Here is a 72,089-nt window from a genome sequence, read left to right as displayed (position 1 = left end):
ATCCTTAATACACAACTTTTATGGAGATTAATTTTCATACCTGACATTAACTCAAAGTTACGCAATACTGCTTTCAAAGTTCACAAGTTATGAACCGAAGCCTCTTCCATAATTAGTGTTGTAACGCCCCGAATTTTGTAATATTAATTATTATTATTTATATAAAATCTAAATGCATAAATATGTGTGTATAAGTGTAAATGGATGTTGAAAATTTGCATTGGATACGTAATGATGGTGTTTTGTGTGTAATAAGTATGAATATATATACATATACATATATATATATATAGGTTGTGGATGTGTGTGTATATATGTGTGTATGCATGACTGAATAGGCTGAAAATGGGCTAAGTGCCTAAGTGCAGGGTATAATACTGGGCTATTCTTGCTGTAGCAAGAAGGTCTTGGGAGGAAGGACCAAAACTGTCGCCTTCTCGGTGCATTTTTGGGTGCAGTCTTGTTGTAGCGAGATTCTGCAGAAACCAGGGTGCAGTTTCGTCTGAGATTTTTGCTGCAGCGTGGAGATGCGAGAATATCTCACTATAACGAGAGTGTCGTGACCAGAAAAGGATTTAAAGGGGTCAGGGTTCGAGGAGGGTTATTTCTCTCTCTCCCTTCGAAGTCCCTTGAATGCTCTCATTCCCAAACCCTTTTCCACAGATTAAATTGCCTCAAAAGCCGTTCAGAAGCTAGATTGAAGGTTGAATCTGTGTGGGGAACGCTTAGGGTGAGTTTTAAACGGTTAGGGTTTTCGTCTTCCTCTCTTTCCTCTATTTTTTGTGATTTCTGGGTTTTTCATGGAGATTCTCCATGTGTTTAGGACAAAATCCGTGAGGGGGAGCACTTCTTGGTGGAGTTAGCGTGTGGGTCTTCAATCTAAGGTAAGGGAAGACTCTACCATATCTCAATGTATTGAAATTCTTGTGTGTTTCAATGAATAATGCAATATGACTGAGATAGAGAGTAGGAATTGTGCGTTTGATGGAAATTGTTGTGCAACGTGATGTGTGCTGGAATAGTTAGGCCCCGTAGAGGTGATTGTGTGTGATAAAATGTCATTGATTGGTTAATTAATATTATCGTGAATAAATGAAGGCTATGTGCCGTATATTATGGATAAAATGTGGGTTATGTGCCGAGTACTGTGAATTGAATATAGGTTGTGTGTTGTGTGTTGTGTGCAAGCATGAATATTGCGTGTATGAATGAAATGTATGCGAATGAGGCGTGTAGCACCGTTGTAATGTGCTGCGAATGGTTCAACGATACACTAGGGGTGTGGAAGATGAGGGCGGTAGAAATACCTTGGGGAGGAGAGAGTGGTGGTGACATCGACTGTGGAATAGGTGCACCATGGGCCACACACTCTCTTTCTGACTAGACCTCTGATCACTACCTTTGCTGAGCGACCTGTGACTGCCCACGTGGTATCCGTGAGGCGGGGGTAACCGACGACCATTCATAGTATAAATCTGTTATCACAGTGCCACAGTGAGTGTGGCTAGCGTGCATATGCATGGGTTTGTGTATTGTACTTACAGATGTGAAATGTTGCCGATGTCATGAGTGCATTAGTGTTAAATTGACATGAGCTATGTGATAATGCTGCCTGTGATTGTGCTTGTTTAATGTATTAGAAATGTGCTGGAAGTGAGACTCTACGTTGACTGTGTGTTTTGGGTAGTGTAGAGTACTCACCCTTATATTTATTTTTCAGGTAACCAAGACGATTAACACTAGACTCAATGAAGGGGTGGATGAAACTGTTATAAGACTTAATATATTATTTTGAAAATTGTTGTATTTGAATAAGTCCTGTGGCAGTTGTTTGATGAAATTGTAACCTCCTTTCTTTATTTTGAAATGTTTGATAAAACTTGAATTAGAAATGGAAGTTTATTGTTTAAAATTTTATTCCTTATTTATTGAAATTAAATTTAAGGTGTTACAAGTGTGTCATCCGCAAACTGCAGCAAAGAAATATCCGGTCCCCCTACTTCAATCTTCATACTAGAGAATAACTCACAAGCCACTGCCTTTCGCATAAGAACTTTTAACCCTTCCGCTGTCACAAGAAAAAGAAAAAAGGCAAGAGGATCCCTTGTTTTAGGCCCCACTCAATATGAACCTCCAATGTAGGACAACCATTAATCAAAGCTGAGAGACTACCCCCCACACACAAGGTTTCTTCCAACTGACTAATTTTTCTGAAAATTCAAAGTTACATAACATAAATAAAAGATATCTCCACTCCACTGAATCGTAAGCCTTCTCGTAATCAAATTTTAACACAAAACACTTCCTTAAAAAATGTTATTTATCATATGGAAAACCTGCGTTCCAAATTTGAACTGCATGTCGTGCTGTATCAATTTGGATGGATGATTAATATTTGTGCAATTTAATTGTTTTTTCCATTTTTTATAGCATTTTAGGTATTAAAATTTGACATAAGCAACTAGAACCCTATTCTATGTTGCAATATAAGCAATCGGTATTGTTGCACGTAGCATTCCTATAACATTCATAAAATATTTTTTATGAATGGATTCCAACCCATTCATTTAAAATATGTTATATTTTTGTGATAAAAAATATATATTATATTATATTTTTATAAAATAATTATAAAATAATTTTTAATGTCCATGCATATTTAAATAGAGTCTATGACTCGTCCCTTAAAGAGTAACAAATTTTAGATTTCTTAAACTAACAGATTACAAAATGTTATGGACGATTTATTATCCATCCAATAATACATAGTGATTCAATTCAATCCATCTATTAATTTTTATTTTTATGATTGGATGATTTTGTTAGATTTTTGCATGAATAAATTAAATGGATTGTCACCCGTAGTTGGGACAACATTGATAAGAGACAAATAATTTTATATTTATTTTTCTACTTTGTTAAATTTGTTAATATCAACAACTGTAGTATGAGTGTAAATTAAAATTTTAAAAAGATAAAATAATTTTGATATAATAAAATTAGATTTTACAACTTAGTGAAGCTAAATATAAAAAAAATAAATATTAATTTTAAAGAAAAAAAATCACATAATTACAAATTCTTTACAAAAATATTTTACCATATTAAAAAATAATTAAATATTTTTTATGTTCTCTTCATAAAAGATGTACACAACATGGTGTTTCGACATTAACTTCTATTCAAAAGCTACCAATTTATAATAGTAAAGAGAAATAGAATATTAACATAATTAAAATAATTTTAATAATTTTTATTAAATTATATAAAATTAAATATTAACATAGTTTTTAATATAATTAAAGACTAAAATAAATAATATTGAAAAATCTTAAAAAGAATAATTTATCTCTAAATTAAGTTAAGTTTTATTCATATATTAAGACTTTATTTGAGAGTTAATTTTTAAAGAAAAAGAGACGATTTATAAAATTATTATCCTTATTTAAAAAATTTAAATGAAAGAGAAAATTTATAAACACTCATAATCTTATATTTTTAAATTCTCCTGATTTAAAGAGTTTTGTATTAATTCTCATTCCTCCTTTCTTCGTCTCTCTTTTCATACTTTTTAAACAATTTTCTTTCCTACAAACTTTTAAACATTAGAGAAATTCAAAACTTCTGTCCTCACACGTTTATAATTTAACCATCACTCATACACTCTCATATAATCATGTCACCTGCCCTTAGATTTCCTTCATTCCTGGAACCAAAAAGACATTTGCAACCATTTGCGTAGATAATCTAAGTTGATCTGATTGGTATATTTTAATAAAGAAGTTTAGTAACACATATTTTTTAAATATATTTTTTTGGTAAGTATTCTAATTTTAAAAAAGTTAAAATAATATTAAAATGTGATTAATTTATGAGGTAAGCTTTTTTGCTCTTTAAAAAACTGGACCAATTACCATGTATTAAAAAGTTTGTTGTTAGAATTTGTTTATATTTAATTTACAACTTTGAAGAATATTAAGAACACATTTTTTAATACACTATTTTTATAATACTTTCAATTATCAATAAAAATTTATTAAAAATATAAAGTATAAGAAAATTATTGTATTGGGTTTTAGTACACAAGTAAAGCTAGACAACCCTGCTTGAGAGTGTTTAAATGAGAAAGCCTGTTCAATACTGTTTTAGTTTACACACTTACAAGTAAAGATAGAAAGAAAACAATCCTGTTAGAGAAAAGATGATGGGAATGCACAGAATTCATGACTATTTTGGCATTTCACATGGGAAGAATAGAAACTAGCTAATGTAAAATCCAAATGAAATAGGTATCATCTATCAAAATTAATTTATTACCTTCCATGAATAGAAACTCAGCTCCTTACCTGTGACCTAGTGCCCGAAAAGAAGCTGAGAAAAAACAAGGCCAAAGAATGAAAACAGTAAAGATCACATACTTGTTGAATACAGGTAGGATATAAGGGTCTCCATATGTGAACATATCGAACGACCCATTGTTAGAAGAGACGAGCATCGGTTTCTGAGATTTTACACGGCATAAAGTGACAAATCTTAAGTGATCTCCCTATTAACTAATAACTACTAAGAATCAGAGTTTAAACCTTGGGATTAGCCTTTCTAGACAAAATGCTGCTACAGCTGAATTTTGCATGCTCTATAGAACCAACACCCCATACACAAATTTGGACCAGCAAATTGGATTTTTTGTTTTGATGTGTGCCCGTTTGGTGTAACATTGTTCTGCCCTAAAGGTCACTTTCAGTTTGAAATTTAACATAACAACTTTTACGTAAGTATATGGAAATGATTTGATAATTACCTTGATCCATATACCATTTTTGTTTTTATAAAAAAATGTTTTGTGATATAAAATATAGTGACATCACTTATTTTGTAGATCAATCTCACCTAATAAGAGAAAACTTTGGCGGTAATTGTAACGATATAACAAAGAGCAGAGCAGCTTTTTTAATTGAATTTTATGTTTCTACAATATTTTTAATATACGATCATATTATTATTACATCCTAAAGGATACAGTTATATTGGATTAGATAAAATCATGAACACAAATTTTCAGTATTTTTGCAATAAAGGAAGAGAATATTACTACCTCCATCGACGGTTAACACTTTATGTAATCTGTCAGTGCTTTTTTGTTTTTTGGTTTTTATTATTATTATCATCATCATCTTCCTGAAGATTACAACCTAGCTTCATATCCACACTGTGACTATCATTGATAAGATTATGAACTTAAATTTTCACTGTCACTTGAAAGAAAAAATAGATGATCACCATCTCGAATGACACTAATATCATCTATCTCCGCATTCTCAGTATTAATTACTTTTGTAGGCTTGGAGCCTCCAAACTTTTCTCCTGCAATTTCACAAGTTCAAAGTCAGAATGTGAAAACAAGAGAAGTGTATACTGTCGTGTTTAAAAAATAGTATTTGATCCAGAAATATAGATTTTTCCTTTTCTGTTACTTTTACTAAAATTTTAGCATCCTAATTATTTTTCTCCTTTTCATGTTGTTTAATGAATCAATGCTTACCAGCAATTTTGAGCAGATCTTCTAATGAATCAGGTAAAATAATCAACTTCCCATGCTGATCCTGTAAGGAAGGTCTGTGTTTGCTTAGAAAGTGGATGGTAACTCTCTTTTTGAATAATACTTGTGCTTCTCTATCAGTTCTATAATTGGAGTTGCTTGAATAGGAGTTTGTGAATGGTTTTCCTAAAGGGTGGTTGACAGTTCTAAGAACATCTTTTTCTCTAGTTGGGTCATTCTTAGTATGGTTAAGGATTTGTGGCTCCACAAACTCTATTATATGTTCATCTAGTGTCTTTCTATTTTCATGATTCATTGCAAGGTCAGAAATGCTCTGGTTTTGTTGCTGCTCTACTAGAGGTTTCTGTTTCCATCTTATGGGGTTTAAGTTCTTTTCATTTGCTTCCATGTTAGGATGACCTATGTGAGCAGTAGCATAAAGATCTCTTTTTCCATCTTCAGGAATCATGTTATGCAATCTGGCTTCCTCGTATGAACTATTTGTAAATCCATCAGAAGAGCTTCCTCCTGTGTTGTCCCAATCATGAATTTGGTGAAGATCCAATTCAGGGTCTATAGGTGGATACGAAAAATCCAATCCTTGATAACCCTTTAAGCTCTGTCAATACAGTTATCAAATTGTCAAATAGTTAATATTGTTGAAGTGGGTGGGGAGATATGTGATATATGAAAATAAAGTTAACACAAAATTTTCCTTGGTTCAAAGGGTGTCTAATATCCTTATTACCATTAAAAGATTTTTCATTATAATTTGTGCTGCTTTTGGATTTGCATGTATGGCATTCATCAATGAAGTTCTGCTGAGTCTTAAAATTTGAGAAAGCTCGGTGGTCCGAACAGTGAAAGGTTGTGGTCTACAGTATAAAACTCCAATTTCTCCAAGTGTATCTCCTGCAGTAGAATGCTTCAGAACCTGGATTGTTGAAATCAGGCTAGTAAGTTATATTCTGTTGTTTCATTGTGTACTATAAATATAAAGACAACAAAATAAGTACACTCCCAGATTAGTCTCTAAGATTGTAAGCATTGCTTAGTTTAGTCATTTTCTAAACTTCATTTAATTTTTGATTTTGTCAAAGTCATTCAATTCAGTCCTTTTCCATGTCATATTTTACCAACATTAAAGACCAAAATAAATTACTTTTTTGCAAAGTTGGAGACTAAATATGGGTATATAAAAGTTAGAAACAAAGATAATCGATGCTTACAATCTAAGTGCTAAATTGGGAGTTTAAACAAAAGAATTCATAAATGCAATGTTTGAATGCTATGACATATATACATACTTGATCATGGCCATCAACAGAGCGGATGAGATCCTGCCACATTTAATCAATTGAAAGCAATTTTTTTCAATTAGTGGGCAATCTTTAAAAGCTTACTTGATTAGTCATGCTTTAGCTCACTCACCACTGCCCCTGAAACCAGTATATATAGGTCGGTAGGAGACTCATTTTGTAGTATAACATCTTCCTTGGGTGGGAAATACTCAGCTTCCATCTCTATAACCTATTGTTACAAAGTCACTTCCATTAGACTTTATATACTGAGGAGTAAAGAATGTATTAAAAAGTGTCATAGATATATATTTAGTTTTACATTTTAGATAAGTAACTAATAGATTACTTTCCCTTGTAGGTGAAGAAGAATGAAGAAAGAAGGGATAATAGGGACATGTGAAGTGTTACCAGCTGGAAAAGAAAGTCATGTGAGACTCCTTGGAAGAGGTAGACCCTTTGCACAACTTGAAAGAATAGATGGTGAGCAATGCTTGCACGAATTGCCTTTGGCATGCCATTTAGTGTTTCTTGCTGCTTCAACCCTTCTGTTTTGAACCTCAAACATAAGTGTGACAACATTTGATCCTGGATGTGATGGGGCAGCTGATTTCTTGATGCAAATTCTGAAGCTTCTCTGACTGTATCTCTCTGTGCCACCAAAGCCAAAAATTCTTTTAATCTGTTATACTACTGAATCATTGTGCTAAGGAGGCTTAGAATAAGCTAAAATTCCTGAAATCATGTGGATTACATATTTCTTTATTTAACATCTTGAATATTAGATTATACACCTTCTAATGCCAAAACATGAACTAACCTGGACTAGCTTATACATTTCTTTTATTTTCTATTTTTATTAATACTTTTATAAATTTAAGCATATGTAAATATACGTATAATGAAAAATTTTCTCTGTTTTTGAATGTTATTTTGATATTTTTTTTAAAATAACTTCCCTAATAAAATAACCTGATAATCTTATGAAATGCAACAACCGAAGTGTAATTGAATTAGTTTAAATCGAATTAATAAAATTTTTAAGGACATCAAACCCAATTCAATTTGTTTTTGTTTTTCATCATAAAAGAAAGTATTAATTATAGACTGCTTAGATTTTTTGGAACAACAAATTATAAAAGCGAAGGAAAGATGCAGCAGAGGACCCACGTCGGTGCGTATGGTGTGTGGCTATGCGCCACGTGTCCCCTCTCCAAAAACTTTTTCTACTTTAAAACCTTTTAACACCTTTGCATCATAGTTTCAAAGAAGTTTCCAATCACTACACGACAAATTAATTGTTTTAATTTTCACATTTATAGCCGTGTTGTCGGATAAGTGTAACAAAAAAGAAAACCCGAATCAAATCAATCAAAATAAATAATTTTAAATTGAATTAACACGATTTTAATTAAGTACGAACCTATGATATTAATTAAATTAACTCGATTAAGAATAAATTAAATTTGGTCAAATAGTTGGTTTATATAAAAAATTACTTTTTTATTATATGTTAAATATATATGAGTAGATTTGTTCAGTCAGATTGAAATAAAAGATAATGAATAATCTGATTTATCTGAAAATTTGAACTAACTCTTTATTTTTCTCAAATTGAATCGTGTTACACATGTTTAATTTACTCTTAAACTTCCCTAACTGTTTGAATCATAAGATACTTTAATTGGAATTTAAAGAATTTACGGATATATTTACATAAAAACTTAATTAAAATAATATTAATTAAATTTTTATCATATAAAAATTTATGATAGAAATTTAATCATCAAACAGATTGAAATAAATTTTTAATAAATAACATAAAATAATTATTAAAATAAAAATTTTATAAAAGTTAAACTATTTCTATAAATGAGATAAACGTAAAATAATAATCTCTTTTTTTTCTTAAGAATTTTGTTTTATTTTTACAGAAAATAAGGAGAAAATAATCATCAAATTTGAAAAAAAATATTCGGAAATATGTAAAAAAAATATTGAATTCATCTTTCAATAATTTTTCTAGCACATATTTTTATTTCTTCTATTATTGTATTATTAATTATGTTTCTATTTTCGTATTATTTTTAACCTCTCTTAATACTCAAAAGTTTTTGGACGGCCACAAGCAATATTACAATACATTGAAACATAAGCGTAGTTTGAAGCTAAAAATAAGCCTATTATTTAAGAGTTCTCGAGTAGGACAGATTAAGGAGTATTCAATAATTATTTTTAAGAAGTAAATAAATGTATTACTTTCTTCTTTTTTTTATTAAATTGTAATTTTAGTTTTGTTTCTTTAATGGGTATTTCAAAGGCTTTTCAACTTTTTTAAAAATAATAGTCAAGTGTAAGATGATAAAGAGTTGGGATTAATTCGAATTCTAGTGCTTGAAATTAAAAATAATAGTTAACAATTAGTGGTAATGATGATTGAGACTCGGGATTTATTCTAATTCTATAGCTTGAAATATCTGAACTCTTGGCAAATAAGTGATAGTATAAGAAGAATAAGTTTGAGAGCACATACAAAATTTCTGGTGCGGCTTGTCCAATGGACTACCAAGTTTGTCATGTTTCCAATGATGTATGATGTTAATCCCAGGTTGAACAGCATGTAGAAGATATCAAACAACATCTCTCTTGTGTTTTCTGCATGCAAATCCCCATACCCAGTGGTAGTAAGTGTGACAATGGACCAATATATGGCTGTCACATATCTTTCCCATAGACTCATTTCTTTGAAATTTGGGTACACAGAACCAATCCAAGTCCTTTTTGAATCTGGGTACCTATCTGCTATCAGATAGTTGAAGCATCCAGCACAGTGCACAGCAAACAAGGTTACCTGAAATTTGATCAGAAGTGGCATGGCATCTCAATTCTAAATGGTTAAAATGATTTTTTATTAAAAAGAAACAAACCTTAGATATAGTACTACTTTTTGTGTTTGTGATGTTATTCTCCAATTAAAATTACAATTTCACCTTACTAAGTAATATGATACAGATTTATGTCAAAGGTACGCATTGGTTTCTAATTTGGATTAAAAACATTAAAAGTACTGTATCCAAGTAATTGAATGATGTCAAAACGTATTCTCTCGGATTCACTGCAATGAATGATGCAGCATAACATAAACCAAAAAATATAGGCTTTATTGGCTTACAGCAATGAGCTTTGAGCACCTAGTCCAGAAGTAATTGAAGCGAATGTCCTTCTCAAGTCTGAAGGAAATGAGAGGAGCTAGTAAGCACTTTCAGTTTGAAAGTGTTTGAAAACCATTAAGGTTGAGTATATGATATGATGTTGGACCTTGCAAACAGAGAACTGACTCGTCTCAGGCGCCATAACCGAAGCATGTTAAGAATTTTGAAGCCAATCTCACTACTGTGATCCGTGAAGAGGAGGCTAATGGATTGGAAAGGTGCAGTTGAACAGACATCAAAGATAAACCAGGTTGATATGTACCTGTAAGTTTTCTGGAGCTATGTCACTAAACAAAGATTTTGTGATTCATTATAGTCTTAATGGAACAAAGTGTCAAGCTTGAGTGTCTATCATCATTCAAATGTGCAGCTATCACTTTTATTTAATTAAATTTTATCAAAAATATTTCTTTGATTAATAAATAACAATATGGTTATTTTAAATAAAAATTATTTGAATAAGAATCACAGCAGACATATAAGAATGACAACAAATTATGTGTAGGTAGATACATACCTGACTGCAATTTTCTTGGGATCATCAACAAGAAGGTAAGAATGGCTATCAAGGTATGCAACAAAGAATGTAAGCATGATGTCAATGGCAAAGAAGGCATTTACAATGTTGTCTATGATGAATAGTGTGTCTTGCTTGTAAGGCAGAAAGGCAAATTCAAATGGGCAAATCCATGCAGAGTAAACAACTAGAACAATTAGTAGCATCTCCCAAGCCCTGCAATAATAATAGCATGCACATATGAGAAGAAACAACCATAATATCATTGAGAGATATATTGGATTGTGATGTGGTTGAAGAGGCATCATCACCTATAACGTGGATTGAAAGGGGAAATTATGTATCTTCTTAGTCTTGTTTCTTGGTTGATTCTGGCTCCAAGGGATGGCAATAGATCATTAGACAAAAAACTGCTATACGGAAGACTTCCCATTTGGAATTCATCCACACAGAACCTCTTGAAAAATTTTTTGCCACAGGAAAATGACATTTTTGAGTTTTGACTCTAAAGGCTTTTAGCAGTAGTAGTTAAGTTCTCATGGGGTTGAAAGGCCCCTGTAAATGACCATATTTATAGTGAGGCTCCTTTGACATAGGCGCGTTGGTTTCAGAATTTTGACCCCTTTTTCCTTGCCTTTTTGCTGAGATGCCTGTGACATAGTATAAAGGAATACGTAAACAAGTTTGTTTGAAAAGAAAGATAGAAAAGAGAGTGAAAAAAAAAATGTGGGGGTGAAATGTTCCATCTTGTATGGACAAATAAAGGGATGACAAAATGGGAGAGAGGAGGGAAAATGATATAGCAGATAGATATCTTTCTGAAATGTTGCAGATAATTCCGTGTTTGAATTGTGTTTAGTCATAAAAAATAAGATCTTTATCCAAATAATAATTACTATTTTAGCAGTACTTGCAAACTAAGCTATGATTATGTAAAAGCCATGATTTTCTCCTTTGATTCAACCTGATACAGTAGAATTTGCCAAGCTTCTGTTAAGACTAAGCTATTTCCTTACACATGGGCTTACGCTCTATAAATAATGCCCAAATTTTATATAAAATCATAACAGATAGGATAAGCCTTTATCATATCTAATATTTAATGGAGACTTGACATAAAAAATATAACATAAATGTGAAAAAAAAAATTATATTTTTTATATTTATTAAATTAAATTTTAATAAATTAAATAAATTTTGAATTATCATTTCTTTCCTTTTCTATTTTTCTGTTTTAGTCATATTCTTGAACACAGAATGTTGTTTGTTCGCATAATGAGAAATATAGTTACTCCCCATATGCTAAAACTACACTTAGATACCCAATTTAATTAGTTAATAGTTTTTAAACAATGATTTATGTTATAAATTTAATAATAAAATTTATTAGATATCATCTATCATATTTCTTTTTGTTTTTCTATTATTTTATTGTTAACTCTTGTTTCGGCACATTTCATGCGTTACTGTTATTCTTTATAAATAGTAGGGCGATGAATCTAAGAACAAAGATTAGCATTTGTTCCATTCCGTTTTTTCTATTTTTTCTGCAATTGAATATCTTGGAAGACAACGAACCAAAATGTGGGAGCAAAATGCTATGCAGGAGCAGAAAAATGAAGCTATGAAACAAGTTACGTGTGAGGTACTGTGTTGTGGGTGATTGTTTTATTTGATGAAATAGGTTTGAATGGTCCTTAGTTAATCTCTGAACCTCTTGCGTGACAATAAAGCTGAAGTGTGTGTTGCCTTGAATCCTCACGAGAGGACCAAATGCGTACAAGTTTATTCTCATTTTATTCGTGGTAAAGAAATCAATGGGATCGAGTCCCCACAAGCCATGTTAGGTTCATTCACCAACTAGTTCATATTTTTATCAACCCACTTCACGGGAATAACATATATGGCCTTAAATATATTCTTATTTTTTTAATTTAAATTGTATATAGTTTTAATTTTTTATTTTAAAAATTGAGTAAATTTAGTTTTAATGTTGAAATTATTATTATTTTCTATCTAAAAATTTTGAAATTTACGAAGAATTTAAAACATGGAATAATTTTAAGAGTTTAGATTTAGAAATTTAGTGAAAATAAGATAAAATTTGAAGAATTTTAAATATAAGCTATAAGATTAATATTTTTAAAAAATTGATATTTACAAACTTTAGGTTCTAATACCATACCTATAAATTGTAGGTTACAATAACATAATTATTGTCTTTACTTTTTTACAACAATTTCTTCACCTTCATCGCCGTTTATGACATTCTTACAGATCATTCCTTTTGATTATTAAGTATTACAATTGAAAATTTGTTGTCTCTAATTACTAAGGAATACAAAGATACTTAATTGTTTCAGCAATATTATAAAATTACATTTAATTAATAAAAAAAATACATTTAAACACTGTTATATTTTTTAAGTAAACGATTTACGATTGACTAAAAATTAAATTGTTACATTTAATAGCTATGAATTACATATAAAAATTATTGTCCTTGGATATATTAATGAAACATTTTGTTAAATTACATTTGAATTTTTGTATATTTTTTTAGTAATAAACTTACTCATTATTTCTAAGTACGTGACTCAAGTCATATCGACTAAACCAAATAAAAAAAAAATTGTTGCATATGATATGATTATCAAGTGTTACACTTATAAATTATTGCCTATGAATTATAGATAAAATATAGACTCTTTATTTGGGATGAAAAGGTGCAATTTTAAAATCGTTGTCATTTATTGTATTACACATTGATTTATAATATAATAATAGTTTTACACTTAATATACATGTACCTATTAAATACATTAAATTATTATTCAACTATCACTTAGGAAGTTATGCCCTCAACTTCTAGGTTGTTAAGCAATTGATCTTAAATCATGTATTATATAAATAACACAACTTCAAATCAATGTCAAATTATATTAAAAAAATACTACACTAATACTTATTTAAATTGTAACAAATAAGAAAGTTGAACAATAAAACATAAATTCAAAATATATTTTTACTTTTTGAATATAGTTAAGACTTAGTAATACAATTATATTTTTCCTTTAATTTTAATTATGTATATTTTTTATTTTTAATTATTTAAGTTATTTTAAAAAATAAGTAAATTCGTTAGTTCTTTTTAATAATATTCTTTCATCTATAAACCTCAAATTCTCATTTTTTATTAAAAATGATTTACAAAATAAATCAATTGAATTAACTTTTGTTTAACACTTATCAACCAAATCATCAAATTTCTCTCTATGTATTTATTTGCAACATTGTTATTTCTAATGACAAATAAACTGATGTATAAAACTATAACAGACAACAATTTTTAATCATTTACTCTAGTAATATAAAATTTATAAATTTTATAAACAGTAGATTAAAATCATTCTTAAAATTAATATACTACGATTATTAAATGTTGCTTAAAATTTTAAATAAATAACACATATAAATCGTTTAGAATAATTTTATAACCATTCTTGAATAATTTTTGCAAAAATTATTATAAAAAAGTATATGAAAATATTTAATTTGCACTGACTAATATTTAAAATACAGAATAATTACTAATTATTGCATAAAATTGTTAAAATTATTTCATAGTATAATTGTTTATAATATAACAATTTAAATTTTGATATGATACGATAAAATATTTCATTAAATAATATTGATGTTATATATTATTTTTTTAATTATTCTAGTAGAAGTTATAAAAAATTATATAATTTATATTTTTAATTTTTTTTATAATTGATCAGTTATTATTTAGATTCTTGAAATATTCTCCAAACAATTTTTAGAATTAAATATAATATAATTTACTCAATTCACCTTAACTTTATTTATGAAAAAAACATATAAGTTATTAATTTAAAATTAATTCAATTATCTCTTTTTCCTCAAACCTTTTTAGTTTCAATGGTTTCCTCGTACTTGTTGGCATAGGTTGGTCTAATTATCTCCAAGAACGATTCTGCCTCTATCATTCAAGAACTACAAACGTTTGCACTCGCATTCAAGAAATGTTGCTCGCACACTGTGAATGTGTGTTGAAGATCAGTGAATCTAAAGTCCTACTTTTCACTTTCAACTTGTTGGAGAGAATCGTGGCATGTCTAAATATGATATTTTTGTTGATGTTATTATGTGTATTCATGTGAAATATTACTATGTCCGGCTATTATCTATTAATAAAATTTACGATGTAGAGAGTTCTTAATAAACGCATAAGGTTTTAGGCAACAAAAAGGTCTTTTTAGTGATTATATTTTGATAGAAAAATGCAAAGTTTTATCATGAAAATAGATATGAATTCATTGTGGCGAGGCACATGGATGAATAGAAATTACTACACTTGTGCAATCAAACTCTTTTTGGGGTCGTGGATCCTATTCGAATTGGTTGACATGTGAAGCTGCCGATTCTCACCGACCTTGAATTCGTTGTGGCCCACTTATGATGATTGGTTCATGATAACCATATTGCTCATCGAATCAGTATTGTGAGCCATAGTGGACAAGTATTTTATAATTATTTTATGGTCAAGATTAGTGTGTTATTGGGATTTTTCATCTTTATTCTTGTCAATCTTTGTTATCGTTAAGCGAATCTCCCAAGTACACTAGTTCAAAATACTTGGCTTGTATTCAGAACGTCCACTGTGTTCATGAAATTTAAGATCATTTCATTTCGTTATTTGGTTTGGATATAATTTTGTTTAGTGAAAAGGTAACTCCATGTTTAGAAATAAAAAAGGTGGCATAAAATAGAAAGGTTGAAGTTTCTTTGAAATTAAAGGTGTTGTTTGTTGAGCATGAAGAGATGGAGATGGTCTGAATCAGAGCAATGAAGAACATTGAATCCTACTTGCACTGCACAGGTAAAATGTTGGCCCCAAAGACAATTCGTTTATTAGAATAAACTCTACCAACCATTCACAGCTTTTGCTCTTGTCTCTTCCAGGGTGCTATCTGCCAAACTTACCAGTTCATTAATATACTTTTATTGTAATTTTTAATGCACTTTCATCCTAACTGTTAATTAATATTTATTAATTCTTCAACAAATATTTTATCCCATCTTATTTATAAAAAATAAATAGTTCATTTATCCAATTAATAACAAATCATAAATTTATACTATATTTGAGAACTCTTTGTAGCATTAAATTAGTGAATGACTATACTTATTTATAAAAATAATAAGTAAGTATCTTATTCACACAAAATTTATAAAAAAAATAAAAGTATAGATAAACAGTACATTTAAAAATGAAGTCTTTACTTGTTACAAATAAAAAATTTATCAGTAGTTATTTTATATATTTATAATAAGAGAAAGTATCTCAAAGATAATTAATGGTTGATATCATAACCTTACATTGACATTAAGATACTCAAAAAATTTGGTTTAATTGTACTTTTGGTTCATATGCTTTAATGTATGTATACTTTGGTCTCTTTAATTTTAATTTCTCATATTTAGTTTTTTTAATTTTTCAAATGTCAAATGTTTAAATTAAGTTTTTTACTCTAAAGTTTTCTTCCATAATTAATAAAAATATAATATTTTATTAATTTAGACAAATAAGTAAAAGAATATATATATATATATATATATTAAGTAAAACTATAAAATAAACATAATAAAAAATTTAATTTTTTCAAATATTGAATTTAAACATTTGAAAATTTGAAAAAAAAATCAATATAAGCATTTAAAATTTGGATACCAAAATTTCACATACATTAAAGAATAAAGAACAAGAGTACAATTAAAGTAGAATACAGTCCCCCTCCCATGTACGAAAGCAAATGCACAAACTTCTGATCTTTAGGAGGGTTTAATTGATGCTTTGGAACAAGAAAAGAAAAAAAGTACTGTAGAAAACTTTGCATCCATTTAACATAAGAACATATAGTTAATTAAGGCCCCGTTCAATATGGTTATTAATTATGTTTTATTTATTCAACATCCGAACAAATAGTTAAGGCTAAAAAGCAAGGTTGAGCAATGCTTATAATCACCTTTCTAAGTTAAGTTTAAATTAATATGAGTTAACAAAGTAAGTAACTTATAAATGAGTAATTAATTTTAAATTATTAAATATACTTTAAAAAATATAAATAGGTTCATATCTTTAACTTAACTCAATAATACTAATTTTTATATATATTATTTAATTTTTTAATAAAAATTTATAAATTTTTTCTTTGAATGTACGTATAAGTTAATAATTTTTAGAATTAAAATTTTTATATTTATTTTTAAAGTTTTAATTCATTGTAAAAATAAATTTTTATATTAATAAATTATTAAATGTTAGAGTAGTCCTTCTGCATTGCATAATTTCTTCAATTTTTTCTTAAGTTATTTTTCTCTAACTTAAATAAAAATCACATAAAACAATGACTCACTAAACTTATTTCGCTTAAGTGGTAATTCTTTTACTTAAGCATAATATTTGACTTAAGCAAGTTTCGATAATATTTTTTAGTTTATCATTGTCTATAAAGTGAATAATGTGTAGTTTAACGAAAAATATAATTTTTTGTATTTTTTAATTGTTGAACCATGTCTCTTCAATCATTATTTTTATTCTGATTACATTAAATTTTAATTTTTAAGATAATTAGAATAAGAATATAAATTTTTAAATTTAATTGGTAAGATCCAGAATAATATTTTCTACACAGTGAGATCCCCTATCTTTGAATAAAATACAAAAATAATTTTAATTATAAATGTGTTTCTATAGTTTGGCAATTTTTTAAATAATGTATTATGTTTAAAATAATATTTTCTCCCATTAATTTTTTTTATACTTTTAGATCTTATCTTAAAATTATTACATTTACTTTCTTAATTTTATATTTAGTAATTTATAAAATCCTATCCTATCTTTGTTCCTAGGTAATAATAGGAGTTTGAGAATTCTTGAAACGGGTAACAAGATCAGGGAAGAAAGGCGGGATTGGGATACACAAGAAAGAGAAGTTACGACGTCGTCTATCGTTCTAGTATTCAAATATTACTATTAATAGTTAGGTATGAGTCTAATTTAAGAGTGTGGAGAGTGATTGAGATTTTATGTTTGAGTAATTTATTTATCTAAAATACTATTTGATGATTTAGATTTATGACTATCTTACTTGTATATATTTTTTAATTTATTGTTAATTCATTGACTCAAAACTTTTATTATTTAATAATTTTTAAGTTTCACTAATTTTAACCCTTTTAGGCTAGTACTTTAAATTTTAGTCTCTATTACATGTTATATTTTTTTGTTTCTTTTATTGCTTGGCTTGTGATTCTTTTCTTATATTTCTTTTTCTTTCATATCCCTCGAGTTTATTTTTTTAGCTTTTTTATTTTTTTCATTTAACTTGACTCTTTTTAAAAAAATTGGGCTTAATCCAAAAATATGAAAGATAATGGACTTAAACTTATTTATATGAAAAATCTTTAACAATTTAGATTAATGATCCTTTCACTAGAATATCCTTTTAATATATAGCTACCTCGTTAATGTTGGACTTTTGTTATATTATTATCTTATGGCAACCATTAGTGGATGGTACAACTATATAGAAGCCCCATCGTTCTTGGAAGGGAAGGTATATAAGGAAGTTAGGTAGGCATGCCTAATGTTTTCAGTGTTACTTTGAATAGTAATAAATAAACCTTCCAATTCTCAGGAAGCTCGTGAAAATACCTTGAATGTGGACTATGCATGTATGGTCCATAATTAATCCTTATGATCACTTTCTCAAATCATGAGCTTGCTGAATTGGTCTAAAGTTGTGGTTTAACTCCTATATCAACAGTTCCACTGAAGCAAAAAGTGAAGTTGGGGCATGAATCTTGTGAAAAGCAAAAATAATGCACCCAAAGGTTCTCCAATTTTCTGGTTCTTGGGTTTCTTACGTGGTAATGAAGTCAAATCAGTTTTTTTTCTAATGTTTTCCATGAATGGTGGACAGTTCTGGAGAAACTTGATTCATTAATTATATGCCATGAGTAATTTGAAAATAGTTTGTGGAGAAATCAACTTTAATTTACAAAAACACACTCACAAACCATGTGAATTAAAGCTTATTTTCTTGATGATTAATTTTCGTTATGAAAATGTAAGCCGGTAAACCAAGTTCTAATTTGGCTTTCTTAATTTCAAAAATTTGCATATCAAGTTCATTTATCTCGAAGAATCAAACTTTGATATGTTAATACTGTTCGTAATCAATTAGAATGGTTGGTCCTTTCGAAACAGTTTTGCATGAATCAGTAACTAATATATAAAATGACAACTTTAATAATTTCTTCTATGAATAATTTTATTTTTCTAATTCTACGCTATTAACTAGTTAAATATTCAAGAACATACTCAAATGATAACCCGAAGCCACCGACCTACTTAAACATTACATAATGAGTTCATTGACCATGATAGCAATAACTCCACTTATTTCTATTAATGATTGTTTGAGCATCAAAATAGTAGTGTGACATGCATTGCAAAATAAAAAAAATCAGAAAATAAAATAATTTATGAATTTGATTTTTATTACAACCAATAACAAATCAATAAGAGAAATACAATCAACAAAAAGCAATTAGGATTGAAATCCCTTTTATATTTCTTTCCTGCACAAAAATTTATTTAAACATGAAATGAAAGTTAAGTACCCTAAACTTAAGTCAACTAGAATACTTGAAAACTCTAATTTTATCAAAGAAATTCTATAATTCCTTAGGTGAATCTATTTAACACATGCATTAATGCTTGAAAACTTAAAAAAACTCAAAGTCATTGAGCATATTCCTCAACATCACAATAATTATGGTGAATTACTAAGATTTAACTTAGCAACTAATTTTACAATTGTAAAATCAAATTTAAAATAATTCTTTAGTTAGTCAAACCAAATAATACATTAAGAATAGAAAAATCCACTCAGTTACAAAAGAAACAGGTAAATAAAAATAAAATAACATTAATAATTCAAAAGATTTAAACAAAAATTAATCTCATACTGATCTAAGAAAATTAGTTTCAAATATTTATAATGACATAACTAGAAACAATAAGAAAGAAATTAGAAAACTCCATAAAAATTTGGTACAGGACACAAAAGAATCCTCCAAAATCTTAGAAGAAAAGAGAAAAATGAAATAAAATGAAAAATAGAAAATCTTACAATTAAAACTAACTAACTCAAAATATCTCTCTTTCAAATCAACCCCCATGAGATATATTTTTAGATTTGGAGACATGTTTGGCAATAAAACATTAACATTGACGTTTTTATGCTAGAAAGTCAAAAGACAACAATTTTTGCAAGTTTTGAGCGTAAAAACATTGGTCCTGGGCATTTTGATGACCACATGTGAATTTTCCTGTTTTTGGGCATTGCAATGTCCACTCTAAGTGTTTTACACTTTGATCTTTGTTCCCAGCTTCTTGACCTTTCTTTTCTTGGCTTCTTCAAAATTTGATTCCTTTTTAATGATTCCATAATCAATAAAAACACATAAATTAGTTTAAATCTCCTATAAATTTCAGTAAATTACACCAAATATTCATAACTTAACTTGAAATTAAGAATGTTAAATATTTGACATATTTAGCTTAAAAAATATATAAATTAAAGTTAAATAACTCCTATAAAAATCTAAATTCATATCAAATTATGGTCTAATTGCAACTCCATCACACCCTTAAACTTCACTTTATGCTTGCTATTAACCAAAATGAGACTTAAAAATAGTAAAGACATAATAAGATTGTTCTTTCAATTGTATACATAAGAAAAATTAGAGATAAATATTGATTAATCATGTTCAATAATCTGTAAATCAGACAAAATAATTATGATCTTATATAATCTCCAATTTGATAATAAATCAAGTTAAATTGCATCTAGGATTTGTAAAATGTACTACTTCCATCAAAAGATTTTGATTTCATTTATAGTTCTCACATGAAAATAAGTGTATCACTCATTTCGCTCATGTTTGCGAAGGTTAAATGTTTAAAGATCATCAATTGTAAATATATAACCATAAGTTTGCAAATATTTTCCATATCTATTAATACATGCATGCAAAAATATACCAAAAGATCTTTATAAAGAGTCTAATGTGGCTAAGGTTTTTAAGATAGGAAATATTTTTGGATTCTAATTATTGTCTTAAGTAAAAAAGTTCTTGAATATCCCTATGACAAAAGTTTATTTTTATCCCATTTGATTGATGCTTACTACCATTTTGTATAGTTTTGTACCATTTCTTTTATTTTCTCCAAGCTTTAATTTAGCATTTGCCTTTGACCTCTTTTATTTTCCTTTTCTTATTTTTAACCTTTTCGCTTTATCTTTTTTTTTTTCTACGTATTTGTTCTTTCTTTTTTGCCTTTTCCTTTTTTTATTTATCAATACTTATATCTCTATTCTATAGCTTAAGCCATATGATATCAAGTTCTCCCTTTCTCAAACACAGGGAATCATGATTTTTCACTTTTAGTTTATAATGTTACATTCTAAAAATAAAAGGAAAAATATTAGGCATAAATATTTCAATTTTTTCTTCTTTTAATTTGTCAGTATTTTCATAAGTTATTTACATTTTTTTTCTACATTTTCTTTTTTTCATACCTTGAAATTTTTCTAAAACTATTTAAGTTTAATGCACAAAGATGACTGTATTTTGTTCCATTTTGTTTCCATATATATTCTTCATATTTCTCAACCTTTTCCCATCAATTATATATAATTCTTTGAAATGTGTGGTCATTCTTGATCATAAGTCTGATATATTTTGTAGTTTACAAATAAAATGAATGTGTCTAGTCTTTCAAATAGGTATAATTAGTCTCTTCAATAATGATTTTATAGTGGATTATCCTCTAATAATAGTTGAGTTCATCTAATTTCTTGTCATTAAACCTAGAATGACCGAGTTTTGAATATGATAAGCCTGTTAGAGAATTTCCAATTGGAAGAACTAAGGAAAGGATGATTTTTTTTTCTTTGGACACAATAACAAGAAACTATAAAATTAAAGCAAATAAATTTTTAATAATATAAATGCAAAAAAGTATCAAAGATAGAGAGAGAAGAGAAATGCATAATTAGAACATATTTAATTTTTATTTTAAAAGTAGTTTTTAGTTTTTAAAAATAAAATGTAGTACAAATTTATTCTAAGTTTTATTTTTAAAATTAAAAACTGTTTTCAAAATGGAAATCAAACATACTCTTAATCTATCCTATTTTAGCCACTGTATGATCTACTATTCCGTGAGTAATTGCTTGAGATTACTTTGAAAAATAATGCATATCTTGTAAAAAAAAAAGATGTAACGGTTGTTTAATATTTGAGTGAGATATCTTTATCACACATATAGGTTTAGAAAATAAATATTAAGAATCTTCTTACTTAATTCATCTTTCTCTTGATTAGGTGAATTTATCTTATTTGACATACTAGATGAGACACCATCTTGTTGTTCAATTAATTAGATAAATTTACATATTTTATTGTTACTTATACTTATTTCCAACTTAGAGGTGGGATAAAAAAAAAATGAATCTAACATCCAAACATAAAAATTAGAGATCACATCGTAATATACATGATTTTTACTATTTAATATTATACCATTTTTTTTTATTACTACAACTATTATACAAGGTAAAAAAAAAAACACATTTAATTTACATATATTTTCTAACTTTATTTTTTCCCTTTCTCTCTAGCTTATCATACATCCTTCTTAAGTAGCACATGAAATGATTTATAGAAAATAGGATTTCTACCTAGCATATTCCAGCAAAAGACACAAGCACACGTAAACAGGTTATCCATTTCATATATCATATATATGACATTTCCCGTAAAGTTGATGGTTTGATTTACTATATTAAAATCTCATATACCTTAATTGCAAAGCTATAAATTATAAAATAGGTGATATTGGTCTACTGAAGTTTGTTCTGTTTTAATGATTTTACATACAAAACAAACACGATAGCCAAAAAAGAGGCCGGATATTAAAATTCATAAATTATTTTATAAGAAAAAATTACCCCAAAAGAAAGCATACCATCAATCATTATTGTCTTTAAATTTTTCTTGTATTTTATTAATATTTTATGGAGTTATTAATTAATCATGTCTCAATTATTTTGGATGAGCAATTAAAAGCTTTGTTTCCAAAATCTAGGTAGTGCGATGAGGTACAATTAATTCTCAATTTTAGTATTGCACTCAAAATAATATAGTCACTCTTAGCAGTATACACTTTAACCAGTTATGGTGAATCTTAGTGCAAAGTTAGAATTGTTGCACAATTTACTGCAAGTGACATAAATGAGGTAGGCTTGATTTCTTATCTATCATGTGTACTTAACTGACTCATATGGTCAAAATTGGAACTACACTCTCAACTTCTACGCATGTAGCAAGTGTTAGTCAATCTATTTAATCATATATTTTACTGATTTTAGCACAATTGTCTGTTATTACAAGGAACCTCCCACTTTATATTAAGTAAAAATCATATATCAAACATAATTTTTCTAACGTAAGATTTTCTGCATTCATTCATTACAAAGTATGTGTACATTTTTTTACTAATAGTATTTGAATTTGTAAGTCACAAATTTTGAAATTCACACGTACATATGTAAGAAATTAATATATAATATAAATATAAATAAATTCTCAAATTAATCTTTCAGACAGTAGCACCTCAAGAATGTTAACTTTTGTTGTTAATGACATATAGAAGTTAAAACAACGTTGTTTCATATTTCTCTCATACTCTCTCTTTCTCCCCCTCCTCAGATCCACATTGTTCACAATGGTTTGTCACCATCTTTCTCTCTCTCTCCAAGTCCAACACCCCACATAAGAACCGGTGCTTGCGTTCGCACAATCGTCCAAATATTTTCCCACATTTCTCCTATCAAACATATATCAATGCCTCAAAAACTTACCACTAAAAAAAATGAAACCTTCTAAGAATTCTGAGTAACAACAAACAAAATTAATAAACAACAAAAACCTTAAATTTAATTTAATTTTATTAATTAATTTTTTTATTTCAAATCCAGAAGTAAGGGTGATTGCATTGTCTTCAAAGACCTTATTAGAATGACGAACTGGGTCATGTGCAAGATATGCAATAGAGAGTTTCAAACGGACTATAGAATATGTAACTTCATCGAAGGATCACAACTTGAGGTGGAAGTTGAGGCATAAGTAGAGCAAGGAGGTGAAGAAAAGGGTGTACTTGTGTCTTGAACCAATGTGCATTCACTTTCCTATGCATAGTGCCCTAATGTTTTTAGCTGTTTTAGAGCGACATCAACAAACAAATCCAAAGAGAGGGATATATATAGAGAGAGAGAGGTGATGGTGGAGCATCGTCAAAAGTGTGAATCTGAGGAGGGGGGAAAAAGACAGTGGAGGAGAGGTGTGAAACAACATTGCGAACACCCTATTACAATTATTATTATTATATTTTATTACAATTTGTTTTTAAAATAGAAAATATTAAAATTTTGAAAATTGTAAGAGATGTTGCTTAATCGAGATATGTCTCACTCAAGTGAGACTGGTCATTCTGAACCACTCACTACAGAGTATTCTCGCTTAGGCGAGATGAGTCTCACCCAAGTAAAAATGCACAGAAAAATGAGGAGTTTTCTGGATCATGTCTCATTTAGACGATAAGGCACCTCAATTAGGCAAGATTATTAGAAAACTGAGTAAATATTTTTGTCTGGTGTTCTAGTTTAGGTGAGAGGGGTCTTGTCCAAGCAAGAATGCATCTCGCTCAAGCTGAATCACTCGTTCAAATGAGAAGTCGCGAGCTAAAAAGAGTATTTAAAAAAATCTAGTGTTCTAAACTTGTATTATAAGTCAAATAACATTTCTCACTTTTTTCTCTGTTCTTTCTCTTCCCTTTCTTAGAGAACCCTTTTGAACTCTGAACCTCTCTCAAATATGAACTTAGACGTTTGTTCTACTCAATTCTAAATAAGTTTCTCAAAGTTTAGTATTTTGATCTCACTTCTTTTTCTTCGTTTTCTTCTTTCTTAAAAGTACTCTACTTTGTAAATATTTAAAAAGAGCTTAGTCCTTCAAATAATGTCTTCCATGAAACTCTTTGCAAATTATCTCATCGAGGTAAGGAGGATTTTATCTCATCATTTATAGTGTAACTACAAAACTTTCTTTTAATTTTGTACACATGCTTTATTCAGTATGTGGTTATATGATGTTTATTTTAAAAAAGTACACTTAAAAATGAATTTCTTGAATGTCAAACATTAAGATTCAATTTAAAGGTAACTTGAATTAGAGTATTTTAGAGAAAGTTATGAGTAAGACACAATTTGAATTATTTTCTTGAGTTAGATAGATTGATCTAAACTATGATCACATTCTCTCAGTCTTATTGTGGGAGTGATCGGTTCATTAAGATCTAATGTATTTTGATTTTTCTTTTTTTGTAATTATTTAATCTAAATTCTAATGTATTTTAATGATAATTTATAAATATTGCATTCATATATTTCAGTATTACAAATGAAGTAATTGTTTAATACTATTTAAATTTTATTTTATTTAATAAGTTATATTATAATGAGAAATATTTAATTTTGTTTTAAATTATATTATTTTAATTAATTATTAAATTTTTAAAGATTGACTAATGAAAAATAAAAGTTTTAAATTTTTGTAAATTTTCTAGTATTATAATTAAGAAAAAAGTGAAATAATAATCTAATTAAGATATTAAATTCTATAAAAATTATCACAAAATAGTTTATAAAATAAGAGCGTCACAAATATATTTTAGCTTTATTTTAGCTTTCATGTGTTATTTAACGATAAAAGTTAACATTTTTTAAGCGCCTATTAATGATTGAGATTTGAATGTATGAAATAGTGAATAAACGATTATCTAAGGAACTGATTTAAGAATTTACTCTATAAATATTAAATTTTATTTTTTATAAATATATATGTAAATTAGATTTTTACATTGAAAATAAACGATTTTATGTATGGTAAAATAATAAAATATATTTTTGTTGTTTTTGTTTTACAAAAATCAACTGATTAAATTTTTATCAACACACAAACTTTAAAGAAAAAATTTAAAAAAATTTCAAATTAGTCCTTCTAATATTTAAAAAATTTTAAATTAATCCTTAATATTTATAAAAATTGTAAAAAGAGCCTTTTATACTAAATTTAAAATAGAAAATATACTATTTTTCTCCTTACTTTTTAAGTAGTTACCCGTTCCAATTGGTATCCATATGAGTGTACCATGGTTTCAAAATTATAGTCAATTCATTTTAACTTATTCGTCATTATTTGTTTACTAAGTTCAAATTTAGTGACTTTATTTTCAAGATCTTGTCTTCTTGTGACTTTATTTAATTTGTTGGACCATTCTAAGTTGTATCCTATGATTACATGTCAACTTTGAGTTGTGAAATTCTAAATTTAGTAGAAACACTTTTAAGTCCTTAAATAAAAAGAAATACAAATTTATTGTGTTTTAGAGGTTAATTAACCTTAATATATATGTTTTCTCAGTCAAATATGTCAAACACTCAACCTTCAGATCCTAAGTTAAGTTTATAAATATTTGAATTTATTTATTATAATTAATGACTACAAAATCTATAAATAGATGTGCTAGGAGCCAATTTTTAGAATAACACAAATATTTTAATTTCAGTTAGAAGATTTTTTTTTTTTCATTTTTCTCAAACCTTTCTCTTCTCGTCTAAGAATTTAGAAGACTTCTTTGTGTTTTTTTTCAAATTTTTATGAAGTTCTTTTTTTCTCGTTGTTTTTGTGTTTATCATTGTAAATATGTGTAACTAATTTTTTAATCAGGATAAGATGAATTTATGTTTAATTCTTTTATATTATTAATATATTTTTTTTATCTTCTCTTTCAATTGGGTGAATTTATTTGTCCTTAATCACTTTTATATAGTGTATTTTTTGTGTTGAATTCTGTGCAAATAAACATAAACTCAAACAATTTTCTCTATTCTTTTTATTTTCATTTTGCAAAACATGTGACTTTTTTAGTTTGAATGCTCAAATAGTAAAAGGAAGATACTTGGTAATTGGATTCAATGCTTGTGAGAACAATATTGAACATACTCAGTAATACGATTTATGAACTTATCAAATTTTTTTATTCAATTCAAATAAAAGCACATCAAGTAACTTATCTATTCTTATCAATGAGTTTACTTATTCAATATTTTTCTTACCCCGTAAAGTTCTACAAGAAAACTCTTCAAGCCAAATATAAAACTTTCATTTTGATTTTAATAAAATAATATTATTTATTTTAAATTAAATTAATTTTTTAATTATTATTATTTTCTTCATTTGCTTGATTTATGAAGGTGTTCACGACTTTTTTTAATAATAATTAAAAATTATACATACTTTTTATTTGTTGACCAAGTCTATATACTCGTTCGTGTAAGAGAAAGAGAGTAATCTAATTGCATAATAATAGTTAATTAGAAAATATATGTTATTTTAAAAAAAAACTTAGTATTTATTGTGGAAAAATAGAGATTGATCATAATAATAATAATAAGTTTATTCTCACAAATTTGTTTTCTTTTCTTTTCTTTCTTCTTTCTTATTTTCATTTTTTTTTCTTTTTCTTTATATCCTTTATCTACACCCTCATGACATTGTGAAATATGATAAAAACACATTATATATAAGTAAAAAAGGTATTTTTATCATTAACACTTATTTTTTATATTCTTTATATTGTTGCTTCAATTATTAAATTCATGTTAATGCAAGAGAATAGATTTTCATGTACACTCTAATTTTCATCTGTATATGCCCTAATTTCTTTGAAAGTGTTGAAGTCACAAGTTGTTTACATTGTGTACACTTTCACCAAGCGTGAGAATATGTTTAGTTCTGTATTCATTATTTGATGTCGAGACAATGACGCATGTTTACTGCTTTATGAAACACACATTGAGCGCGTCAAGTTTCTTGAAAAAATATATCAAATAAATGTTTAAAGACACTTTAACAAAAATATTAAAATGGATTAGATCATTAATTTTATTTTTTTAAGGGAGGGGATTGTAAAATTTTAAAATAGAAGATAAGGTAGTGTAATATATACATCTTTTAATGAAAAAAAATGCAACAATTCCCAAAATATATCTAATGAAATTGAAAATTATCTTCCACATAACTTTATTTATAATACTACATCACTCTTCCATTTACAAATCTACCACATAGCTGCAATAATAAAATATTTTTAATTAATTTTAGTTGTAAACTGATATAAATAAAAAAACAACAAATGATCAAAGATTGATGCAACATAATTTGAGTTTCTTAAATGATCTATTTCAAATTACAAGAGGCTTCGATGCAAGAGAATAAGTTAAAAGATTTAAAGAAGTTTTAATGAATAAATTCAAAAAATTTAGGTTAAAGACGTAGCTATAAAAGGAAATTTAGGGTGGATGCATTATAATACGGAGTTGGACCCTATATCTCATAGTTTATTTGGCGTTATTGTGTGCAAATTCAATTATAATTTGAGATTGGTTTTAATTAAAATTTGTGATTTATTAAAAATCTTTTTATTACTAAAATATAATGTAATTTAAAAGAATCGGTTAAGTTAAATTGAAAGTAAAGTTTTCTCCAAATTGTTAGGTCTTTTCTTTAATTCTTGAATAAAAGACTAATTGAATTTTATCAAGATAATTTGTTAGAATTAACTTACTTTCTCATATATTTTCTTGAATGTGGTGTCAATATCCTTTCGTAAATCAGAAAAATAATGTGAACAAATTTTCATTTCTTATTACATACCTTTTAACTAAAAAATAAAATTGTGAAAGATCACAAGTTCAAATTTTAACTTAATTCTCAACAAGTTTACAATAATAAAAAGGTATAATTTTATACTTTTAGCAATAATTAGAGTAAAAATCGTTTATTACATCAATTAAAAATGACATTTTATATTGGTTAGTAAACCAATTTGTTGATACAACCGATATCATAAGTGAGGATATTTTAAATTGGCTATACAACCAATGTAAAACATAATTTTTTACATAAATAAAGAATAACTTATTTAAAAATAATAGGTTTTTTTATATTGATTGTAATATACACAAATTAATAGAGATTCACTCACTTAAAAACTTTGTTGAGTCACCCACTATAGGGATCAGGCTTGTCACATCATAGATGTAAAAAGATAAAAACATATAATAAAGTTTAAGATATTTTTTTATTAATGTAGCTGAATTGGAAAGGATTAATGTTGTCACTAAAATAAAAAACAAAGTTCAAGAAAGTAAAGAGATTGTGTTTTTTGTTGATCAGTGTATAAAAATATATAATATTTGTCAAAATCATATCAAAATAAATACGTTAATAAAGATGAAAATACATAATGAAACTAGAGATATTTGTTAACAACGAAACCTCAAAATGAAACTATATTAATGTTTGTTAATAATATACTTAAAAAATACAAACAAAAGCTTAAGAATCAAAGCAAGAGTTTGTTATCTATAAACTTTGCTTAAGAATTTTGAACTTGTTTCATCGGTGTATCTAAAATTTTACTCAATATTGGTTCAAAAATTAACCAATCTAAAAAGATAGATTTTTTTGCTATTTTAGTATTAAACTTTGAAGAAAAATAATGTTTTGTACACAATTTTAATTTATACAAATTATATATGTATTTCATATAACGTTTTAGATTTACTCAAATTAAATACCTAGAAAGATATTTAGAATAAAAACTTTTCTAAAATTGCAATATTTTAGTTAATTTTTCTATTTTTTTCTTATTTTTTAGAGGTTTTTTATTCTTGATAATTTTTTTTCAAAGCAAGTATATTTTGGTCTGATTCTTTTTATGTTTGATTGCATGATATTAGAACATTTTATGTGTTGGCCTTATATTTAATTAAGATTTAATTGGTACTGTTTTTTATTGTTAAAAAATTAATAGATCTAAAATATCATAAATTTTAATCAATTATGGAAGAACTAATCTAAAAATATTTTTTTTTACGTAAATTCAAATATAAACTGATCTAGAAAGAAACATCGATTGAGTTCACGAATCAAATGATTCGTCATTCAACAACAATCAAATGATACAAAAGAATTATACTATTCCCAACTCAGAGAAAGGTTCATGTTCTTACTTCCTTATGGTTGTTATTACTTTTGGAGTGATATTTTTTATTTTTTTCTCTTTACATACGTATGCATGTTGCTTTGTAAACCAAACTTTTTCTAGAAAACAAAAACAAACCTGGTTATTTTGACATAGTTCAGAAGGGCTTTTGAGCAGCCATAAAATGTGAATGAGTTGATATTTATTAAACATACATGCTGAAAGAATGTTAAGTCACAATACTTAATTTTTTATTATTTTTTAAATGATTACAATCGATACTTATTTTAAAAATTTAAATTAATGGATAAAAAATGTTACGTGATACAATTCTAAATATTATTAGCATGGTAAAAAATAAATAAAATAAAATAAATTAAGTATGTCTACACGTAAAATTAACACTAGATAATGAATATTTTTTTCAAATACTTTTTTTAATAATTTTATTAAAAATTAACCCTAAATTAAAAATATAATATCCGGAATTAGATTGTGAAAGTTGTTAGACAAAAGGCACAGGTGCAGTTATTCTTGTGAAAGTAAAAGGATAAGCCGGCGCAGGCCATTAATGGTGGCCCTCTGTGGCCCAATTTTCTAAGTCCTATCACGTCATTCAAGTTTTTAGGACCATTTTCTTTGTGGTTTTTAGTTGCTTCAGAACCTATCCATTCTTTTTACTGCCCCATGCTTTTTTCTATTTTTGATTTTAGAATATTTCACAACCCTATTCAGTATATTTGAAGCAATCGCAGAATATCAATATTTTAGGCGTGAGAAATTGTCCCAATTCAACTCGTGTTAATTGCCATTTTCATTTCATCTTATTTCTTTTATTTAAGTTTTTTTTATTTTAAATATTATATGTATTTCTCTTATTCATATTAATAATTGAGATAATTTGTATAAAAATATTTTAAATAAGAATAACAATACAATACGAGAGTGAAAATAGACACTCTGTCTCGATATCAACGTGGGTGTTCAGTTGAATTTTATTTATTAAAAGGATTGTGACACAAGTGATAAGCGAACATGGCTTAAATATCTTATTTAGATGATTTTGTTATAAATTAAATTTAAACCTCTGCAAATATAGATTTGAGAAAGAGAATATAATTTTAATATTTTCAAAGAGATTAGTTTTATATTTAAAAACAATATGAAAATTCCCTGGTAAGAGAAAATGATTTTGACTTAAATAATTGAGAAAAATATGCCTTGTTATGAATTTAAGCCTCTGAGAACATAGTGTTGAGAAAGAGAAAATAATTTTAGTATGTTGGAAGAGATTAGTTTTATATTTAAAAAAATAACTGAAAATTCATGGCTATGGGAAAAAATATTGAATTTTTTTAAAAATAATTAAAATGGTCTAAAATTTGATTATAAAGAAGGATTTTTAACGTGCAAAACAAGTTAATATATGATCACTTTGATAGAAAGATCACTTTTATGACAATATATAAATTAAAATGCAAACATTTTTTTTCAATCTTAAATATTGTTTATTTTGGTAACACATTCCGTTGAATTAACGATATGTCATAATATGTAGCATTGATTGAAGAAGCGCAAGCATGGATTAAAACAAGTGAAAACAAATTCTTTCAATTGAATAACAAAAAATACATAAAATTTAAAACATGTTATAAAAATGAAAAGCTATATGATTTCATAAAAAATAAAATAAATATAAAAATATATTTTGTTGAATAATATTTACATATATTGTGCAATTGAGTGAGGATGTGTTTGAAAAAGAAGCTGATCGAAGTAGGCTTTTATTGTTAATAAAATTTTAAAATTTAAAAAAGTTTCTTTAATTATTAAATTAAAAAATTAATATCTTTTTTACTTTAGTAATAATAAATACATTTTATTAAAATTTATTTTTAAAAAATGGTAAGAGAAATATTAAAATGACATTGGAATATATAAGAAAATTATAATTGGCAAATATCGTTAATAGTGTTGAGATAAAGAGGAGAGTCCTTTGACAACAAAAAAAGAAAAGAGGAGAATCCTAAAACGACTTTGATTGACTTAATTCAAAACCTTCGGTAATTGACAATCATTATTTTTGAAAGAGAATTAGAATACTGAAAGGCTACAAAAGAATAAAATTGTCTTTGGGCAATGGGCAATGGGCAATGGGCGACTAAAGAAAAAAGTTAAATATTCTTTCGCAATTCTCACCCAAAAGGGCCAAAGTTGCCACTAATATCGTTCATCCTATTTTATTTTATTTCATTTAATGATGCGTTAAATACTGATTTTAATATTGAATCTAAATAATATTATTCTTACTATTTATTCACATTCAAAGAAGTTTTTGAAAAGATATAAATATAAAAAAATATTATTAATTTTTATTTATTAATTTTTTTCAGATAAAAAAGTATAATTTTTTTAATATACACGTATATTTCTTTATTATAAAATTTTATTGTAACTATTTATCTTTTATTCAACTTCTTTCTTTTAAAATTTATATACATTATAAATATTTAATTCACTAAAATAATTTTTCAAAAATTTATATTTTTGATAAAATACTTTTGTATAGTATATGAGTTAAAAAATACTAGTATATATATATATATATATATATTAATTATATTATATTATTTTAATTAAATCTATTATTTTTCTTACAATTTCAAATTCAAAAGTTAAAAAAAAATTATGTATCCATTTTCTGTTGTTAGTATTGAACTTCTCTACTCTAACTATATTCTCATTCTCAATGTCTGTCTCACTAAAACTTAACAACTGTAAAACGTTATTCATTAGAATTAGTTGTCAATGTTGTCACAAGAAGTTACTAAGTGATACCACAAGAAGGGACAACCATTGTACAGATCTATTTCGTTGTCGCTCTGACATTACCAATCAATCAAATCTCACACAAGATAGGATTATCATTGACAAATAACTTGTGTGTTTAGTTTTGCTTATTGTTTCTAAGAATTTTAGTTTAGAAAATTATTATATTAAGATACATTTAACATTTATGATCTTTGAATATTTGTTTGTTATTTATGTTTGTACCTTATTCGGCAACTACATATTAAATTTTTGTATTATTATGCTACTTATGTGAAGTTATATAAACATATTTTTCTTTATAAATATTTTTTTTCTCAAACAAGCGCGGGTAATGGGTACAAGACGGGTATGCGGGTACCCAGAGGGTACGGGTACGGGGATTAATATTCATACCCACGCGGGTATAGGGCCGGGTATGGGTATTTTTTTAAAACGCGGGTATAGGGATGGGTACTGTAGTACTTTACCCATACCCTACCCATTGTCATCCCTAACTCTGATAGATTTTCCAGAGTTCAGCTTCTGGGGTGAGTAGGTGGTCAAAGAGCTGTGAAATCTAGTCACAACATGCCTTTTCCAATCTCTAATAATACCTCCACAAGCAGCAATAGGTAAGTATTGACAAACAGCCTCATCTGTGTTCAGTTTCAGGAGACTAAGAGGAGGGAGAAACTACCTAATCTTGACTTGTTCCTAGGCTAGCCTAGGAAAGGAAATTTGTTTGTTCCTATAACATAAGTCAACATACTCAACATCACTAATGATCTTTTGAATTAAAATAAGGGGTTGCAGAGAGCTATTATGAAAGACATAAAAATTTCCTCCTCTTCATAAATGTTAAATAATAAATCCAAACAGCCAATACCAGTTGAGAAATCTACTAACACAAGGATTAGATAGGCTTTCATAAAGCCATTCAGAAAGACTTATAGTGAAAAACCAAGCCCATTGTTCATAAAAGAGAAAATGGTCCCAAATACTTCTAGCATAATGGGTCATATAGTACATGCATTATTGTTTCAAGAGAAGATCCACACCTAGGATAAGTGGCTAAGTTAGTCATTCCCTTCTTATCTCTCTTCTCATTGGTCAGAAATCTTCCATAGGAAATTTTTTAAAGGAACACAACAACTTTAGGAGGACCATCCTATTTCTAGACAAGTTTAAAAACACTAGGACAGAGATTGAGCTGAAGAGGGTTTGGAAAATTAATTAGTATGCAGATTTGATGGAAAAAGAGTCATTATTAGATAAAGCCCAAAATACTAAATCTTGCCCACTAGATAGGATAGGGGATTTAATTAGGCAATTTCCTCCCAAATATGATCTAGAAGCAGGGATTTTATTTTATTCCAATCCCAATATCCTAGTCAAAAAATAGGGCCACAGGAGTATCCAAATCCCTCTCGAGAATAGGATATAAGGAATAATATTGCAGACTACGACATTTAGGAACCCATTGATCCATCCAAAACCTAATTGAACGACAATTCCCTATTTCTCAACTAAGACCTTTAGAGAACAAATACAAAATTGATGTTATGCTTTTTCAAAGATGAGAACCCATGTTATTTTTTCTAAGCTCCAAATTTTGTCCAACAAAAAACAAATATTTCTTGCACAAAATTTGGACCCAAAGATCACTAGGAGATGTGGTTAATTTCTAGCATAATTTCATTATGTATGCTTTATTTAGCATATGAAGGTCTCTAAATCCTAATCCTCCCTCATTTTTTGTTTTACAGATTTCATCCAATAAGACAACATTTTCTATTACCTAAAGATCTCCAAATAAATTTTCTACAGAGGCTATTAATTTCATTACACACAACAATAAGGATGAGGGTAATTTGCATTATGTAAGAATGGATACTCATGAGGCATGATTGAGCTAAAACAACCCTACTTACTAAAGACAAACTTTTCATCTTCCACAAATAGAGTTTTTTCTCCAACTTTGTCAATCAGAAAAGAAAAATGACTATTATAAGGTTTCTTGAAATTAATGGAAATACATAAATATTTGCCAAACTAGTTAGAAGACTTAATACTCAAAATCTCAACAATATCCTAACAAAGAGTATGATTAGTATTCTTAAAGAAAAACAAGGAAGATTTAGGATTATTGACCTTTACGCTAGATGCTAAACAAAATGTATTTAAGGTGTTTTGTATGACAGGGGCTTAAAACAAATCAACTTTGACTATAAGGATAATGTCATCAGCAAAGAGGAGATGAGAGATATGCAAATCATGGCATCCAAAGGAAAAATGAGCCTAAGCATTATTAAAAATACTATACTGAATAAGATGATTAATCTTCAAATGCACATAACAAATAAATAGGGAGATATAAGATCTCTTTGGTAGATTCCTCTAATAGGTTGAAATGCACTTATAGTACTATTATTCTAATTTATAACCATAGAGGGAGTTGATATACAATGATGTATGAGATTAATCATGTCAAAATTCAGACTAGCCCTAATTAAAGTGTTTATAATGAAGCTTCATCTAAGCTTGTCATAAGCCTTTTCTAAATTTAACTAAATCACATATCCACTTTTACCTTTTAAATTATAGAAAGAATGCATTATTTCCTAGAAAATTAGGGAATTATCAATCCCCTATTTACCTGGGATAAAATTGCACTAATGGACAAAGATCATATTGGAAAGAGAATCACTTAATCTATTAGCTATAATTTTAGTAATAATCTTATAGTTCACATTACACAAAGAAATGAGCCTAAAATTTTTACCGTGTTCAAGGTATTCAGATTTGGGAATCAAAGTTATACTAGTTGGATTCATTATTAATACTTTTGAGAGCTTGGTGATGCGTTTTCTTGTTGTGTTTAAAAGATTTGTCGCAAATCCTCATCAAAATTTAAACAAATTAATGTAGTACTAGGATTACCCTAGATTGTCTCCCGTGAACATTGACTATTAATCTTCATTAAACATGTTGAAGGCATTAATTGAACAAGCAATTAAAATGAGAGATTTTTGTGGTTTCAAATCAATATAAGGAGCAGTAAGCAAACAAGTTTAATTAATTCAAACAATAGAAAGCAGCAATCCTTAGTTCATCCATATAGATTCTATCCTCATTCCACTCAAGATTTAACACTCATCTTCTCTCTCATGAATTAGGTTAATTTAACAAGCGAAAATTAACCTTATAGTCCCAACGAAATTACGCAATTTGTTAGGCTCTAATCCCTTATCCCAATATTACGCAACCTTAGAATTAAACCTAGGATTAAGCAATCTCTAGTTTAGAATCTCTTTAAAATGAATTAGGGTTAATTAAGCAATGTCTCTCTTATTCACCATTAATTCAATTCAAGAGGTGAAGAAGAAGTAATTCATGAAAAGAAAGGAGTTATATTATCATTAGAATCAAGGAACTCAAGAATCCATGTGAACTCACCAAGGATTATACAAAATTTAGCCCTCCATGGAAATGGGGGTCAAAAACACAGTTTGGAAATGCAGAAAACTCATTGACATTAATGTAAAAGTAAGAGAAATGAGAAACCAAACCCTAGGTTGGACCCTTGGCTGTTACCCAAGGTTGCCCTAAGCTCTGGAAAATGTCCTAATTTAGTAAAGAAGAGAAAAGATACGAAAAGTGTAAGAGCTCTCTACCCTAATTTGGCAAAAATCTATTTATACTAAAGCTGGCGCCCTCCAAAGTAATTACTTTCATTCTTTCATAGTAGACACGCGCAGCATCAGTTGGTTTTTGCCTTTCTGTAGTGTCCACTATCAACTTTGATAGTAGCTACGCGCAACACTGATACATTTTGGGCTTTCTGGAGTTGTCATTATGAACTTTAATAGTAGCTACGCACATCACCTTCAATTCTGCACGCTCTGGAGTGATTACTATGAACTTTCATAGTAGCTACGCGCAGATTTAGTGGATTCTGGGCTGCTGTAGTCGTCACTTTTAGCTTTGAAAGTAAACACTTTGGTCTCTTTGCTGAAAATAGCTTGCTGTAGTGATCACTATCAATCTTGAAAGTAATTATTTTCACCTCAAATTCTTCAAAATCCAATAATTCTTCAAAATAAGCTTGGTGATTCTTGCCACATTATTCAAATGATCAAAACATGTAAAATAAACTATCTAAATCAATGTAAATTAACCAAAAACTAAGAAACCTATAGCCTAATTGGAATATTCATCTTATTTACACTATCTAAGTCTATTCTTTTTTATAAAAAGTAATAAATGATGTATAAAAATGTAGTAAAATGTAGATTCATCAGAGCTCTTTAGGTGCATCTACTTTGCATAACGATACTTGTTAAAATGATTTGAATCACTCTCCAAAATAATATAGAATTGCTCTCTAATATATTTTTTATTGTAGTATTATTTTAAATAAAGAAAGAAATTCATTAGATAAATAGCATTTACGGTGTTCAAGGTGTAATTTTATTAGATTTAAATGTAATATTAAAGTTATATTTTGCTGTTTTGTTTTCTGCTTAAAATTTTTTATCATCATAATATTTTTATAAAAAAATATGGTTAGGCGATTTTAACGTTTCTTTCAATTTCATGTAAGTAATGTTGGGAATGGAAAAGAAAATTAAATAAATTTTTTTATAAACAATATTTACAATTTAAATATTTTATAGTTTTATTAATTTTAACTATTAGAGCTGAGTTTAAATAACTACTAATAATAATTTGTTATTAAAAATAAAGTATTTATTATATCAAAATATTAAAGTATATAAATACTTTTTGTTTTAATAAAAAATTATTACTATCATTGTTAATTACTTAAAATCAGGACTAAACATAGCAAAACTCCTTATTTTATTGTGTACAACTATAATAATAACAAACACTAAATTACAAAAATATTAAAAAAAGTAACAACTAAAGAGAATAACGATAACGAAAAGCTAATTCATCCTAGTAAGTCTGTTTTGAAAAATGCTATTCTTTTAATAAATAATTGAATTTTTTTAAATTATACTCTAGATAAGAAGAGAGAGAAAAAATAATTGCATAAAAAATAAATTTATTATGTGATTAATTTGATCCATGTATCAACTTAACGTGAACTTGCATGCATTGGCTTTTTTACTACGTGTTATGTGAAAACAAAATTACTAATATAGTGTAACTTTTGAAAAAACTTGCTCATTTAAAGTAAGTCGTAGATGACAATATTATCTTAAAAAAAATAATAATAATAAAGTTACACATGTTGTATACAAGTTATAAATTTATTTATTTTTATTTTACCTGGCCAGTTACCATAATAAACTTCAAACTTTCGTGAACCTTGGCTAGACCTGCCACCATCGTCTGTGTCCAAAACGCTCGAAACCCTATCGCAGAACATAAACAACTCGTCAATGCCCAGTAACTCAGATCTTCTGCATTTATGGCGTTAACTAACAGCAAAACATAGTTGTGCAGAGTATCCCGATTCACGAAACGTACTACTATCATATTCCTCTGTTATACCGTAGGACAAAACAACACTCCTTCATGCACCCATGCAAACATTCACCCAAACTTCATCAGCGTTGTTGTGTTACACTAGAGCCTGGTTCCATCAGTCACTTGGCAATACAACCATGGCAAGTTTATATTGATATACTAATGGGTGCCAGTCAACTACCAAAATAAACATTGAAATCTGAAACAAAACCCACACTACGATGCTACTTATATTGTTTTGTTTTGACATCACATAAAAGAGTAACAATGCCCAAATATCATTTTCACATTATGGTATGAAACCATATATAGCAGCAAATGTAAGTCATACGCATATTTAGTTAAAAAGAAATGAATGTTTATGTCATATTTGTTAAATTACAGTGAACAAGGTTGTTGATTTTTTTTAAAAAAAATAAAGTAAGTTGTATATTATGTGTTCATCTAATTTTTTAAAATTAAATAATTGAAACTCGTATTTCTTACCTACGACTTAGCCTGCGATTAATTTAAACAATAAAAGTCATATATTACATGTATAATTTAAATATATAAAATAAATTTATAATTTGTATACCACATGTACAATTTTACTTTTCTAATGTATTAGTATTCTATTATTTATTTTAAATGTCTAATCAAGTATTTATATTATAAACGTGAATCTAGTGAAACAATCATTAGAGTTATTTTCTTTTATATTCTATCATTTATACATTTTAAGATTAAAATTAATTTAGAATGATACGTGAATTACACATTCTCTCTTATTATGATGAATTTTCCTTTTATTTACCTCTTTTGTTAATTCTATTTTAAATTTTAGGTTAAATTATAAATTTAATCTTTATATTTGACACAATTTTTTAATTTAGTTCCTATACTTAAAAATGTACAATTTGGTCTCCATATCAATAAAAACTTACAAATCAGTCTTTTCTGTTTTGAATTTGTTAACAGGTGTTAATTGTTGTTGATGATATGGCTTAATAAAAGTTTACATATGCATAGTTGGTAAATGACTAGACACTTAAGTTGTGAATCACCTTCATCTTTCTGACCATCATCTTCACGGTTGAGTAAAGAAGAGTTTTTGAAGATACAGGTGCTTTATTTCATTTTTTCTCTCTTTTGTTAAAGCCTCATATTTTTCATTAGAACCGCCTTTTATTTTACTTGTCAAGTGTTTTTGCTTTCTATGTATGTCATTTATGATAAAGTAATAACTTTTATCCCATTTTAATTCTTCTTATTCACAATGAAATTTCTTTTTATTATATTTTACCTTTGGGAATTGCTTGTACATGCAGAAATGTGTTCTTAAAGTGAACATATATTATGACGCGTGAAAGAACAAAGTTAAAAAAATCTTGCAAAAGATTGATAGTAAGCATATATTCATCTACTTGGCCAAAAATAAAATAAAATAAAGGGGTGTTATCCTTAATTAATTCATATGTATAACACTCAAAAAGTTTGTTTTTTTATTACATGTTGAATCGGTGGTGTGTTTGGTTATTTATTTGGTGCATTATTTTTCACAGGAGTTTTTACCACAAAAATAGATGGAGAACCAGGGAAGGTGACAAATTTCAAGGAATATGGACCGCAACACTCTCATCAAGAAGTTTGCAAAATCAGAAGTATGCAGAGTTACAGGGTGCATCTAAAGAAAACAACATTGCTAACTATAGGGTGCATCTAAAGAAAACAGCATTGCTAACTAGTTGAAGAACATACATATTAATAATGGAAAAAGTGGGGTAAACAACAAGGGTCAAAATCAAAAGGGTGCAGTTAACCAACTTTTTACGGTGAAAAGTGTAATTGATAAACAAATAAATTCAAGAATAATCTGGAATTGAATTTTATGTCCTCTTGAATTCTTTTAAGTGTGTTTTTATGTAACAATGAAGTTAACATCGTTAAGCAAAATACTAAACAGAAATAGTAGAAAAACACTGAAGCAATATTGAATTGAACATAAAAAAATTACAAAAACAAACTGTACGTGAACCAAATTACAAAAACGTAATTGAACAGATGAACTGGAAATAAATAAGCTAGAATTAAACTACAGAAATGTAAACATATGACTCTAAGCAAAGAACAACAATAAATGTGACTCTTTTGGTAGTTGGAATCTGACTCGGTGCAAACTTTTAGCGTGAAGAGAATTTTAGGTGCTAGTTTCTAGTGCAAAAAGTCCTCCTCCGTAATGTAAAGCTTTCTACTATTTATAGGCAATTTATCTCAATCGTTTTCTTCCTTTTGTGGGTCTCTTGATAATTGCTTCTGCACATACTCGCCTTCAATTGCTACCATTCATTATCCATAATGGCTCATGATCGTGCTTATAATCATGGCTTCTCCATAACTATTTTCGCTCACGATCATCTCTTTGTTTCTTTGTCCTTCAATTGGTGGTATAGTAACTGCTGCTTTAGTAGCTTCAAAACTTGTAATTCTTTCGATATGTTTCTTCACTTTTTTTAACAAAACTTTATCTCTTAGACTTAAAATAATTCCTTTATCAATTTCTATTTCGACAAGTTTTAAAAAAAAATATGAGTTTCACCTTGTCTTGTGGACTTAGAATAATTTTCCTTATTGATTCTTGTTTTGACAAGTTTTTGAGGAAAATCTATAAGTTTCACCCTTATCTCATGGACTTAGAATAATTTTCCTTATTGATTCTTGTTTCAAGAAATTTTAGGAAAAATCTATGAACTTCAATTTGTCTTGTGGACTTAAAATAATATCCCTCTTCGATTCCTATTTTGACAAGTTTTGGTTCTTCAATTTGGGACTTAAAAAATCTTCAAAACTCCTTGAAAGACAACTTTCTTTTCAATAAAGATTAAGGCTCTTATCACGACCCGTCAAAACTCTTCGAAATGTAGCCTTCTTTTCAACAAAAAATGGGACTCCTCTTATGACCCTACAAAACTCCTCAAAATGTAACATTCTTTTCGACAAAAATTAAGATTCTTCTGCCAATCTTCATAAAAACATGGCGAAGAGTAGTTCCTTTGATAAGTTTTTTACTTAGAATTTTCACATGTCCTTGACTTGTCAACATGTGGGAACATAGAGTTCTCTTTTGTTTTGAGTCAAAAGATGTGTTCATACTACTAATTTTTGAAGTGCATTTCTCCTCAAAAAGTATAGTCTATTTTCTACCACAAAAATTTGATAAAAACTTTAGTAAATTAGAAAATTTTCCTATCCCCAAAGACCAACCCTCAACAAGGATAGAACTCCCAACAACAACAGCTTCAAAAACTTTAGCAAATGAAAAAGTGTAAATAGAACTATTGTCGAACCATGCCATCAACAACAATTAACACCATTAGCAAATTTTAAATGGGGAAAACTAATTTGTAAACGTTTACTCATATAGAGAACAAATTATATACTTTTTAAATATAAGGATCAAATTAAAAAAAAATTAAATACTGGAATTAAATTTATAATTTAAACCAAATTTTAAAGACCAAAGTTGTTGCTTAACTTTTTCTTATTATCTTATATAAACTTTTAGAATTATCATAAATACTTATTATTATATTTATAAAATTTTCCTTATATAAACTTTAAATTTTTCAAAAATATTTATGTTTACGTTTACAAAATTCATAATATTTATGCTTACGAGTAATTTGGTTTTCACATTACACCGAAGTGGCAAAAAAGCATGCATATATCCTTACAAAGTCGGTGCGTCATGCTAAATTCGATTCACTGGTATTCTAATTAGATATATAAATATCTGCTCCTGCAACTCCTCGAGGAAATATTAATGGTCAGTTATAGTTAGTAATTTGGACATTATTTTTTACGCATCTTGTATAATATGTGTTTGTTGAATAACTACCCTATAATTAATCATCAATCAATGCCAATTCCATTTCATATCAGAAACTCTTTGTCTCTCTTGATCTTCTAATATTATTATGAAAATTTATTATAAAAATAATATAACTTTCTGTTATTGTTCCATATTTAGGGGCCATGGGCTGCCTTGTCACAGTGGGCAAAGCCTGACAGCTGGAAAATACAAAGAAGAGAGGTTGAATTGGATTGCTGATTTATTAAGCTTTTCTTGCAATTTGGAGTCGAATATATATTAATAGAATGATATTTTATTTGTGCAGAATTACTGAGAACATAAACCTTACCGATAAGGAATGGGTGGTTGAAATTAAATCATGCACAAGTTGAAAACCTTTCAGCCTCCACTTCAATAGTAAAGTTTTGGCATAGAAATATCATAGGGCACACATAAGTCATTAGATGCAGAACTCATCAGAAAAGTGAGAGGAAAAAAAAGAAATTTAAAAAAATATTGATGACACGATTGTATAAAATTTATGAAAAATTGTGTAAGTAATATTACTCCAAAAATTATGCAGAACTCATCAGCATTTGACTTGTTTAATTTTAATATTTGACTTGCAATGTTCATTGCACGTAACCGCTATGTCTAACTTCAATTATATGGTAGTATCAATCTAGCAAAAGTTACCACTTCCAATTTACCGTCAATATTGTGAAGTTGGCTTAACCTTTGGCTCAGTCTAATTTTATCAACACGAGACTCAAAATGGTGTGGTTTCTTTGAAATAATAGTATGCATTAGGACTTTGCCAGCACTACTCTGGGGTCAGAGGGGCCTCGTTGAGGTTAATAGAAGAGGCGTTCTTAATAACGGTGGAGGTGACTTTGGATCTTGGGGTCCCTAATGGTGGAGAAAGACGAGGGGAAAAGGGACCAGTGACGTGGGTCAAAGTAGCTGTGCTCACAGGGCGCCTCTCTGCTAGTGGCTTTACAGGGGAAGAAGGGTTAGGTGTTGGCAATGGCAGGTGCTGATCAGTTTGAGGTTTGGAAACGAGCTTCGGAGCTTCGGTGGTAGAAGAGGAAGCTGATGATGGGGTTGGGACCACACTGTGATCTTCAAGGTTGGCCACAAAGTTGGGAGAGACACCTATATTTGGCCATACAAAGGTCCCTTGTGGCTTGCAAATTTGGAAACCACTTTTCAGCCTTTCTATCTTTGCTGCCTTGTCTTCAGCTGTACTGTTTTCTTGCATTTGTGTATCCACTGATTTTGTCGCTTTGTTTTTATTAGCTTTCTTTTCCTTCCTTGTCTCTCCACCAATGTTTTCTGCCACTGATGTTGGTCCGGACAATAATGCTGGTGGCTTTACTGATTCTGACATTATCGGTTCTTCTACTATTGGTTTCAGCATTCCCAGTTGCTCCTGCATAAGTGCCTCCCATCAGTGATTATTAAATTCAATTCCTTTAGCTAGCCAGTGAATACTTTTGATCATTGATTTTCATCAGTTCTCAATATTTGTTCCAAGTGAAAATGAAAAGTAAACAATGAATAACCAGTTAATAAACAAGATTTTTAGAGTTTTGTTGATTGCTATGTTACTCTAGGCCAACATAGATTTTTGAGGAAAAGAAACCAATCATTGGCAGCACTCCATGCACATGCAATCAATATCATTTAGCCCGTGAACTAAATAACATAGAAAGAGTAATGATTGACTATGTTACCTCCATGCCGTTCAAAGTCAGCGAAATTTCTTTCAGTTGTTCCTCAATTTTAGTCTTCTTATTCACCAGTTCCGCATATATCTCCTGCAATATAAAGTTGTTAAAACTGGGCCCACTTCTATTGACATTTAGCAATTAGTTTGACCTACTATGCTTCACCTGCTTTGGAACCAAGGAAACATAGTCCTCCGAATTCAAGCTAGACAAACAGGAGCTAGGAGTAGTCACAATGGCCAGTGCTTCCTCTCCCTTCTTTGATGCGAGCTCCCGCATATCTCTGTTTGTAGATAAAGATGAGTAACCAATGACACTCAGAATCAATAGAATAACCGACAAAATCACTCGAGAGCAGAGAATAAAAAATAAAGAAATTGGCTTTACTGTTTCAACTTGAGGATTTCTTCCTTGATCTCTCGGAGTTCTCTACTAGTGACTTGATCTTGTGAAATGCTGTCCCCCAGCTTCCATCCAGGGGGAGGAGTCCAGTAAGGGTCTTGGATCCCTGCTTCCCTTCTAATATCAACAAGATCAGCACTCTCTAACCAGTATTCCATTGCACCCTCAGCATTGTGCCGCCGTCGGAATCTTTCTGCTCCACCGGGTGCCACTTTTCCAGCCATGTGCTTCAGCAAATGATCTAGTAAACCCGTGTCCCCAATATGCTTTCGTGCTTCTGATCTCAAGTCTGGCCTCAATATTGGGTTTCCATATGCAGCTCCTTTTGCCTTCAATACCTTCAACATGTTCTCCTCTGCCAACTTATACCTTCAAACATGCGATGCAACAAAAAACAATTTACAATTGTTGAACCATGCAACGAAAAACTGAATTATATACTGTACTCTAGTTAATCATTGAGATACGAATAATTACTTACCTCTCAGCAGACCATCTGTCAATTAAGATTTTTCGCTTGTTTTTGCTGTAAAGCACGAGCTGCTGCTTTTTGGCGTCATTATTTGATTTCTTAGATTTTGAAACACCAGTGCTACTACTCACATTTTGATCATTTCTCTTACATTGACGAGTCATCCTCATTACCCCAAAAGACTCTGCCTTAGCAGCCTCCGTTTCTTCTTTCCATTTCTTCCTCTTCTTCTCACTAGTCCCTTCTATGTGTTCAACACTGACCACTTTTTCCTTACATAGTTCGGGTAAAGTTTCAACTTTTCGCTCCTCATGACGGCCCAAGAACCGAACTTGCCGGCGTTGGCCCCACTGCATCATCCCTGGGAACTTAAGCTGAGACCAGCATGACCCTTGCTTAGAAATCAGGTTGACATCGGTGAGAGATGGATTTTCAGAGCCTTGAATGTTTTCTTTAGAGGAAGAGACCCAGAAGCCCCAGGAATTTCTCTTATGTGAAAATTCCTCGGTTGGGATGCTTCTGTTTAGCGCTTTGATGGCGAAGTCCAACCCCATAACGTACTTCTCGTCGAGTGCAGGAATCTTCTTCCCGTCTGGCTTCCCGAAGTTTTGGTCGCTGAAGTGCGTGCGAAGAGATTGGAGGCTCGGGTACCTTAGCGACACCTGGTGCTCCCCTATGTCACTGACCTAATGAATTCACACACCCAATAATGAAAAGCAGCAAAGAAAAATATTTTAAATCTCTAATGCAAGGTTCAAAAGGAGCTCTCCATTTGTTGATTTATCATGTATATAGTATATAGTATATACCATTACAATGCGGACAGATTTTAGTTGAACTGGGGAAACGGGTGAAAGCTTGCAGTGATCAATTTCATGAAATCGACCCACTTTAAAGTGCTCAGAGGCTTCTGCAATATTCATTGACAGTTTTTACCAAAGTGACATTGGATTAGAAAATTAGAAGGAATATAGGGAAGGAAAGAGCACAAGGGTATTATATATGTAACGATACCAAGCAAAACAAACGGGTATAGTTATATTCTTATTATTATTTTTTTAATTTTTACGCTAAATGAAGGGCATTATTGGAAAAAGAAAAAAGAAACAAGTCCCGTTGCAATTCTAAAGTTGCCATAAGGTTCATAATACAGCCAATCAAACGGATGTTACCAAAGGTACAAATTGATTCAGATGCGGGTGGTAAAAGAAGACCATGTTTGTCCAAACATGGGCTCTTTTTGTTTCTGCCCTCCTCGACGTGGACGTCCCTGTTTTCCTGCTTCTTCAAGTACGAACACTCCTGCAAATTAAAATCAATCTACTCATAATTTCGTAAAATTTACAAGAATTATAATAATCATACTAATGATTCATTCAGAGCCATAACATACTATTAAAATCATAGCCTTCACAATATATATTTCTATTCCAAAAATAATTATAAACGTTACCATACATAATAAGTAAATATATGCATGAGATAGAGGTAGAGAAAGGGGCGTGAACGTGCGTGTGCGTGTGCAAAAGCATATAATCATTTATCTTCAACAATGTGTGCGTGCATGCGGCATCGTTCGTTAAGCTCAGAGGATCCCAAAAGGGTCGCGGCACGTTAGAAATAGGCTCATATATTTAACAGAAAAAGGCGCGCGTGTTAATTTTTGTGCACTGATTATGAAATCGGTGAGAAAGAAAGAGACCATATCTTCTGTAGCAGCAGCAGCACTGAAAAAACCACACGGAATTTCCTCCGTGATCTGCACAGAAAGAACATAATTAACAATAGCTAATAATTAATTTCATCACAAAAACTATACATTGCATCGACAATTACGTTAACACATAAATTTACATAAATAGAAATAAAGGTTTAAATTAAATTAGCCTTTACACATAGGTTATTGATTGACCAGAGAAAATAACTAAAAAAGTACTACCGTTTACGCTAAGTGAATAAGATGAATGTCAAAATATAACTATCATGTTCGTAATATAGTAAAGAATTAAATAAGAAAGGTACGAAAAAAAGAGACAAATCATGAAGAGAAATGAATGCAAAGCTTTTCACAGTGTTTGAACTATGTGAGAGGTATGAATGTCGATTTGTCGGCTACGATGGGAATTTCTTGGTTCCATTGATCAACATTCGATTTAATTAATATTAATCATCGACAAACACTGAGCACACAGCGCAATGCCATGTTCGTACTCTGATCGTTCTGAAGCAGCAAAACGAATGAAAAATGCTCGATTCTCGGAAACGCAGATAAATGTGTCCGAAAATCAATCGGATTTTCAGGTTCGAATTTCGAAAATGAACTAAAATCACCAATCGCTGCTTGTATATCTCGTGAAATCAGAATTACAAATCAAATCACTGAACTGAACTGAACTGAATCAACTCACTCGTTCGATCGTCATCGATCTTCTCTCTCTCAGACCTAGCTTAATGAACCGAGGTGTCCCTGCTTCAGAGTAGAAATCAACACTGCAACTACGGTGCTAGGAACGGAACAATCAGAAGAAGGATCAACGAGTTTAGGAGCATTAGCGTTCAGAGTGTTTTTGGCTGTTGGCAGAACGTGGATTTGAAAAACTTTGCTTTGCTTTGTTTGTTTCCCGAGAAAAAGAAATGGCTATGAGAGAAAAATTATGGAGCGAAAATCTGTTATCATGCGTGCGAACGGTTGCACAGTGAAGAAGCTTTTTGGTTGCACGTAAGGGAGGGAAGCAAGTATCATGATTATGATTCTCTCGCGGTCGCAAGTATAGCTCTGAGCAACGATATGAAATTACGGAAAAGTCCCTACCTCATTGTTCGTGTGAGACATGGTTGCTTTACAAAGTTCACCTCACTGCACCGTTTTAAACGTAAACAACCAATAGAATTTTGACACGCCATCAAAGTAACGTAAATTTGAAATTCGTGATTTTGATTGGTTCGTAACTTGGCACGCTCGTTCCAAAGAGTATTGCTCTATTTGTTTCCTTTTGTTAATCTTGTTGGCGGTTGGCTGTCACGTAAAATACTGTAAACATTTTAAGTAGTTATTTCAATCATTCATGAATGAAACAATGCTAATACCATTCCATTCTATCATTTTTCTTTGAATAAACATTTTATGAGAGTGATAACTAGAACAATCTTCATACTCGGCTTCTCGGCATTGTTTGATGTTAATAGCTTCAAACCACTACACTGTCATGTACCACATAAAGGATCTTCATTATTAAAATAATTAAAATTTTTATTTTAAAAAATAATAAATATATAATAGATGTTTAAGATTGTTACTGAACTTCGTGTAAGAAATTTTTATATATAATGTGATCAGTTGATATTTGATGTCAAATTTAAACACTTACAAAATTTAACAGATTTTTATAAAATACAAAATTAATTAACTAAATGATTAATTTGAATATTCTTACTGCAAGTAAAACTATTTTATAAAATTTTATAAAAAGTAAAATTAATAAAAAAATTATCATATTATTTTATTTTAATGACTACTATATTTTTAAAATATAAGTAAATATTAAATTTAGAATTTTTTATCTAAATTAATAGTTGAATTAATTAATCTATAAAAATTTATTAAATTATTAAGATATCTATAAGTTCAAATTGTATATATGCACACGTATGTGCGCGCAAATGAGATATGTTTGTTGTTGGATATTATGCTTTTGGGTTTTTATTTAGTGTTGTATAGTAAATTTAACTTAAAAGCAGGTTTCTTAAATGAGTAAAATATGTGTTCGGATATGTCATATTTATGTTCAACAAGTTTAGACAAAAACAGAACATAGGAAACTCTGATGATTTCTGAAGAGATTAGTCATTAATTATTATTGACAAGAAATTAATTCTAGTTCACATATAAGAAACATAGAACACATGTTTCTTTCACTGTTTGACCTTTCAAATTACCATCCTTATCCTTATTCTGCTTTTTATTTTTAAATTTTATTAATTAAATTATTAAAAATGGACATTATAAATTATTTTGTATACAATTATTATTTACACTCAAGTTTTTTATATTATATTATATTATATTATATATATATATATATATATATAAATATAAAATGCATTGAAAACAAAGTAGAGTATGTGGCAGTTTTCTAGATTATTGTTAGGGGTATTGGTTGTATTAATCCAGTCAGATAAAACTAAATTATAAATTAATTAAATTGGTCGGAAATTTTTCATCATATTATTTAAAGCTTAACGGGGATGTCATGTTTAACATCATGATCGATAAAGTGTACAGAAAATAAAGTTTGAGATGTTATATTCTTATTACTTATATATAATAATTCATACCACAAGATTATATAAACAAATTTCAGTATTACTGTAGCCGATAAAAAGGTTAGTTTAACGATTATTAAAAATTTTAAAAGAAATATTTTTCTTTTTTTTTTCTTTTCTAATGTGAAATCAGAGATAGAAGTAAACCAAAGAGTACGGGATAACAAAATTCCGAAGACAGAAGATTTGTAGGGAAAAAAAAACTATGAGAGGGTTGCAAATTTTGAAGTTCAAATGCAGAAGATTCGAAGTTTAATTATGGTTATATTAAAATGATTTTAAACAGCCAGCTAATAGATCGATGATTAATAAATGTCAATCATGTAGAAGGAAAACTATTTTCATTTAATATAAACAATTTTTCAATATATAGTTCCCAACATATGATTAAAATTTATATATATATTAATTTTTTATTGATAACATTAGCATGTATTTTAGCATGTCAAGAGTCATGACGAATTAATGAAGTATTTTAGGTATAAATTAATAAAAAGTAGAGTAATTACGTTCATGTTTCAGCGGCCAATATGCTTATTATGTGAAGCATATACATGGCTGCATATATTGGTACGACTGTGCATATTGGTATCCACAGTGTACTTCTCGTCTAAAAATTTAAATTTAAAGAAATATTAAGGTTTTAAGAATCTTATTAATAAAAAAAATAAGGATTATAACTTAAATATTTTTTATTAATTAATTTTAATATTGACTAGTAATTGACTACTTTTAGAGTTTTAAGAGCGCGTCTTAAATCAAGAATTTTTTTATCTCTTTTTTATTAGGAACTCTTTTAGTTTGTGTTTACTTTTTAAATTACTAAAGATTGGTTTATCTTATTATGCTATATTCATATGTTTAGATTTAGCAACTCTTAAATATATAATATAAATAATTATATCATAGGCGATTGTACCACATATAATTAATAGATCTATCGAATAAAATGAGATAAAGAATTAAGTAAATCACATTTAATTTTTCTTTTTCAATCATTATTAAATTAACAAGCCCACAGACTTTATATTTCTTTTCCTTTTGCCTTACATGACTATTGGGTATTAATAAATTTTGAATTAATCTAAAAGTGAACATAGAGAACAGTAAAGGTGAAACAATATGTCCTATAATTCATCTCGAATAGTTTTTTGTCATAGGTTGTATTATTTTGTTTCTTTTTAATTACTTTTAGATATGAATCCTTCATTTTATTTTATTACATATCATTTTAGTTCAAACAATTAAATTATGATATTCTTGGTATTTAGGAACAATCCTTGTGAGATGATATTCTGAGAACTTATTTTAAAACTCCTTATTACTTTTTAACGAGTACAATTGTCCATGAACAAGTTTTAGATGTTGTTACTAAGAATTTTTTTACAATATTAAAAAATTCTCGTATTTAATTTATTTAAATCTTATTTTATTTTGTTCTGTTAATCTTTGTTTTAATTCATGTTGTGTTTTTTTAATTGTCTATATTATATGCTCACTGATTCTAAGTATTTTACATCTTCCTTATTTGATCTGGAAATTGAAAGAATTGTGTGTAGAAAGGAAGGAGTTAAAGGAACAAAATATGGCAAAAAGAAGGAGATCAATCCAGGATTACATTACACCTACTCTGAAAGTAGTGTTGATCACTATAGTTCAAAATCTACACAATTTGAATAAATGCCAAATGAAGACCCTAACTTTCATCTAACAAAATTTCTTCGACTCACACACACTATAAAGTACAACAGAATCACAAATAATGTTATTAGGCTTTACCTTTTTCCATTCTCTATGACAAAAAAGGTGAATGCATGGTTCAACACGTTACCATGCTATTAGGCAAGGACCTACTATATATTATTTCCATGATTTTGCCACAATAACTAAACAAAAGTACAAAAGTTTTGCATGCAACAAAGAGGCTAAATTCACGTGTGATAGGGAGCCAATATTGAGCACTTGACCAAAATTTTTCCAAATAGCAAAACCAAACCTTTACAACTACTTGATAATAATAAGCACTCATCAAATAAATGCCACATCCCCAACCAGGTCATATTCCACAACCAAATACATGAAAAATCTACAAGAAAACTAGGCAAACATTAATTAACCCACCAAAGCAACTAAGTAAAAAAAACTCAAAATTCTTAGAAGCTTATTTGAAACATGAGTAAGTTGATATAAAGGAGTAAGAAGGAGGTTTAAATCATACCAAGTATAAGAGGGAGAAGAGGCAATCACTCACTTGTAACACAATAAAAATCAAGTAAAATAGGATTATTAGTTCATGTTTGCTAAATGAATTTTGAGTGAAGAAGAATCTTTAACCCTCTTTATCTAATAAAAATTTTGTGGCCGTTGTTAGTTCATGAAAATAAAAATGATTAGGAAAAGAAAATCAAAGAAATTTACTAAAAACAACAAAAACAGAAAATTCTGCAAAAAAAAGTCCTAACAAACTATAATGGATATTTTGAGGGAATTTAGCCACGAATTTGCTTCATATGTGTTATATTTACGATATTATAATGATTTATGTTGTTCCGTGCCTTAGAATTGTTAGATTAATCCTCTAATTTATTTATTCTTTCATAAAATTTAGTGTTTTCTCTCTTGAAATACTTGCAACTTTATGTGAATATCCATTTTTGTACATAATCTGAGTTTTAATTCTTTGCTTATTTGTGTGGTATGATTATAGTGATATTGATGTGATAGTAGTGGTAGTACCTTTGGTTGTGTATAAAAAGGGGATTTTGCAAATATTTAAGAAAGTTTACTATTTTGGAGTAGTTAAAATTGTTTTATGTTGTTTTTTCTGTTTTAGTAAATTCATAAAATCATGAAAAATTTTCAAAAGGTCAGAATACATAATTTTATTATTTTGTAGTTCATGGAGTTATTGTGAATTTAAATATTTTTAGTGAATTTTTGAAGATTTTCAAAAAATACTTTAAGAGAAAATGAATTAAAAATGAGAAAGGATCATGAAATAAATTTCTAAACCTTGGACATCTTGGAATAGTTTAGACAATGTGAGGAACATGAATGTTGAAAGGAAAGTCGACTAAATTAAAAAAATTGGACTTTTACATAAGAAAATGTCTTGATTTTAACCCTAAACTGACTTTAAGATCTCCAAATACTTGACTTTATAAGTGGTCGGACAAAGAAAATGTTTTGGTAAAATACCTTAGAAAGTTATAGTAAAACATGCAAACTGCTAAGTTTCACCAAGTTTTGGTAAAAGCACATTTTTATAAATAAATAAAAGTTAGGGGCTAAATTGCAAATTTGAAAAATATAGGGACTGTTTTGATATAATTTACAAAGGCATTTTATCCGGATAGAAGATTGTATTAGGAGTAAATTTTCACTAATTTACCAAAATTGAACTTAAAAAATCAATTAATTGTTATTTTTCTACCAAGCTTTTGTTAGATAAAGAACTTTTGTGACCTGCTGAGATTGTTTGTGTCTTGTGAGAAAATCCTCTACTTCCATAAGTTTTGAATATGAAGTGAGTTAGATATGAATTTTTTGACAAATTAAGTTGTAAAAGTGATTTTTTGTGACTTGTAGAAAGAGTTTATTTTCTATAGGGTATTATATGTCTCAAGATTGTGCTGGTATATTTTCTTAAAATGTATATATAGAGAAGAACAACCTTATTAATTTCATAATTTTTGGATTTAAATTGAGTGAGCTATGATTTTGTTAAGAATCTGTTATTGAAACATGACAACTTTTGACCTACAGAAAGAAACTATGACTCAAATTAAAATATATAAGTGTTTGACTTGTGTTAGTATTTTTACATGATAATATACGTTTAAGAAAATATAACCTCATTTATTTCATGATTTTGAAGTTATAATGAATTATTTATGAATTTTCTAATAAATTGTGTTTCGTGTTACTCTCTATGAGTATCTAATTTATGTTTGTATTTTTATGTGAAAATATATTTAAATAAAGAAAATCTCTAATAATTTCATGATTTTTAGGCTTGTATTAATTAAATTAAGAATTATACAAGTTAGTGCATGGTATTTGGAGAATCTGGAAAATTTGAGAACAACCATGTTCATATTGATCAATTGTTCTCTTCTTTAAGTAATGTGTGACCATGTTAAAACTTGTACCAAATGGACATAATGGTAGTTGTGATTGGTTTGTGTATTGTTTGTGATTGTGAATTAGTTTTACAAAGAAAGTGGTTGAAAATGTTAGGTACAAATGTGAGGGGCAAAAAGTAATTGGTTAACTAATGGGGATAGTAAGGTACCACGAGCACTAGTAAAAGACTAGGATTAGTTACCTTATGTCGTGGTAAGGGACAAATGTTAGAATTTCAGGGTTCCAGAGGATTTTATTATAAATATTTAAAATATATTTAGGAATGTTTGTAAATATTAATTTTAAATAATAAAATACTAAAAAATTAAATGATATGACAATATGTGACAGTGATGTGATAGTAATGAGTTGAGTTTGTGAGTCAACTCCGCACAAAACAGGGAGAGTTGAAGGTAAAGACTAAATCCTAACTTTTAATATTTCATAGACTAAATCTTAAAAAAAATTATAAGGACTTATCACAAAATATGCTACATTTATAGAGACAAAAAACATAATTAAGCTTAAAATATTTAAAAAATTAAATGACGCGGCAGTTACTTGAGAATGTTGAGCTGGTTCTCTGTTAGCCAACTCAACACTTAATAAAAGGAAGGTTAACGATAGGACTAAATTTTAATATCTTAACTTTTTAAGGATTATATTTTAACAAAAAATTTATATAAACTTATCACAAAATATGCTACATTTATGGGTACCAAAACTTTATTTAAGCTAATAATTTTCTTTATTAAAAAAGAATTGAGATAAATATTTTATCTTTCAAACTGAATCAATTCAAGAATCGTTTGAGAAAGATATATCTTAAGGAAATTTCAATTTATTAATAAGTCATGAATGTGGAAAAAATATTTCTCAAGTTAGGAATTCATTGAAATTTCTTTTAAAGTTTAAGCTAACTTATTTTCATTTTATTTGCTTGTGCTCTCATAAGTCGATTTTAGAGAGCGGTTCTGCTCTAACCGCTCTCATAAGTGCATATTAGAGAGCAGTTCTGCTGGAACCGCTCTCTTAGATTTAAAATGGACGGCTAGGGGGCTTTTGATACACGTGGCAACATCTAAGATAATTCGCACTGCTACTGGCGAAAGCTCATTTCGCACTGCGGCTGGTGAAACCACTTTTGACCGTCGTCCTCCTTCCTTTCCATTTACATGTTCTCCGTCTTTGCTCCTCTTTCGTCGTCCATTTTCTCCGTCTCTCCTCCTTCTCTATCATCGTCGAAGTTTCAAAATTTGTTTTGATTTGCTGTGAAGGATCAAATACTGCTACAATTGTAAGAGGTATGGAACTATAACAACATGCATTTATATATTATGTTTAATTTGATTTTGTTAATTAGAAAATCTGATAATAATATTGTAATATTTTTAAACTCTACGTATGTAAGTGATTTGGTAATTAAGTGGGAGTGAGTGAAGAATATGCTGAAAGTTTATTAAAGATTAGTAAAAAAGAATTTAAAATTTAAATAATTTTTTATTTATTTATATATAGATTAATATGTTTTTAGAAAAAATGAAATGTGATATAGTTAATTAAAATATAAAATTATAATTAATTGTTAAGAAGATAGGTTAAATTAAGATTTATAAAATTTGTTTACAGGAATTATTATAGATATTTATTAAAATACAGAATAATAAAAATTGAGTTAAATAAAATAAATATATAAAACTAAATATAATAATTTATACTTAATTTGATTGTAATAAATAATTTTTACACTTATATTGAAGTAAAATTTTTAAATTTTATTTATATAAAATTTATGTATTATTAATATGTTAGTAAAATATAAATTATTATTATTATTATTATTATTGAATGAAATTTTTTGACTAATATTTTTTTTTTTTTGTATAGATGGCATCATCTTCACAACAAAGTATGATTATTAATCTTGGGCCAGAAGATCCATCACTTCTTCGGTTTCAGAGTATTCATGTTTCTGAGCATATTTGGGATGAACGTGATCACCCGACATTGAGAGTTAGGAAGAGTCCAAATATTCCCGGTGAATTAGAAGGTATTCCGGAAGAAATTATTCCACATCTGGAATTAGCGGGTTTTGTTGGAGTGGCTAACTTGTCTAAGCTTCCTGTAGACGTGGGATTGATTACTGCATTAGTAGAGAGGTGGAGGCCCGAGACGCACACCTTCCACATGCCCCCTAGAGAGTGTACTATTACCCTTCAGGATGTTGCTATTATATTAGGATTACGCATAGATGGGACACCTGTTATAGCATCCACTGGGGGTGATTGGGCTCAGATTGTGGAAGACAGCCTAGGTATAAGACCAGGATCAGAGGCTTTTGTAGGGAGTTTCTTGAAGATGAGCTGGTTGGACGAACACTTCACTCATATTGCCATGCATAATCAGACTCCACTGCAGATCACTCGATTTGCTAGGGCATATATATTGAGGCTTATTGGAGGGTTCATGCTTCCTGATCACTCTAGCAGTAGGGTATCTGTGAGGTACTTGCCTTTGCTTGAAGATTTTGAGTTGACCGGTCAATATAGTTGGGGTTCTACAGTTCTAGGTTATTTGTACCGAAAGCTATGCATGGCCACCAACATTGATCGTGTTGCTATTGGAGGACTGACTACGTTAATTGTGATTTGGGCTTGGGATAGATTTTCCCAGATAGCACCTATCAATCCTCCCTATAGTCGTCCTTATCTTCCGTACGGTGTTAGGTAAGTTGGTATTGTTATTGCTAGCACTACGCATTTGTAGGTGTTCTATACTGTTATTTATTTGACTTCATGATTTTATGGTCAATTACTTGCAGATGGTTATCCCACGGTATTAGAAGGGGAAAGGAAGATGTCCACTACTACAGATATATTTTTGATCGTCTAGCACGTGATGAGGTATTATAGCCAACTTTTGCTGAGTTACTTATTTAAATAACATGTTAATTACGTACTTTTTTGTTATTAATCTGTTTTGTATGTCATCATACAGATTGTGTGGGTGCCATACAATATGGAACTCATCAATATATTACCACCTATTTGTAGAGATGCTATGAACTTATGGAGGGCAGTGGTGCCACTTATATGTTTTCAGGTATGTGAGTGGCATCAACCTGATAGAGTAATGCGTCAGTTTGGTATGGTTCAACACATACCAAGGACTCCTTACCAGCCTGACCAGCTACATGACCTTACCCTCAGAGGGAAGACTGGAGAAGATTGGTCAGCCAAGTTCAGTGCTATGTTAGAAATTTGGGAGAGTAGACGACTTTGGGTTTTGACTAATGAGCCTCAGTATGATTTACTTAGCTCAAATTCAGAGTACATGCGATGGTATGTTAGTCATACTCGTCGTTGGATGACCAGGGAGGCAGCAGTATCAGCTTTGTCGGTATGTTTACAAAAATATATACTTTTTGCACTATTACTTTCTGTTTTATATACAAAATTACAGTAATGGTTACTTTTGACTATTTTTAGGGTGATGTGATGGAGAGATTGCATTACTTGAGCACTGATGGACAAGATTCTTTTACCTTTAATGAATTGAAGGACTTGTCTGAGAGTCTTCTGTCATTGAAGAAGGAGCAAGATCGCATATTAGAGCCTATTTCAACCTCAGATCCACCACTACAAAGTGGTAATCCTGTCAATCCAAACTTACACATAGATCAGCCGCATCAACGAAGAGAAGGAAGAGGCTTGGCACGTCGACGGAGACAAGTGCAGGCAGCAGAGTGGGCTGTCCCGGTTATGCCAGAGCGACCTAATGGTGTCTTTCCAATACCATCAGAGTTTCCTTTTCATCCATCTAGTTTGATGACAGCCCCGACTTATTTCCATTCATCACAGGGTACACACCATCCTTCAGAACACCCATCATCACCTTTTACAGGAACAAAAGATTACATTCCACGACCTGATTTCTTTTTCACACCTCCTCACGAGCACCATTCGCTTTTGACTCCAGGTGCCCCATACAGTCAAGTTGACCCTATACCATCAGACATACATCCTATAGAGTTAGGTATTGATCTTAATGCCGAGTTTAGTGCAGTTGCTGATTTAGGATATGTTCGTCGGAACCCTCATCGAGGAGCTCGAGATAGACAGAGGCAATGTATCTTGACTCCAGACGATCATCATCATGAGGCACACAGGGGGGGACAACAATGACATGTTTTTATGTAGCAACTTATTTTAGTTAACATATATTACTGTTAGTGACTTTAATACTTACCGTAATTATTAATTTGTTTGTGCCTTCACTTGATATAACATTAATGGTTTCATTACAATAATTAATGACAATTACAATAAATAACAATATCACAAGATAAAAAACAAATACAAACACCAACATTGTATGATTTGGTCAACCAACATTGTTTTGTTGAGGACAATGACGTCGATTGTGACCTACTTCGTTACACTTGGAACACCTTTGTCTAGTTTTTGACTCAACCCAGTCCATTTCATTCCTAATGCGAGTTGATTTTGGTCGGCCTTTACCTCTTGCTCTGTCAACATCAGGCATTAACTTCCATTCGCAGTTTGTAAGGATGTTGCATTCATTTCCCAGGGGCTTCCACTGTGGGGAGTATGCATTTACAACATATTGCATTAAATAAACAGGATCCACATATTGCCAAAAATCGATACTCACGGCTATACAAACAGCTATGACATGTGAACAAGGAAATTGATAAGACTGAAATCTTCCACATTCGCAGAATCTTCTATCCAATACAACTGTCCATTTGTGTCCGCCCCTTTGTGTTAGGGGATTAAAAGCTTCTTCAACCTCAAAACTTTTTCTTTGTATGTCATACCGACGAACTTGGTGTGATGAAGCTTCTTGTTGATTTTTTTGAATTTGCAACATAACTTTACGACAAAACATGCTTCCATTGTGAAGGTCAGACATGGCCTCTTCTCCACGCTTCACAAAATATTCAACCAATCGTCCATAGGTGGCTTTAACTAATGCACATATGGGTAGGTTTCTAGCACCTTTAAACACTTTATTTACTGATTCTGAAAGATTTGTAGTCATGTGTCCATAACGTCGTCCTTCATCATCATAAGATAATGTCCATTTCTCTTTTGATATACTGTCAATCCACCTTTCTATATCTTCAGATTCATTGTGAAATCTAGTTAACTTTTGCTGAAAAATGACCTTCGATGGTGTATAACCTACATATACAACATTCAAAACATTAAAATATCTATCCACGGATTCGATGGATATCTAATAATTTAACCATAATCTTGATAAAAAAAATTAAATATACCCAATTTGATGAGCTCTTTCTTCAATGCTATATTCTTAAACCAGTGATTAAAGTTGCTGGCAATATGACGAATGCAATATACATGATACGCATTTGGAGGTTGCTACCCAATGTGTGGATTTGACACAGCTCCTTTTATACTTTGATGTCTATCTGATAACAAACAAATTCCTGCTCTATCGGTAACATGCAAACGAATCAATGCCAAAAACCATTCCCATGCTGACAATGTTTCTCCTTCAACAATTGCAAAAGCTACTGGAAGAACACAATTGTTTCCATCTTGAGTTGTTGCAATGAGCAACGTATGACGATACTTACCATATAAGAACGTCCCATCTACTTGTAATATAGGTTTGCAGAATTTAAAAGCCTCATGACATTGTTCGAATGACCAGAATAGTCGTTCAAATACTCTATACCTATTATTCACTTGATGACCAACCACATACTCTTTTGTTTCAAGTTTATAAACAGATCCAGGAGAATTTAAGTGCATGTATTCTAACCAATGAGGCAAGGTAGCATATGATTCATCCCAATCACCAAATACTTTAACAATGGCTTTTTGCTTCGCCTTCCAAGCTTTTTTATATGAAATTTTATATCCAAACTGAGCACATATTCGCTCTTGTATCAATGAAATATGTACCGACGGTTCCTCGTTGACCATTCCTACATAAAATAAATTTTCTCAAGTTAATAACAATGTCATTGTAAAAATAAAATAAAAAACTTGATATTTTACTTACCAAGAATGCATGAACAAATTAAATCAGAATCTAACTTTTGATGATCTTGAGAAATTCACATATTGACACATGTATGTGAACCACCCCACCTAGTAATTTTCCACTTGTTTGAATTCTTCAACAATGAAGCCCTCACTCTCCATGGACAACCAGAGGTATGATTTAAGCATTTAACGTACAAACATGTTGGTTTAGACTCAGCCACAAAATAACTTTGATGAATCTTCATTGCGTAATGTTTCAATGCATTCTTCACATCTTCTTTACTGTCAAAATATAAGCCAACAAATAAAGGATCTCCTTCAACCCATGAATTGACTTCTTGAAGATGTTCTTCATCCATTTCTTGATCAGGATATTCCCAATTAATATACTTATACTTTGGAGTAACATTCCAAAAAGGAATTACAGTATCTTCTGCATTATTATTATTTCACAAAAAACAAATTCTTTATAATTATTTCACAAAAAATCATTATTATATAAATAAATAACCACAAAAAACAAATTCTTTATAATTATTTCACATTACCTCCTACATTTTCGGTTACTTGTATATGTAAGTTGGAATTAAACTCGCCTTCAACATCAGTAGAAGAAGAACTGCCTAATGAAATTTCTGCTTCATCATCTCCATCAGTGTAACTCTCATAATCTGAGTGTTCATTATCTTCATCAGCATCATTCCTAACTCCTTTATTGCAACAAATTTATCAGTTTTAATTCAATCAATTACATATATTAAATAAAAGACATTAGAACAAAAATAATTTTACCTTCATTATAATCACGACTCACAAGGGTCCTATCATTTTGTTGTGAAAGTGATAAATTTAAATTCATCGTCTGTAAGGACATTGATGAACTTCCACCAACAGCAATATCTACATATAACTCAATAATATTTCTACTAGATTCTTGTTGAAATGCACTTATCATACAATCAATATCTTCATCATCACATATATCCAAAGCTGTATACTGTCTAATATTTTCATCAATCAAAAAACGAGAAATTAATCTAGAAATCACTTGATTATGATTAAGATTGAGTTTCACATGAATTTTTCTTTTCAATGTTTCATAACTTATTCCTCGTTTTATTTGAATTACTTTTTTACTTCCTTCAAAACTTACTCCTTCATTTCCTTCATAGATTCTACCATTCCAATATATAATAATAACAATCCCACTCATCCTGCATTTTATTCAAATAAACTTTATTTAATATTTAAACTTTACAATAATTAACATAAATAAAATAAACAATACTCATTAATTAAATATAACTAAAATTATACATTCAAAATTAAATAATAAAATTATTAAATAACACATACCTGAGATTTTCTTCTGTCCTTCCGATGAAAATGAGAGATGGGTGGGAGAGATATATAGCGTTCAATTTCGCCAGCAAAATGAAGAAATGTGTATTTGTTTCGCCAGTCCGGTAACGAAATTAATTTAAAAATATATTAAAAGAAAATTTTCGCTATCAAATATGCGAAACTGCATTACATTTCGCAATTCGGTTGGCGAAACTCATGAAACGAGATACTGTATATACCTAAGAGAGCGGTTCAAATTGAACCGCTCTTTTAAAATGGGTTATGAGAGCGGTTCAAATGGAACCGCTCTCTAAAAGGAGTTATGAGAGCGGTTCCATTTGAACCGCTCTCTAAAATGGGTTATGAGAGCGGTTCCGTTTGAACCGCTCTCTTAAATAGACCTATGAGAGCGGTTCCATTTTAACCGCTCTAAGAAGTCGTATTTCTTTCTTTTTTTGGCGAAATAGTTAATACTTCCGCCAGCCGTTTGGCGAAATTCTGTTCCACGTGGCAAAAATACCCCAGATTGGGAAATTGTTTCAGATTTCTTATAAAATAATAAATTGTTTTTGAATTTACAATATTTTAATAAATTTGCCACTTCTTTCAAACATGAACTTTTATGCAATTATTTTGATTTTATTGCAATTTTTTACAATTATTTTTTTATTTCTGTTTTAAGTACTAAATTTCTTTTTGTTATATTATCAACCCTAATGTTGTAATTTCTAGTTTTCCTTTCTCAAGAATATGTAAAACATGATTTTTACTTTTGGTTAATAATATTAGGTTATACAAAAAAAAAAAAGATGATAATATTAAGTTTAAAATTGACTAATCAAAAGAATAATTATAGGCAGATTTATATGGCTTTTAGCTAATTTTGAAAAAAAAATGCCTTATACTTTTCCAAGGTACAATAATTTCAACAAAAAACAATGCAAAATTTAACTCATAAAAGTATAAGATAATTGATTTCTATAACAATAATTATTTTGACAACTCAAAACCCTCACAAGGTGAATACATTTATGGATACAGTTTTCTTTCCTTATTTTTATACCTTAATTTCCTAAATAGTTTTCAACCCTTTCTCTTAACGTAACAAAATTTAAAAGATATATATTTTTCAAATTCATCAATTATAATTTGTCTATATATAAATTTCAAATACATGCACTAAAAAATTAAAGTGATTATTTTCTAAAAAAAAATTATTTTCTAAAAAACTTTCTTTAAATTTTTCTTTGAAAATTTTCTTACACAAATCTTACACCCAAATTTAAAAGATAATATTGTTATCAATTTTATTAATCAATAATCTTAACTCAATTATCATTAATAAAAAAAATTCTAAAAATATTAGTGTGTGAAAAAATTGAGTTACTTTCTTCTCTTTTGTGTGCTTTTTGGTACAGTGATAGGTAGAACTTTGTATGTTTATTGTGAATGTTTGTTCCCACAATCTTGCATTGACTAAAAATAATTATTCTAGTTAGTAACAATTAATAAGCAATTTAAATCATATTGCTGAAATAAACAATTATTTACACTTTACAATTAACCTAAAGACAATTAAATATTCCAAATATAAATTTTTCAAAATACTGCAAAAATAAACAAAATTCTAAGCTATGCAATTTGGTTCTTAATGGTCTTATGTTGGATTGCTTCTTCAGCTAGCTTCTATCACTGATTCATGTTACAAGCTACTCAACTAGCTCTTACTTTGCTCATTACTTAACTTTTTGCTCTTCCTCTATTTCAACTTTTGTGCAACTCCTCTTCTTTTTTTAGCTTCTTGTTCTATTTTAGTTGCCTCATCCTTATACTCAACTTTTTCTTCCAGAGCTTCTATTTCTCTTTCAACGTCAGCCAAGTATTCATCTTGACTAAAGTTGATGAGATACATCAACTCTTTATCTGTTGTAAGCCCTTCCACTATTAAGGTGTTAACTCCCAATTGTTTGGCTATCATTCTCACTAACATCTCCATGTTGGTGACCTTTTCAGAAATGCTTTGTTGTTGCTCTAAATCCTCCTAAAATCTTATAATATCTCTATTGGTGTCTTAGGTATTGAAGTGGATGGCTTCTTGCTCTGAATACTCTTGACATCTTATAATTTATCAATTGGTGTCGGAGGTCTTAAAGTTAATAGCCTTTATTGAGTTGAGGTTTAGTTAGACTCTTCTCTACATATTTTTCTAAGTAGGACTTGGTGACTAACATTACTATAAGTATTATAGTGTAATATTCAATTTGTACTCCGATGCCTTGTGCATAATTGTGTAATTAAAGTTGCATAAGGTAAGGAAACCTTCTTCATATTTGAGATATAGATTATTCTATTGGCAGTGGCTAATCCTATATTGGTTGGTAGCTCCTTTATTAGCAGTAAACCATGTCAGCTCTTTTTAGCACCAACTTCCTGTCATGCACCAAAAGAAAAATACTAAAATACATAAATGTGCACTGGATTTTAGGAGTAGGCAATAAACTAGACATAAAAAGAAATATGTAGCTCCATTGTTGGTCTCTTTCCCATTTTCTTTCAGGCTTGTAAACGGTGGTAAAGGTTGCTTCTTCATCCACATACTAGTCCATAAGCCTCTTGAATTCACATGATGGATAATCTGCATTGTATTCAACATCCAAGAACTAAAGCTGATGATATGTTGGCCCCTTACATAAGAGTTGAATATTATTTCTACCTTTGTGTTGGAGTGAACTAGGTTTGCACAAAATTACTTAGTTATTTTTTATAGCTCTGCCCTATCATATTGCAAAATCTCTCATATATTCTTTCCTTTATCTTTGTAGTGATTTGAGGATAATCTTCCTCTTGTAATTAAATTACCCTATCTCTAGTCATCAATCTTCTTTGATAGTGTAATTTGAATTGCGTCTAAGCCTCTACAAATCTAAACCACTAGGAATCTTGCAACTTAAGTTAGGATTATGTTATTGGTTTCTTCACCTTAGCCACTTCTTTCTTTTTAGTTCTTTTACTCTCTTTGGCAGCCTTCTCTACTACTTTCTCATCCTTAGCTCTTTCTGTAAGCAATTTCAAAAAAATCATTCTTAGTTCTCATTTACATAAAAATTTTGGTTATGAGAACTCTCTTTGGTAATAACACAATATGACACAATATTAATTTGATTAAAACTAGATCAATTTCAAGTTATCCATAATTTATATCAATGTATCAATATATATTTGTTATAAGGAATCGGGTTCAATTATACTTTAAAGCACAAAATGAACTAGGTATAATGATATTGATAAGTTAATTCAAGCATTTTGTACCTAATTGTTCATAAATTATGTACTTCAACAAATTGAATTTTCAATGTGGCCAAAAGGTTATAATAATTGTAGTGAAATAAATGAAGGGAAAGGATATACAAAAGGGTAATAAATTATAAAAATTACAATCATCCTCTAAGTTTATAAATGAAGCTATTGGAGTAATTTTTATATTTCACATTCAATCAATATCATTACTCCTCCTTCCTTTCATTCACTTATAACCTTTTTTCTTTTCTTTTTATTATTTTTCATTTTTTTTTTTTGCATATTTTCTTTCTTTTTGCACATAAGAGATATAGAGGAGAATTTATCAAACAATTCTACAACTCAATTGTTCCATTCATAAACTCAAGATCTTCAAAATATTTTATAATTTCAATGCAAAGGGTTAAGAAAAATCAATAAAGCTCAAAGTGGACAATTAGCTATATCTCTATCTCAAACATGTTGAAGGTCAAGAAAAATAATCTTAATGAGTCTCAATCATATTAAAACATACAATAAAAAAAGTATCTTAAAGTCGATTACAAGTCAAGTTCTAAAGCACAAGTCCTAAGGAGATAATCACACAAAAAATGAAAAAGGAGGTATAATAATTAAATTAGGATAAAAATCTCTTTAAAGCTCAAAACTTACATTTGTGGGTTAAAATCTAATGTAAAATAGAAAAGTAAGGAATTTAGCTAATTATTAGTTTTCAAATGAAAATCTTATTCCAATGATAATCACTTAATATGCTCTTTATCTGAAAAAATTGGGTTCCTTGGAGATAAAAGTTTCAAATTATCATGAAAAAAAGGTACAAACACTTGCTTAAGAACATGCAATAACAATTATATCATTGGGAACTCCCTCAAACTTAAAGAAAAATATTGTCCTCAATGTTTAAGATAGTTAAATGTATACAAAGAGGTCAATAGAATGAAAAGGAAGGGGACTCCCTAATAAGTTTAGGTGTAACATCCCTTGGTGGAGAAGCATGGTCATGTTTGATTATATGCACGCCTATATAGATAAAATAAGATCTTTTTCTCCAAATTACGACTGAATGCATGCCATGCATGAACTAAACACAAGCATGCTTTTGAATCAGAACTTAGAACATGGGCACAGTGATGATCAACTCTACTTCTTCACACTCCTAGTATGCTTATTTTTCATCCTAAAAAATAAGACAAAAAAATAAAAATAAACGAAATAGAATAAAATTAAAATAAAATATATAGGTTGCCTTATGGAAATGCTTGTTTAATGTCACAAGCCTAACATTCCTGTTAAATCATGGTGGAAAGAAGGCATGAGTCTTAGATGTAACTCCTTTGATATATGGTTATCTTCACGACAGGTTCCCTTTCATAACACGTGTCATCAGAAGGGTCAATCACAAAAAAGGAAAGAGGAGAAAAATTAAAATAAAGAGAAAAAATTTAAGCTCAAAATATGGGGGTTTGAGCTTTTATCTTTTCTTCTTATTAGATTACTTCTTCTTTAGCCCTCTACTTGAAGTTCTATGCTTTACAAAATTTAGAGAAGGAAAAGCAACATTCATGATGCTCACAAAGTTACAGAATTCTTAACCCATTTTAAAGAACTGAAAACTTGAAAAATGATTTCCTCATCCTCTAACCTCAAAGTGAACTTTCCTTCTTGGACGTCTATAAGGGCTCTTGCAGTAGCTAAAAAGGGTCTGGCCAAGATGATGAAGACATCATCATCCTCCTCCATGTCAAGTATCACAAAATTTGCAGAAAAAAAAAATTCTCCAACTTTCATAAGCACATTTTTTACTATTCTTTTAAGATAAGTAATTGACCTATCTGTTAGCTAAAGAGACACAGAGGTCAATTTTGGTTTATGCATCCCAAGCTTCCTAAAAATAAAATAAGGCATAAGATTAATACTTGCTCCTAAATCACATAAGGCCTTATCAATATGATTTTTTTCCAATGGTGTAAGGAATAATAGAACTTCTTAGGTCCTTAAGCCTAGGCAGAAGCATTCTAAGCATTATAACTGAGAATTCTTTAGTGAGCTTCACAGTTTCATGTGCTCTCGTCTTCCTTTTGTTAGTCAAAATCTTCTTGAGAAACTTAGCATATTTAAGCATTTCGAAGATAGAATTGATAAATGGTATATTGATGTGCACTTTGCCCAATAGCTCTGAGAATTTGTCAAACTGTATATCATAGGGAGGGTGGCCCTGCAACCTTTATGGGAAAGGTATCTTAGACTTTTAGGACCTTGACTGCATAAGAGGTTCTTCCTTCCTTTCTTTTTCAAGCTCTATGCATGAAGCATGGCCTTGCTCATAGGGATGCACAACCATGCTTGTTGAACCTGCATGGACATGCTTGTCTAAGTACAGTCATGCTTCTATTATAGCATATGCGTGCTTATCAGTAAGTAAGGGTGTGCCTGTAGAGGGTTCATAGGCGTGCACGTGCTTCTGATCTGCGATTCTTGAACCTTCTTCCTGCTTCTTAGAGTAATGGCATTGTATTGCTCCCTTGAATTAGGTTCAAGCTGAGTTAGTAATGTTCCCAATATTCTTGAACTCAAAAAGCAATTGATTTGTTCCAATTGAGATTTAGCCTTTAAAGAGTGTGATTTCATATCTGATTTGATTTATCTGAACCTCTTATTGGTCCTTTTAATATGTTGGTCTAACTTAGATTCAAGCTCTATCATTTTCTTATCAGAATAATGCGTGTATTGCATCATTGTCTCTTGAAAGTTGGATTGAGAACTAGGAGTCTCCTTTCCTTCTAATCTTGCTCTTTGATTTTGACATGGAAGGGTGATAGACATTTGAATTTTGGCTTCCAAAGTCATTCTCCAAGAGTTTAAAGGGTTGTTTCGCCATCCTGAGTTATAATTACTGCCCATGAAATTGGCTTCCTCTTTACTTTTATAGCTAGATAATTATTGTTGTCATAGCCTAAGGAGCTGCAATGCTCACATAAAGAAGCTGTAGTTAGTTTTGATGATTGTCCCTGAATTTTCAATAAAGCTTTCACCTGTTTGGTTAGAGCTTCTAACTGACCTGTCAAAGTGTTGCCCTTTGCTAGGTATACTAGAGCAGTCTCCTTCTTCCTGTTCGTGAAAGGGTCAACTATGTGCCACTGAAAACTAGCAAATGTCATCTCATCCACCAATTTATATGCCTCATCTAGGTCCTTCCTCATAAGGGCTCCTCCAGCTGCTACATCAATTGTGGCTCTGTTGAAGACTGATAATCCACTATAGAAAATTTGCATTTGTCTTCACATGAGAAAATCATGATAAGGGCACCTCATCAATAGTTCTCCAAATCGTTCACATGCTTTAAATAAGAATTCTAACTTATGTTGCTGGGAGTTTGATATCTCTATCATCAAATTAGTAGAACGAGATGGAGGAAAATATTTTCCCAAAAATTGTTGAGTCAAATCCTCTCATGTTATGATAAAACTTGTTGGGAGCGTAGCAAACTATGCATTCACCTTTTTCGTGTTAGGGAATGGGAAAAGGCAGAGCTTAATGGTATCAATGGTAACCCCATTGTATTTGATGGTGTTTGTAAGCCGGAAGAAATTTTTCAGATGGAAGTTGGGGTCTTCTTGAGGCATTTATCCAAACTGTGTAGAGTTCTAGATCATAGTTATCAATGTTGGTTTTAACTCAAAATTGTTGGTCTTCATTTTAGGGGCCACAATGCTCCCAAAAGCACCTCTAGCAATGGATGTGATGTAATCTTGAATTGATCTTTTTCCCTCTACTAGTTTTTATTCTCTCAGCTCTTTCCTTTGCCTATGCACAGTTCTCTCGATCTCTAAATCAAATAAGCAAGTTGTAAGAGACTTAGAACAAGTGAGTATACACTAAAGAAATTTTATAAAATAAATAAAAATAAAACAAATATTAAAACAAAAATTAAATTAAATAAATTAAAAATAGACAGAGCAAGGCTAAAATAAAGTGAAACATAAATTGCTCAAAAATTAATCTCTAGCAACGGCGTCAAAAACTTGTTCTGTGGGCAAGTGTACCCATCAAAAAGTAATAAATGGTTCTAAAAATAAGTTTGTGAGATTATTGTCCCATAAGGATTATTTTTCAATTACTAAGAATTTCTTAATTTAGTTGTTTGAGCTTAAAAGATGTGAGATTAATTAAAACAAGAATTTAATTATAAAATTAATCGTAAAATTTAGAACAAGTAACACAATGCACGTCCTGGATGAACTTATCGGAAGGGACTTGGGCATATAGATTTTCTCATTCAATCATTTATGTTATTATTTTGTTTAACTTTAAATCTAATTTCCTTGTGAGTACCTATCATTTATACAAATACTATCAATACTCAATGGTCATAAACTATTAATATTCTTTTCTCTAAACTAACATCTATAATGGTCATTTAAGATATTAATTTAAGAAAGCATAAAGCACCTATGAACTTGTTAATTTAATAACGATTAGAAGAGAAAGATTGATTTGGTTCATCTAATTCTTTGTCTCGTTTTATCCTATAGATCCATTAACTAATCAAGATACAGTCGTCTGATGATGTAATTAATTATGATTATGTTATGAGTGGTTAATTCACAACATATAATTATGTGCAGTAGGATAAACACTAATCACAGATGAAAATCAAACTTAGATTCAAACATCAAAATTTCATAAATTCATGAATAAAAATTCTCATAACCCTCGTTATACACTTAGTTACTCATGCTAACGAAAGAAACTAAAACAATCATAAACAAAGTCAGAGTCAAAAGAAATAACAAATTAGAATGTCCCCAAAGGTTGGGGATGAGATGAGTTCCCTGTCTTCAAATACAATCACTTAAAGCTCTAAACTCCACCAAGAATATGCCAAAGATCCGTTCAGAAGAGTGAGATGAATGGTGTATCAAAAGGTCAAGGACAAGGTTAGAAACGGGGGTCTGTTAGTTGTGTTCTTGAGACTCTTTTAACAGGGTTTGAAAACTCTAAAAGTTGATATTATAGCAAGTAAGCATGGATGTGCAAGCCCATATGCACAGTTGTGCATATGTTCGAAGCACCACGTGCTTTCTTCTAAGGTATGGGCGTGTTGACTATTGTGAAGCTTTGTTTTCTAGCCAATTTGGGCCCAAAAATTCAACTATATCCCTTTTTATGCTAAACTACACAATATATGTATGAATTAATGCAAAAATCCCAATAAAATAAAGGTCAAACATAAACATATGGGTCATAAAAGTGGGTCAAAATATAGACTTACCATATCACAGAACTAGCCCTAGGAAAAAAAACTAAGTTCTTAATACCAATTGCTATGACAAAAATGAGAAAGAGAAATAATTGTTAAGATACCTTGAATTTATGTATGACCCAATGTTTTTGTTGTATCTTGAATTTTAGTCATTATTATTTTAATGTGTGTATTGGGGCCATGGGGTGTTTATGAGAAAGATATATGCATTGTAAAAGTTCTCACATTATATTATTTCAGGGTTGTCCTTATATAACAACTATAATTTTTAATTTTCAAGTCTCCACTTCACGGAAGTTCTCAAGGGGGGAGTGCAATTTTTCACAATAGTTGTATAAAGAGCCTATGATTAAGTGGGATATGGTTCATTTGCAATATAAGTTTTTCAAGTGCTATGAAGTTTGACATAGAGAAATTGATGGAAGAAATAATTTTGGCTTTTGGCAAGTACAAGTAAAGGATATATTGATACAATTGGGACTACACAAGATTGAGTTATGTGCTAGCAATGTCTTTCTCATTGTGAAAGAGGGTAATTTTCTCTAAAAGATTAGAGTGTATCCCATGACATTACCATGTTGTCATGGAAAGGATAAGTTATATTGCTAACAAATCTATGATTGCTCATGGACATTGGTCAATATTGATGCAAGATGTGTGATAATAGTACATGGAAATTGGTTAACAATTATGTAAGATATGTGATGATAATGCATGATTGTTGGTTAACATTGATGCAAGATGTATGGTGATAACACATGGGCATTAGTTAATATTGATGCAAAGTGTGTGGTGATGACATACAAGCATTACTTAACTTGATGCATGGTGTATGGTGTAGCATGGAAACGTTGGCCAACATTGATCCAAGGTGTGTGGTATACTCTTTATGGTAGAGTATGATAGTTCTTTTGAACTATGATTGTTAATGTAGACAATGAAAGTACAAGATGATTTATTTCAATTAAGGTAAAGATTGTTGGAGTTGGTTAAAATAAAGTGCAAATGAGTATTAACTAATATTGTTTATGGTACAGTATGATAGTTCTTTTAAATTATGATTTTCAATGTAACAATGAAAGTAGATAAATTTATTTCAATTAATGTAAAGATTATTGAAGTCAGCTAAAATAAAGTATTTTGGAACAAGTCACATTGCCTATGTTTGTGACTTGCCAATTCTTGGTGGGATTGTAAAAAAAAAAAAAAAATAGAAAAATTAGAATAAGAACCTTCACTTTGAGGCATAACATGTTTAAGTTCTTCTATTGAAAATTCATTAATCTCATTAAATTGGCAATTAATATTGTCAAAACAACTAATAAAAATGTATACAGCTCAATTTATCTGGAAAGTGCAAAAATCAATAAAAGTATAATAACATAAATGAAAAAAAAAAAAAAAAAACTCAGTTAACTGTCATCAAAATCCCACCAAAAGTCTCCCATGATCTCAACCTCTCTGGCTCTCTTATTTTATTACTTGCAACTTACCACAACATTCAGTTCAATCTACAAACAAACGTTCTTTATGTTTAGAAATAACTTTGTAATGCATATAAAGGGGCTCGTGTGCTTTTTCTATCCCCAAAACGTTTATTCACTCTCTCTTTCTCTCTCACACATAGCTAGAAAAAGAGTTTGGGATTCCATACAGCTAAAAAGAACAGACCAATGATTGGTCCTTTTCTTGCATTTTTACCTTCCTTGTCCATCACTCCTACTTAAAAATTTCCTTAGAAAGAGATAAATGTTATTGCAACATAGTGGAAATGGTAGAACTTCCATGTTTAACATGGTTGATGACTAGAGCACAGCACAATATCCCACCCAACGAATCCCCTACTAAACTTCCTTGATTCTCTCTTTATTGAAAGTTAATACCAATATTCAGCATAGGAATAATAACAATTATTAGATTTGATACATTGCCAAATGGTCAAGTATGTCATACTCAACCCCTCATGGTTTAGTTTGCCAAAAGTAATCCCCCTCACAAGAGGTTGTATGGCAGATTCCCCACCTTCCCATGTTACAACTTCTCCTTTAACTATCCCTACCATTCACACATTTTATAAAACCCCACATCCCTCCCTTCCCTCTCCTTCCATATTTCATCTCATCCTTCTTTTCTTCCCTTCCCTCTTACCATTGTTCCATTATCATTAGTTCATTACATCTCCTAATCCATTAGTCCTCTTCCTTGTCAAGATTCCCCTAACAAAACACACTTTCCAATTAAAGTACACATAAATAAGCAACAAAATGTGCAGCTCCAAGGCCAAAGCGACTGTAGGCTTAGAAGCCTCAGCCATATCTCAAGTGGCCAGAATCAATGGCCGGCCGGTCCTTCAACCGACTTGTAACCGAGTTCCTAACCTTGAGAGGAGAAATTCAATCAAGAAAGTGTCACCAAAGTCACCTTCTCCACCATCATCACCACTTTCACGCAAGACTTCATTGACTCCTCAAGCAATGAAGCGAGGCAATGACACTTATGCATTGAACTCAAGTTCTGAAAAGATTGTGACCCCAAAACACACCATAAAGACTACAACTTTAGAGAGGAAAAAATCCAAGAGCTTTAAGGAAGGGTCCTGTGTTGTCAATGCCATTTCTGCTTCCATTGAGGCATCATTAAGTTACTCTTCTACTTTGATCACTGAATCCCCAGGTAGTATTGCTGCAGTGAGGAGAGAACAGATGGCACTGCAGCATGCACAGAGAAAAATGAAGATTGCCCATTATGGAAGATCAAAATCTGCAAAGTTTGAAATAGTTGTCCCTCATGATCCTTCAAACAATCTTCCATCGAAGACAAGTGAGGAGGAGAAGAGATGCTGCTTTATCACCGCCAATTCAGGTAACTGAGAATAAAAATTTTAGTTCAAATTGATTCCCAAATTTTTACTCTCTGTAGTTTGCTATATCTGAAAACAGAATGTGCTAATGCCAATGGCTTTTTTGCTAAATAGATCCCATCTATGTTGCTTATCATGATGAAGAATGGGGAGTTCCAGTTCATGATGACAAGTAAGCCCCCACTTCTATCCCTCATCACACACAGAAACACAATTAAGATCAAAGCCAAATTACACTCACACCTCCTGAA

At 29.6% G+C, this 72,089-nt stretch overlaps 3 protein-coding genes and 1 non-coding gene across 6 annotated transcripts in view; 2 read left to right on the top strand and 2 right to left on the bottom strand.

Moving 5' to 3' along the window:
* Positions 1-5,105: 5,105 nt before the first annotated feature.
* Positions 5,106-11,096, bottom strand: LOC113864512 (potassium channel KAT3-like). 3 transcript variants are annotated; one of them, XM_027498313.1, is made up of 11 exons: positions 10,878-11,096; positions 10,567-10,782; positions 10,156-10,311; positions 10,010-10,067; positions 9,371-9,688; positions 7,249-7,488; positions 6,971-7,069; positions 6,847-6,879; positions 6,288-6,473; positions 5,543-6,158; positions 5,106-5,364 (listed from the first exon to the last, which is right to left on the bottom strand). In XM_027498313.1, exons 1-11 carry the CDS (start codon positions 11,054-11,056, stop codon positions 5,231-5,233), a joined length of 2,235 nt encoding a protein of 744 aa, XP_027354114.1. In that variant the 5' UTR covers positions 11,057-11,096; the 3' UTR covers positions 5,106-5,230. The 3 variants fall into 3 exon arrangements, with proteins under 3 accessions (XP_027354114.1, XP_027354115.1, XP_027354116.1); XM_027498314.1 differs by lacking the exon at positions 6,847-6,879; XM_027498315.1 differs by lacking the exons at positions 6,847-6,879; positions 6,971-7,069 and having other exon boundaries at positions 7,294-7,488.
* A 31,708-nt stretch (positions 11,097-42,804) lies between these two features.
* On the bottom strand, positions 42,805-46,788 carry LOC113866111 (protein DYAD). The gene is made up of 9 exons (XM_027501000.1): positions 46,765-46,788; positions 46,288-46,344; positions 45,758-45,887; positions 45,395-45,495; positions 44,595-45,271; positions 44,099-44,482; positions 43,877-43,994; positions 43,718-43,801; positions 42,805-43,413 (listed from the first exon to the last, which is right to left on the bottom strand). Exons 1-9 carry the CDS (start codon positions 46,786-46,788, stop codon positions 42,805-42,807), a joined length of 2,184 nt encoding a protein of 727 aa, XP_027356801.1.
* A 20,215-nt stretch (positions 46,789-67,003) lies between these two features.
* Positions 67,004-67,110, top strand: LOC113866412. The gene has a single exon (XR_003505051.1). It is a non-coding gene; the product is annotated as a small nucleolar RNA R71 (small nucleolar RNA).
* Positions 67,111-71,242: 4,132 nt separating this feature from the next.
* LOC113866110 overlaps positions 71,243-72,089 on the top strand; it is a 3,159-nt gene continuing 2,312 nt past the window's right edge. The window contains exons 1-2 of the mRNA XM_027500999.1: positions 71,243-71,840; positions 71,953-72,010. Coding sequence (XP_027356800.1) covers positions 71,243-71,840; positions 71,953-72,010 — 656 coding nt within the window. The remainder of the gene's footprint in view (positions 71,841-71,952; positions 72,011-72,089) is intronic.

Source organism: Abrus precatorius, unplaced genomic scaffold, assembly GCF_003935025.1.
Source record: "Abrus precatorius isolate BTA unplaced genomic scaffold, Abrus_2018 Scaffold4, whole genome shotgun sequence".
Taxonomy (NCBI): Eukaryota; Viridiplantae; Streptophyta; class Magnoliopsida; order Fabales; family Fabaceae; genus Abrus; species Abrus precatorius.
The sequence above is the reverse complement of the archived record's forward strand: the minus strand, read 5'-3'. Positions and strand labels throughout refer to the sequence as shown.

What these genes read in the sequence shown, in the direction of transcription:
- LOC113864512 (XM_027498313.1), bottom strand. Translation starts at nt 11,056, where the DNA reads ATGTCATTTTCCTGTGGCAAAAAATTTTTCAAGAGGTTCTGTGTGGAT. An exon ending in CCCAAGAAAATTGCAGTCAG is followed by an intron (nt 10,312 to 10,566) that starts GTATGTATCTAC and finishes GAAAACTTACAG; the next exon opens with GTACATATCAACCTGGTTTA. An exon ending in AGATCTGCTCAAAATTGCTG is followed by an intron (nt 5,365 to 5,542) that starts GTAAGCATTGAT and finishes GTGAAATTGCAG; the next exon opens with GAGAAAAGTTTGGAGGCTCC.
- LOC113866111 (XM_027501000.1), bottom strand. Translation starts at nt 46,788, where the DNA reads ATGGCATTGCGCTGTGTGCTCAGT. An exon ending in AATCTGTCCGCATTGTAATG is followed by an intron (nt 45,272 to 45,394) that starts GTATATACTATA and finishes TGAATTCATTAG; the next exon opens with GTCAGTGACATAGGGGAGCA. An exon ending in GAAATCCTCAAGTTGAAACA is followed by an intron (nt 43,995 to 44,098) that starts GTAAAGCCAATT and finishes ATCTACAAACAG; the next exon opens with AGATATGCGGGAGCTCGCAT.